This window comes from Emys orbicularis, chromosome 11 (assembly GCF_028017835.1).
Source record: "Emys orbicularis isolate rEmyOrb1 chromosome 11, rEmyOrb1.hap1, whole genome shotgun sequence".
In the NCBI taxonomy this organism is placed as follows: Eukaryota; Metazoa; Chordata; order Testudines; family Emydidae; genus Emys; species Emys orbicularis.
The window spans coordinates 52,800,274-52,872,362 of NC_088693.1; the positions used below are offsets into that span (position 1 = coordinate 52,800,274).

The 72,089-nt window shown below is 43.5% G+C and overlaps 2 protein-coding genes across 2 annotated transcripts; one reads left to right on the forward strand and one right to left on the reverse strand.

Moving 5' to 3' along the window:
* Positions 1–13,564: 13,564 nt before the first annotated feature.
* Positions 13,565–14,398, reverse strand: LOC135885846 (testis-specific serine/threonine-protein kinase 6-like). The gene has a single exon (XM_065413752.1). It carries the CDS (start codon positions 14,396–14,398, stop codon positions 13,565–13,567), a length of 834 nt encoding a protein of 277 aa, XP_065269824.1.
* A 2,027-nt stretch (positions 14,399–16,425) lies between these two features.
* NABP1 (nucleic acid binding protein 1) lies at positions 16,426–24,923 on the forward strand. The gene is made up of 6 exons (XM_065413770.1): positions 16,426–16,516; positions 16,963–17,101; positions 20,603–20,674; positions 22,411–22,486; positions 22,759–22,825; positions 24,730–24,923. Exons 1-6 carry the CDS (start codon positions 16,426–16,428, stop codon positions 24,921–24,923), a joined length of 639 nt encoding a protein of 212 aa, XP_065269842.1.
* Positions 24,924–72,089: the final 47,166 nt, after the last annotated feature.

Genomic DNA, 72,089 nt, shown 5'->3' on the forward strand with positions numbered 1-72,089 from the left:
TCTTCCAGCTCTTCATGTCCCCCCATAGGTAATTGTGACCACTGCTAATTTTCCTACAGTGATGGCTTAGCAACTTCTTTTGCCTGTAATTGCGGTTTGATTCATCTGGGAAATGGTTCTTGGAGCCTAATAAGCACTTAGGTGTACATCCTCTGAGAGTGCCTGCTGCCATGGCAACTGCTGTTTAGAATACACAAGGAGGAAAACCTGTGAAGTCACTCTGGGCAGTGCTGGTCTCCTGCACTTTGGCAAGGGAATCAGCCTTTGCTTGTCAGAATTGGTTTAATGATCAGTCCTGGAAACTCTCATGATGTTTAGAGACTGTCTCTTTAAATGAGTGATACTTCTGTGGGTGGAATTAACCTTTTGAATGTCAACTTTTAGGTGCATTCAAGTGCTTAATAGACATAAGGATAGATGGGGCCATGTAGCCACAGACTGAGTAGAGGGTGGTGGGAACCCACACCTTCCCAGGGGCAGCAAGGGGAGGGATTGTGCCTCTGTGTGCACAGGGGAGGGATGTGAATGCTCAATGCTACAATCTAGTCCTATGCAATTGTGGTCCTGGGAGAGGATTCTCTGGAATAATTATGACAAAGGTCTTGTCTATGGTTGGCTTTTTTATCCAAAATTTCCAGCGACTGCGTCAATTCCATCCTGGGTAGCAAGGATGTAGACAAAGCCTTGGGTGGGGGCTGTCAGTGCTTTAATGATCATACCATGTTGACCTACTGAGAAAATGGCACAGGGCTTAAAGTTAGAGCAAGATGAAAATCAGCATTTCTGTCCCAGGGAAAACCCAATCCTTCTAAACTTGTTTTCATCTGGAATTGGGGCAAAACATTGACCCCCCCCCCATGGAAAGTTCTGAGAAATGTTGATTTGGAGATGTCAAAACAATACATTTTGGCTCAGTTTGACATTGAACTGCATCTGCCTGAGCTGCCTTGGTGCCTCATGGGAGTTGTAGTTCAATGCCCAATGCCCCCATTCTGGCATATGCCCTGGGCTCCCCAGCCAGACTACATCTCCCATGTGCATCATGGTCATGTGATTCCCATGATACATTGAAGAAGTTCAACCAGAGAGGAGACCACAATGCATCATGAGATAAGCTAGGGAACATGGCCCATAGAGGACAGCAGGTAAATGAGGCTCCTGAACTACGTCTCCTGTTAGGCACTGCAGCAGCTCATGCTGATTAAAGCCAAACTGAACTGAAACAAAAAATGTTGATTTGGTTCAACAAACCAAAATGTTTTAATCTAAGTCCAACTGACCTGAAATAAAATATTTTGTTTTGATTTTCCCCTAAATTTTGGCAAAATTGGAAAATTGTTCAGTGCTGAGTCGGAATCCAGGAGTCCTAGCCTAGGGTTGGAGCCGGGACAGTCGGAACCAGGGCGACAGGGTTCAGGGATCAGCTGAGGCTGAGGGGAAAAAGCCAGGAGCAGGTCAGGGCCCAAATTAGGGGTCATCATAGAGCTTCCAATTCTCCAGTCACTAGTAGAGCCATTGAGTAGTGATGTGGATGTGGCAGTGGCCTGAGAGCCTATAGGCCCATATTCAGGACCCACAGATCCTCATACAGCATTGGGAAACTTGGGGCAAGAAAGCCTAGTGTAACATTCCTAAGGAGCCAGATGTTGACAAAGACCTTAATCTGGCCTCTGATTTACATGTCTAATTACCTAATTTGTGAGTGCAAAATTGCACCTGTGAAATCACAGGCTGGGTTCACGCTCAGGCCCAAAGTGCCATTTAGCTTTGTATTTGGCTGTTTGTGAATTTCTTCCTGACTCAGTGATGGGGTTGTTGACTGCCCTTGCTGTTGCATTCCTATCCCTTAATTCCATATCTTAGTGGCCCAAGTTCAGTCATATTAAAACTGATGACAAGCAGGGTGTGGAGCTAATGAGATGCTGATGTGTCTCCTAATGATGCTGCAAAAGTAAAGAAACTGGACAAAATAGAAGACCTCCCACATCCATGACCCTGTGCCAGTAGATACCTTCCATGCTGTTGTGTGTTTTTGAGCTTACTTAATGCATGTTCATAATATTCTTTGAGATCCTCAGATAACCCTGCTTAAATCAATGGCATGATGCCCCTTCAGTTGTGCAGAATCTGGTATTAAAGATGGGGGTTGGTTTTGTGATTAAGGCACAGGAAAGAGAGCTACATTTTATTCCAGATTGTGCCACAGATTTCCTGTATGACCTTTAGCAAATTACTTAATCACCTTGTTCCCTCATTTCCCCCCTCATCTTTTAAACATGGATAATACTGACCTACCTCACAGGTGTATTATGTTTGTCTGATACATCAAGATACTCAAATGGAAGCTGCTAAATAAATGTAAAGTAGCGTTTGTGACTATCATCATCGGTATTATTATTAGGAGATGGGTGGATTGCTACATTGTTCCGGTAGGGTTTTGTTTTAATTTAGTTGGAAGTATTAAAAAGAGAATGCTCCTTTAACAGTGTGTGAAGCAGTCATCTGAGTACACAGCAAACCAAACCAAAGAGGGAGGGAGGAGAGTTTCAAAGGAAGCCAAGCCTGAAGCGAAGAGAGAACCTGTAACTTCTCTGAAAAACTGGTTCTTCATCCTAACAGCACACTGGGGGGAAATAAAACGACCTGGTATGCTGTGGAAGTGATTGTAGATCTGATCATGAATGAAACGCAGGCAGTAAATGCACATAGGCCCTGATCTTTCACCACTGACGTGGATGGGAACATAATCAGGCCCATATTTACAAATGAAGACTTTGTGTCTGATACAAGTTACACCAAAATTCTTCATCATATAAAATAAATACACGTTGCAGGAGCTATGCTGTGGGCACACAATCTCCCTCTTAGCAAAAAAATCGACCAGTCACTCATCACCTGAAGTCTTTTACAAGCTGCCTCTTCACAAAGACTCACTCATCACGTTGGGGACAGTTCCCTTTTTCCATTATAATCATTGCTCTCAGTGACTTATCTGTGTTCTTTATTCTTCCAGTGATCTCAGCAATGCAAGAGCCAGCGACAATCTGCAGCCTTGAAATAGGCTAATTCAAGGGTCTCAATCATTTTCTTTCTTCTCCATCCCTTCACCTCCAAGCTGTTGGCCTAGCTGGCCCATTGGTCTGCTCTGCAATGGGGGGATAGAATTTTCAATGGAGCCTAAAGAAGTTAGGTGCCCAATTCCAAATTCCCTTCTGCTCCTTTGAAAACCCTAATTCTATTTACGTATACTACCGTTGATCCAAACCCCTATTATCCGAACCTCTGCAATATCCAACCCCCTTCCTTGTCCCCCAGCATGAGATTCATGAGATATACATGCTGCAGAGGTCATGTCTCACTTCCTGGGGGTCAAGGAAGGGAGTTAGATAATGCAGAGGTTTGGATAATAGAGCAAAGACCACGGTAAGGACTGTGAGGAGAAGTCTGCGGCCATGGGGCCAGCCACCCCACTGCCGTCACAGACATAGCGGAGCTGCAGAGGGCTTCCCGTGCTGCTCCAGGGCTGGTGATACCCAATATGTGGAAGGTGCAGGGAAGGCTGCCATCCTGGTGGGGCAGAGCAGAGTTCTGGCCAGTGGTCTCTGCTTTGCCCCACTAGGACCACAGCCTCGTTCCCGCACCTCCCCAGCTGTCACTAGCCCTGCGGCAGCACAGGGACCCTTTGCAGCCCTGCTGTCACAGGAGTGAGTGAGTGAGTGGGGCAGAGCAGAGACCCTTGGCCAGGACTGAGGAGGACGAGCCCCTGGTTGCGGGGAAGACCACCCCACTGCTGACTGGCTCCTGCCCTCTCGATTATCCGAACTCCCACTCTTCACTCACGTTAAAAATGACCCGTAAAGACAAAATAAATCTTGGGTTTTTGCTCTTTAATTTTGCTTCTTTATAATTTATAGAGAAGGCTTCACAGGTCCCTATAAAATATAATACAGACAATATTTGTTCCATTAGAATTTTAGATCTTGTCTACCTGGAATTTATGAAATTATGACATTCCAAGAAATAAGAGTGAAAGCTGAATAATTTGGAAGGGAAGGGATTTTTAGCTGACCATAAAAAACCCCTCTGCTTTGTTTTTTAATACCCTTTTAACTCCAGTAGTTAATGAACAATTTGGAGAAAAGATGTTTTGTTAAAGATTCAACACATCTGTCCTTTCAATCAAAGAGTGAGAGCTTGCAAAAAACATAGGAGATCCCTAAGACATTTTTAAGTAAAACAAACAAAAACCCCAACAATAATGAAAAACCAAGCAAATTTGACATCCTTGATATCTCTGAGGTAACAAACAAGCAGAAAAATAAAACCTTTAAAAATCCCTTTCTTTAAACATCACAAAGAAGCAACAAGGGAAACAAAACAGAGTTATTCTGTTTCAGTGGCAGTTGATATTAGCTTAACTTGTTTTGCTAACAGCCTGTGGCTCCAACCAACCAACAGAATCCAACGACATTGGTGACTTTCCTTACAGCTGCTCTACCTAAAATGGAGATAAATCAAAGTTTTAATATTATTAAAACCTTTTTATTGGTCAATTGGAGACAACACAACAGAAGCTGCAGATATTTCATGGCGATGCAGGTTTTAACAATGCTGAGAGTTCACCAGCTTGACAATTCCCTTGAAATGTGCCTGCTGTGTTATGGTAACCACCTTTACCCATGGTTAACCATGCCATCATCTCTTTTGTAAAATGAGGTTTATGTTCCTTTAATGGAGTGTACGATCTAATTAGCTGAATATTCCCATGTACTTTAGACTCAAATGCATTGACAATAGTGTGGTAGGCATGGTACCCCTACCCATGGTACCGCTGCACTCCTTTGGGTTTCAGTGGGAACTAAATCAGGCTTGTGGAAGTTGAGATAGTGGCAGACGTGAAATGTCCTGAAGGAGGACGAGCATCCTGACAGTTTGTTACTGACTACTTGATGTTCAGCTACATCGTGTTCATGAAAGTGGAGTTTTTGTGTAATCAGAAGGAGCTGAAATGCTTCTCTCCTGCTTGTGCAGTTTCGCGTAAGCTCAGCTCAAACAAGCTGTTACTTGCAACATAATCGTATATATGTGTTTTTCCTGCTCATGTCCAGACTCTTAAATATTGTTACGGGAAATCAGTGATACTCAGACCTCAGTGGTTCAGGAGCCAAATTAGCGATGAACCTTACCCAAAAGTGTTTCATTTGTTTGTTTCATTTACTATAGTACTATATATGCATATTTAAATAGTATGACGGGAAATATTACGTTTATTATATATATTATTCTCACAGCAAAATGACTGACCAAGTGTAATTATTTTATCAACTACAGTTGGTTAATAACATAGTAAAAGCATCCTTACTGGTAAGTAACTTGGATTGTGTGATTTAATTATTAACCAATGTTTTAATATCATGTGGTGCAAAGAGCCACTTGCCACTCGTGAATATCACTGCTCTAAACACAACATGCAGCAAAATCTAGAATGCAGTAAAGTGGCTTCTAAGACAATTCTATGCAGCTCAGTAATGATGTTTCAAAAACAACAGCATCCCAACTCACACCTTGATTCATCTGGAACAATGGTTCTATAGACACTGCTGCAGATTTATTAGTCAGGATTCGCTACTTACAGTAAGGGTGTATGTGTTCCCTCTTTGTGCTATCTTGTGGATTTCAGCAGAAACCATTGCCTAAATTACCATATTTTAGCAGAGATTTTGGTTATATATCCCCTTTCTACAGCAAGTATCCTAAGAGTAATAAATATTGCTGCTGCCGTGTCTGGGGACAATGCAACAGTCATCATAGGCACGACTCCGTGGGTGCTTGGCACCCACCAGCCACAGCTGTTCGGTGGCATCGCTGATTAGCTGTTTGGTGGTGCCCTCAATCAGTTAATTGGGGATGCCGCCAGACAGCTGATTGATAGGTGCCACTGCCAAATAGCTGATTGATAGGCAGCTCAGGGACAGGCTTGGGGGAGGGCGGAGAGCAGTGGGCGGGCCAGGACCTCGGGGAGGGATTGGAGTGGGGGCCGGAAGAGGTGGAGTGAAGGCGGAGCCCTGGGGCAGAGCAGGAGTGGAGCACCGCTGGGGAAAAATAAGTCGGCGCCTATGACTGCCATTACGCATTCAGAAGTAGCTCAAACAGAGTCTTGCACATGAGAACATAGGGGGCCACTAACCCATGTTAAATTCTAATTACCCATTCCGACAGCTCCTGAAACTAGTCTTATTGACTTCAGTAGGACTTCTTGCATAAGGGCTAGTCACAGGGAGAAAGGGCAGCAGAATAGGGCTCTACGCTACCCTGTGATCTTTAACTCCCACCTGGCGCATAATGGCTTAACTTATCAGGCACCACCTATGGCACTATATAAAAACGAGTAAGATGTCATGGGTTTTTGCCGAGGCCTCACAGCCAAGCTGCAGACTATCTAACTTGCATCCTGGCTTCTTTCTGGTCTGAGTCGTGTTTTAACAGAGTTTGTCTTGTGGACACCTCCCTTCCTTTTATGATTGCATAGGCCACTTCCCTTCCCATCTACCATTTCTTGGGTATTTCTATTTCACTAAACCCTGCATATGATGGAAGGAGAAGGAAGAGAAAGGAAAAGCGCTGTGCTGCACACCAAGACTGCCGACCTCCACTCCAGTGGAGACTGTCCTCGGTTCATGCTGAATATGCAGTTTATGAAGCACTTTGGAATGAAATGATTAATGCTGATCATCTAGAATTCTTTGTTAACAGGTAGTTAACTTAAACAACTGAGGAACGGAAGGGAGAGAAAAAGTCTTTGAATGTTTGATGCTTCCTTGCCCCTTACATTAAGGTGTGAGGTAGCTCGCAGACTGCATTTCTAAGATCTCCAATAAGTCTTCCACGAAACGCCAGATATTTCTAAGGTAAAAAGACAAGTAAGAAACAAGCAAGCACCTTTTAATAAACAAACCACACAAACTTTCAGGCCTCCTTTAGCCATTACGGAAAAGAGAAAGGAAGAAAAAAAAAAAAAAAGAGAGAGAGAGAGCGAGAGAAAGATAAACCTAATGTGATTTCTTTACCCATCACGGAGAAGAAAAGAAAACAAACAAACAAACAAAAAAGAGAGAGAGAGATAAAGCTAATGTGTTTCCTTAAAAACCAATGGTGCAAACGTACAGTCCATCTGCCTCTTTATGGAATGCAGGGTGGGCAGAATGTCTACGCCCTCCCTCAGGCCAGCACGCTGGCATGATGCTGCCTTCTGAACAAGCTGCTAGTGACAGAGAAACCCCGCAAAGAAGGAATGATGATAATTGAGCCTTGTGGTCACAAGCCTATGTGTTGCTGTTGCAAGGCTGTCATGGGATAAATATGGGGGAAGCCTGCAGGCACTGCCAGCTGTACAAACCACATCTGTGAAAGTGGGAAACATTTGAGAAGCCTTTGGAAACTTTACTCTTTCAGCTAACACAGAGAGAAAAGGGATTGTCTCTCTGAGCTTTAAAATGTTTTCCAAATCACCAGGGCCGGCTCTGGCTTTTTTGCCGCCCCAGGCAAAAAAGCCTCCGGCCGCCCCCCCCCCCTGCGGGGGGGGGGGCGGCGCCCGGAGGGGGGGCGGCGCTCCGCTCTCCCGCCGGGGGGAGGGCGGCCGGAGCCCCGGGGCGAGGGTGGCGAGCCCCGGCGGGGGCTCCGCTCTCCCCCCGGCGGCTGGGGACAGGGCGCCGGGGGGGGGGGAGGGCGGCGAGCCCCGGCGGGGGCAGGGCAGCGAGCCCCGGCGGGGGTCGGCTCTCCCCCCGCCGGCCAGAGCGCCGGGGGCAGGGCGGCGAGAGGGCGGTGAGCCCCGGCTGGGGCTCGGCTCTCCCCCCGGCGGCCAGAGCGCCGGGGGCAGGGCGGCAAGAGGGCGGCGAGCCCCGGCTGGGGCAGGGCGGCGAGCCCCGGCGGGGGCTCGGCTCTCCCCCCGGCGGCCAGAGCGCCGCGCCGCCCCCCTCCAGGTGCCGCCCCAAGCACCAGCTTGGTTGCCTGGTGCCTGGAGCCGGCCCTGCAAATCACTGTAAACAGCTTCCGACCACACTATGCTGTACTGGGCTAATAGGCCCTACGTCTAGAAACCAAGGGCTGGTGCAGTTTCCTGGGAGAAATACAGAGGATAAACACAAAGCACTGCGTTCCACAGACATTTGCTTCTGTTTAATTTTTAACCTTTTTTTTTTTTTCCTGCATGTCTTGTATGTTAGGCCTTATATACTGTAACAGGGCATAGCAGGGCCCCGTTGGTCCTGCCTCTGCTCTGCTCCAAAAACCACTCAGAGACCTTCTGGCTCAGCAATCACCGGTGCAGTTTATTTGTAGTGCAATCCCACCGCCTTCTCACTATAGACAGCTTGGGGGCTTCTCAGTCTCTGCAGGAAGGAAGAGCTTCCACTCTCTGGCTTCCCCCTTTCGGTCTGCCTCCCTGGAGTCCTTCCTCCCAGGCTTTTATGCAGCCCCAGGCTAATTAGGCTGGCAGCTGTTTCCCCTTTGCCAATCTGGCGCGGGTTTCTCTGGCGTGACAGAGGGCCCAGTACCCTGTCACATATAGCCACAAGTTGTACCACGTTGCACCAGTACAGCCCCATACTGCAGGTGCAATTATACCGATAAAGAGGTGCTTGTACTGATGTAGCTTATTCTTGTACAGAAAGGAGAAAAACGATACCAGTATATGGTGTATTTATACTGGTATAACTGTATTTACACTGCAGTTTTTACTGGCATAATTACATTGGTTAAAAAAAATCACACCTGTAACTGACACAGCTATGCCATTACAATGTTTTAAGTGTAGACCAGGCCTTAGAAATATAAGAAATGCCAAGTCTGGTTTTCCATGGAAGACTTGTTGGAGGCCTAAAAAATGGGGACTGTGAATTTTATCAGGCCTTGATCAATCAAAGCACAAGTTTAATTTTAAGCATGTGAATAGTCCCACTGAAGTCTTTGAGTTGGATCAAACTTAACTGAAGACTCATGTTAAGAGGCTTAAGTGGAGCATAGGATCTTCTGCAGGCCCTTCACACGGTGCAAACTTCACCTTAAATCCCTCTGGCCCAATTCCCGATTCACAACGAGAAGGCAAAACATCCTCCCTCCAATGTTACGGTAGAAGTACCACAGAGGAGAGGTCTAACTTTAAGCAGGAGTAGGCCATCTATTTAAGTGGGACTACTCACATGAGCCAAGTAAAGCACCTCTGTAAGTGTTTGCAGGACTGGGGATGTATTTGGTAAATTATGCTAAAAATGCATGGAATGTTCAAAACATTTCAGTTACTCACCTTTTGTACTAAACTTTGCTTTTCAAGGGGCACTGTCAATTCAAAACTCATACTTTACATTCTGATGTGACTAAAAACATCCTAGAAACCTCAGGGAATTTTGTTTCCAACCCCTCTCTTTCTTTCTCAGCCTCACCCTGTGTTTTCATAGGTAAATGCAAGGCAGGGGAAGTCTGACACTTCCTAGTACTTGTTGCTCCCAGGCACTAGTATGCTGATGTCCTCATGCTGGTGCACTGCTCTGGAACAGGATGTGAGGAGAGCAATTCTTCCTATCAGGGCACTACTAATAGGTGAATGGGAGTAAATGTATTGTTAATCTCCCTTAGGGTGACCAGACGTCCCGATTTTATAGGGACAGTCCTGATTTTGGGGGCTTTTTCTTATATAGGCTCCTATTACCCCCACCCCGGTCCCGATTTTTCACACTTGCTGTCTGGTCACCCTAATCTCCCTCCCCCAACACCCACAGATAGAGGAAGGCCCCCAGCTGCCCCAGACATATAGTCTTTTGGCAGATCTCAAGCCTGAGGTTGTCCTTACTCTATGTGGCTTCCACAACAGCAATGCCCTGGCCCAGGTGGCCCAGGTGGCTGTAGTAATCCTGATGAGCCAAGGGCATTGTGTCATCCTAGACTGGTGTTTTCAAGGGTCTTCAAAACACTGGTCTGGGATGCCCACCTCCCAAGTCCACATATTTCAGAGCAAGATAAAAATATAGGCAGGTAGATAGCTTGGGGCTAGAATCAAATCAATGAGAGTTTTGCCATTGATTTCATAGGGGTCAGAATTTAGAATTCTTTTAACAACTATTTAAGCTCCTACTTGGGAATGAAACTCATTTTGGGCCTAATCCTACATACACTTAGACCTTGGCTATACAGAAAAATTGGACCAATTTTACTAAATCGATTTAGAAATGGATTTAGTTCAATCAGTGCAAGCCCCTTCTGTAGACACTCTTATTTTGGGCTAAGGCTGAGTACCTTATTTCAATTAAGCTTGAGTTGGTAAGGAATTGACTTAATAGGAAACAGGCATCCAGATCTCTTAGGCAGCTTTGCAAATCTCAGCTGTAGGCCCCAATTGTGCAATTCATTAGGGGTGGGTGCCGGGTGGGTGCATGTGCCCAGAGAATTGTAGGAGCTAATTGTTAGTGGGACCAGAAGAATTTGGATGGTCAGGCCCTTTGTGGAAGACTTGTCCCCCCCACCCCCCGCCTCTTTAGCTGAGGGCTGAGAAAGCTGTTACAGGTCTCTGAAGACAAGACTTGATTTCCTGACATTTCTAAGGCTAAAAAGAAGCAGAAAAAATAAAAAAGAGTTGGAAAAAAATCAAGGTTTCTTTGTACACTATCAAGAAGCAACACCAACAAGAAGAAAGAGAAGAGTGTTTTCTTTGCATGTCACCTTGAAAGTCTTTAGTAAATGGCAGCCTTTTAATCATTGCTAGATATCCAGGCTGCACTCAAGAAATGAAAAAATTGAAGGAAGATTTAAAAAAAAAAGTGAGATTTTTAATGTCTCTTTATGAAACAAAGCAAAATATTTCATCAGTAGAGGGACAGACAGCGTAAACATTGCCTTAAAGTTAATCCATAAGGCACGTGTATTTCCCTGCTAATTAGTCTTGCGGCAGGTCTGTGTGTCTTCATCTCTCCTCCAGCCATAAGTGACGCGTAAGATATGGAGCAAATCTGAGATGCCTCCACCCACTACGTGGATAAAACTTGGAGGAGGTCTGGGACTCCCTCAGCCATTCTGCTATTTTTAGTGCACTAGCTAGAGTAGACCTAGCACGTGGCTATCTACCTGTGCTTGGAAGCAGCCTCCCTGCTATTGCATAGCTCTATGCCAGTAAGCCTTCGGACGGGTCGGTCAACCTGGAAGCACTGCCTTAACATTCATCATTAAACTAAGATGATTCCCTTATGTGCTTCCTCCAGATTGCTGCCACTTGTTAGCGCAGGCAGTGGCATGGCCTCTGTGGCCCTACTCTAGGCAAATGGCTCTGTGAGGCCTGGGGTAACTTGGTCTTAGAAAAGCTTTCTCATGAGATGAGATTAAAATCAACCTGTATTATTCAATCTGGCTACCTTTTTTCAACCATGCTGACTTGAACACCTCAGTGGCCAAACCACCTGATTTAATATTCTTTGTACCTTATTGACCCACTGTGTTATACTGAAGTTTATTCTGTTTTCCCTGATAGCTACTCATTCTTTCCACTGGTATGTGATTACAAGCAATCTCTTGCTTACGTTTGGTCACTGTATCTTCACCTTAATCCTTTTAACACTTATAACTTATAATAACACTTCACTTCACCTTAATCCTTTTTCTTCTTTACTTGTGACTTTCTTTAATACAAGTATTTTCAACAAGTTTGTAGTTCCAAAATGAGGGCGTCTCCTCCTTGCAAATGAGTGGCAAGTCTATGACCTACTTCCCCATCTTTCTCTCCCCAGGCTGTAACTCAATGCTTGAGACTCAGTGCAGGTCTGTGACCCTTCCACAATTCTCTCCCAGTGAGAGAGAGCTGGGGCAGGGCTGTTTTTCCCCCCATCCCAGACTTTATTATTATGTATTAGTATTAATGTTTATCATAGTCGTGCCTAGAAGCCAACTGAGAATGGTGCCTCATTGTGCGAGGTGCTGTATAAACAGAATAAGAGTTTATAATCTAAATGGACAAGATGGGCAGAGGAAAGGATATAAAGCCTCATGGGAAAGTTTTACCAGTTATACCGATAAAGCTGTACTAGCACAACCCCTTATGTGGACACCCTTATTCCAATATGAGAGAAGCTTCCCACCCCCCCGATGTAGCTTAAGCCCCTTCCTAAGCTCCAGCAGCTAAAGTAAAAAAGGCCACTCTTGTATTGGAATCAGAGTGTCTTTGTGGGAAGGTTATGCAGGTATAGCTATGTCGATTTAAATTCACACCTCAGGTTCTAGTGAATAGTTTTTCCCAGGTAGACAAGGCCCCACACATGCAGAATGAACAAGACAAAAGCCATGGTAGTGCCACAATGTTTGGTTTGAGTTTGTTGTTTAAATCTTTTTGGTGGCGTTTGTGTTAGGAGAGGATTAGTTAGAGAGAAGGACAGGGTGGAGGGTTTGGAGCAAATAGCCAATCAGCACTGGCTGGGGTGGGATTGGGTTGTGTCCTTGATCTTTCTGCATCCCCAATGATTGACATTCAGGGCTGGATTCAGATAATTTGAGGTTTAGGTAGAGAAAAAAAACTCCTCCCATACGCATACCTTCTCCCTTCCCCTTCTAAACTGAAGCCATGATTCTGCAAACACTTACTACATACTTCACTTGAGCAATGTGAGTTGAGCTCAATGGGGCTACTTCACAGTGTAAAATTAAGCATGTGCATGAATGGGACTGGGACTCAAGTCATCTAAGTATTTCTGAACATAGAAATTAAAAGACAAGGCCAAATCCTATGCCCTATCCAGCCAAGCTTTGGCTGCTACTGGATGGGGAGGACAACCAACGTGGTGTGAAATCTGGATTTCAAATACACCCAAAGTTCAGGGAATTTGGATGTAGAGTTCCAATTCTGGCTATTCAAAAGATCTGGCTTGGGATCCAGGTTTGGTTTTGAACCTCTCCAAAGCAGAAGGCTATTTAGATCCAGTTTTAGTTCCAAAAGAAAGGAGATTAGAGCATAGATGGAATAAGAATTAGACAGAAGGGAGAAGGGTTAAAACACTCCTTGCAGTGTTCCTTCCATAAATGCTAATGTGACTCATACCGGACCCTGTCCTGGATGGCTGGGCACGAAGCAGAGAGCAGCACTCGGAGGGAGCAGCAAAGGACAGACAGAGTTTATTGCACAGTCATGGAGGTTGCCGGCAAATAGTGTCTCTTTCCAGCTACCTGCATCTCTGAGCACAATGGACTCTGGTGAAATGTCCAAGACAGCTAGCTGGCAGGAGTGCAGTTTCCTACATACTGCCCAGGGGCTGTACTACACACATGTAGCAGGCAGCACTTCAATGCTCCATGTGCTCAGAGTCTATCCACAGCTGAAAACTCGGTGTGATTGCTATCCATTTAAATCCCTCCTTGTCAGCAACACCACATGGTTGTTGCTCAGTTAATTACCCTCACCAGCTTCATGGGGTCAGTTTTTTCCGTAAACCTCCTGCCAACTGCTCCACGTGATCAAAACCGCTCTTGCTGGAGCTCCGCACAGTTAGTGTCTCAGCTGGACCATGTGGTACTAGAGTGGAAAAGCTGCTTCTTTTTAGACATCCCCTTTCAGCCAGCTGTTCTTGGCCACTTGTCCCACGCCAGGCCGGGAGGCTGGGCTGAACTGGAGCAGCTGGGCGATGAGGGTTTTGCAGGGCTCAGGCAGAGGAGGAAGACCATTGGGGTAGAGAACCCCCTTCTTCTGGCGGCGGGGCATGCTGAGGATGTGGGTGTCGTCGAAGGGCATGCAGCCAGTCACCATCACATAGAGCACCACCCCCAAGCTCCATATGTCGTACTTCTTGGCGTCGTAGGGAATGCCCAGCAGCACCTCGGGGGAGGCATAGGCAGCTGATCCGCAGTAGGTAGTGCTCAGGTCTGGGTAGCCACGTGCCTCTTTGCCAAAGCCAAAGTCAGTGAGCTTTGCCCGGCGGCCATCAGATGTGAGCAAGACGTTCTCACACTTGAGGTCCCGGTGCACCAGGTTCCGGTCATGCAGGTAGCGCACGGCACTCACGATCTGTCCAAAGATTTCTCGGGCCTCAGGGACACAAGGTAGTCTCCCCAGTCGCTGCACCAGCTGGAGCAGATCCATGGACGCTGCTTCCATCACGATGTAGAGTCTCCCATTGCAGACCTCGATGAACTCAAAGATCCGTACAATGTGAGGATGCCGGATCATCCGCAGGATGGAGAGCTCCCGTGGCAGAAACTTGTGTACAAAGTCGGGGGGTGCCCGGTGCCGATCCACCACCTTGATGGCTAGCGGGCCCTTGTACTTGGCTGAGGTGGCCACCCTCACCTTAGAGTAACTGCCCTCACCCAGGGTCTGGCCCAACTTGTAGCCCAGATTACTCAGCAGCTTTTCCCCTTGGGAGCCCCCTGACATGGTGCAGGGTCCTTTGGGGGCTTAAGACTAGGTTTATCTTTTTGGGACTGATGGCTTCAACCCATTGCGCTTGGCACCTGGTACACCTTCATTCCCATATGTCCACTGGCTGCTTGCCCCAGATGCATCACTGCGCACTGGGTATTGTGAAGTGCCAGGAGTGTCATATACCACTGGTAACCGGGGGTGTCATATAACCCCATTGCTCTCCCATCCCCCCCCCTTGAGAACCCAGGAGTCCCACAGTGCTTAGTTGAGAGATTTAAGATCAGACTTCATATTCTCAGACAATTAAAATCAGACTTCTTAATGTATGCCCATAACAAAGGCATTTTCACCTGCTTTTTAAAAATGTCTCTCTAATTTAGAAAGTCTAGGAACAAAAGGTTTCTAACTTAAAGCAACAAATTACATTAAAAACCCACAGCTGGGGAGAAACACACACACACAGTTCAGTCCCAGCACAATGGAGGGACGAGAAAGGATGAGCATGCTGTCCAGGGCCCCATTGTTGCACAAGTCCATAGCTGCAGTTTGCTACAGAATCCAATAACTCATCCTTAGCCATAGGACTGAGGTCCAGATTGCCATGGAATACAACACAGGGTCTTGTGTAAACAGAGTTAGGGTGATTTTCCTGTTTCCAGTAGTGTTCACACCCTCTTTGGATTGGCTTTAGCATAGATGATTTACCTCTGCAGCTCACCAAAATATGCCTGACAAGTAAATATTTACCTTTGCAATTAACAAGACTGTGCCAAGTCTCCTATTAAAATAATAACCCCAGACACTCTTGCACTCCCTTCACCGCTCTGGAAATGACACCAGCTGATCTTGTGCTATACTTTTAGTTTACTCAATGTGGATTATTCTTCAGAATTAAAAGTAGGGACATTTGCAGCAGTCACTTTGCTAAATGCTGCTGCTCCATCTTTGGTTGTGGTGAAAGCATTTTTTTTAAAAGATGGAAACAAATTGATCATTTCCTCACTCCCTCCCACCTCCTTTCTGCCAGTCATGTTCATGGGGCTCAGTCAGCACAGGCTAGCGTGTGTGTGTCTGTAAAATACTAGGGGCAGACCCCCGGCTTGTGACCCCTCCCGAAGGAGCGAGAGACATAGGATGTCTCCGTTGTGACTGTCTCAACTGTCCTCTGGGCGGAACAGGCTGGAATCCACTCCGAAGGGGCGAGGGCGAGACGCAGTAAAATACGAACGTTCCAGGTCAGAGGACAAAAGAACCCAGCCCAGCCAATCAGCAACTCGCACGGAGCATTTGCTCACATTGAGTTCCATTCTGATGGCTCCGCGTTCCACGGCCGCTTCCATTCCACACGCCTCCCCCGCTTCCTCAATGCATGTGTCCCGGAGAGAGGGTCGGGGGAGCCGCGACCGCTGTAGCCCCGAGCAGGCGGCTCGAATTAGGCTAAGGCTCCGTGTGATTGGCTCTGTCCTGTCCCCATCCCCGTTTCCCTTTGTTCGGCCCCCGCGGGATGAGGGAGATGGGCCCGCCCGCCTGGCTATAAAAAGGCAGGCGCAGTAGCGCACATGCTTCATTTGCGTTGCAGCTGAAGGCGGGGAGGGGTGTGTGCTGTGGACGGAGGGTGCCCTCCTGAGCAGGACGAGTTGGTTGGCACGCAGGGGGCTGGGGAGCACTTGCCGACTGCCGAGCTGTTGTAACATAATAGCAGGCGGGGAGAGTGCTGGGGCTCGGTGCAGTGAGAAGGGGGGACGAGAAGCCAGGGCTGCCCCTGGCTTTCACCAGTGGGGGCAGCAGCTGCAGCTGATCAGTTTCCGTGCTTGAAAATCACAGTGCCCAGCCTCATCCCATCGCCTTCACCTTCGAGCTGTAAAAGGCTCCTCCGAGTGCTCCTGCTGTCCGTTAATTTGGGTTGATAGCTGCCCCCCAAGTGTACACACACACCCCAACCCTGGGCTGGTCACCCTGACTCCCTTCCTCTGCTGAGGGATGCTTTGTCCTGCTCAGTCTGCCCCAGCATCTGTGTCCTCCTCTTCCTGAGAAGCAGCATGAGCATGGCAAACGACACATACCACTTTATAAAAGACATAAAACCCGGACTGAAAAACTTAAATGTCGTCTTTATTGTGCTGGAAATCGGTAAGTGGGTCCCTCTGAACCATGTCTCTTCCCTCCTCCCCTCTTTCCTCTCCCTCCTAGGGTAGGAGAGAGTACATTTGTGCTGGGCTGATTCCCGACACGTGGTCACACTTCCAGGGGGAGCAAGATCAGCTCCCATGCAGTGCGGAAGCCTCCTTTACTCCCTTGTTCCGATCTTATTTTAAAATAAGATCTCTCATTCAGGCAACTAGGCAAGGGAGAGAATTCCATCCTGAAATTAATTTAACGCCATTTATCCTGCTCTGGAGATACTTGTCTGTTTATGTTGTTTTAATGATCTTGCCTCTTGATCTTAGTAGTATAAAGGGTCCATTACACTTGGGGAATAACTCTCCAAAACAGCTAAACTATTTTTTTTCATTTTCAGACAGCACGAATTCTTCCAGTTTGTAAGTTTTATTTTTTATTTTAAATTCCCCATACAGGACGAGTTACCAAAACCAAAGATGGACATGAGGTGAGATCGTGTAAAGTAGCAGACAAAACTGGCAGCATCACAATTTCAGTGTGGGATGAAATCGGAAGTCTCATACAGCCAGGGGACATTATTCGATTGACCAAAGGGTATGTATGGGGTGGGGACAGGATACGGTTTAGCTCAAGCTCGCCTTGCTGTTGGCTATTTAAATAACTTGTTGCTCAATGATCTTGTTGTTAACCATTTCTGTACTTGACAGTGGGGTGGATAAGATCTGAAGGATCAGTGTCTTTACTTTGGAACTGTAATGAATGTGGAAAAATCTTCTCTGTTACTAAAGAAAAGGGTTTGAATTCTAAATAGCCTTTGACTTCCTCTGTGAAAGAAGCAACATGACACGCTTGCCTTTTTTGGACTGCTTCCTTGATGCACTGGCAGCAGCCTGTGATCTATCATTAAATTAAAACCTCCAGATCTCTCCTTGCCTCCCCTCCCCCCAACGCTCAAACCTAACATACACATTGATGGGATTTGTAGACCACTCCGTCTGCATCTCAGTAACGTGTCTGTATTTCACTAGATGCTGTTCAGATGGGAATCTGGTATTTAAGAGCTTTACTGTGCTTTTCTTAAGTTTCACATTCTGTTTTGGGGGGATGACAAAGTTGTCTTGATCTGTACATTCAAGATAGGGATTCAGAGAGTGAAATCAAAACCATGTTCTTATTTTAACACTTTTCTTCTGTAGCAGTGCTCATAGAGAATGGAGGGGATAATTATCCTTAAGCAACACTGAGAAGGTAGTCTGCTTCACAGTGGATTTTATGGAAATGACAGGAAAACTGGGAGTAGAAGTTAGTAAAAAAAAAAAAAAATTTATATTAGTGTTGTTATAAAAGACAGTATTTTGTTCATGTGTAATGGCTACAATATAATGGGACGCTGCTGTGTTACATATTTTCAAGTTTTACAATATGCTCCCACTGACACTAAATTATAAAACTGAAACAATTTAAAACTACTTTTAACCTCTTATTCTCCACTTCTCTTATACAATCCAAGAAACTAGTCACTTTCATTTCTCTTTTTAGTCAATTTCACTTTCTTATTCTCATTTGGCAGCCCAACACACACAAGTATTTTGGTTTAAAATGTTCAGGGATTGTTTAAAAACACATAAACTCCTTTACTCAATAGTTATAAAAATTGAGAATGTTTCTACAATGGAGTCACTGTTAGTGGCATAGTGGTTGATTTTTTTCAAGTAATTCCTGTTTTGGGGATGAAAACAAATTAATATCCCCATCAGAATTTCTGCAGTTATTCTTGTTCAGATTTACTTTATAGAAAAGTCAGAAGTAAATCTTCATTATTAGTTTAGGGGTCGAATGACATCTGTTTAAAATTTTGAGAGTTGATGTCCAATGTGTTTTCAGAATCCTTGAGATTACAACTATCTTTGCTAAACTTTATGTAGACCGCCTCAAAAATCTTCTGCCTATACTATAGAAAACCAAGTTATTAGTGTTGGTTGTAACTGTTAATATCACATTTCTTTGTAAATAATTTATTATAGTTGCCACAGTGTTCTCTGGGGGAGTGAACGGGATGACAGATGGCTCACAAGATAATCTGTATTGATGTGGTCCATACTATGGAAAAACAAGAACCTCTATTGCAAGATATAAAGCCATGAAATAGCATCAATTCTACTTATTTAGGACCAAATTATGTCCTCGTTTGCACCAATGCACATTCATGGAAGACAATAGATTTGAATGGCAGGTGCAAAGATCTGGCCCTTATTTTACAACGTACCCTCTTTCACTTGATACTGGTGTACAAGCTGCATTAAGAACTGCCTACTCTGTCCCAGCATAGTTTCCACTTCTGTACTGAACTGAGGATTAATTGGAGAGACATTGCTGTTGCAGTGTATGTAAATTTTACATATATGGGGTTATCTGATTTCTTCAGTCTGATCACTGTTAAAAATAGTTATCCTTAGCTAGGCACTATTTCTGTGTACAAAAACTGCCGTTTCTTTCTTTCTATGCTGAAATCCAAGTCTAGAGGGATTCCACTGCATTAACAGACATTATCCCATGTGTTCCCTATTGTTGTTCATGGGCAGGATGATGTAGCAGCTAATATTTCAAAATTCTAAACACTTAAGTTTCTATGTTCAGATTGGTGTTTTATTGCTAACCTCTCTCGTTTTATGAACTGAAAATGAAAACTTGTGTTATTGGAAAAAAACCTGTGGTGTTAGAAATTCCATGAAGTTGTTATCCTCCAGTGTCTTGAGTTTTTCTCCTGTATATTGTATATGTGAGATTGATATCCCTTTAGCTTAGCACTTCTTTCCCTTCATGTTATAAGACAAACCTGCCTAGCCATTAAATTCAGCATAAAAGGAATCTTGTTCCAAGCAAAAGGCGACATGTTAAGTGCAAGGCCACTGCTATTACACCTTATTTAGAGATGGTTGAATACTATGTTTGAGGGAATAGAGCGCTTACATTTTTAAATTGAGATTTCATTTTGTGTGCTGAATACAGGAGGAAATGATATTTTTCTATTTTATTATATTTATACTACAATGTCCCATGGCTGAGACCGGGGAGGTAAAAGCACAGCGAGATTAAGTGACTTGGCCACAGTCACAAAGGACGTCTATGGCAGGGCTGGGGATGGAACCGGTCCCAGTCTAGTGTTTTAGCGAGAAGTCCATCTGTCCTCTTTTGTTCGAGTTCTTCCTCTGTTTATTTGTGCCTCTCTTTTGCAAGCCTTGTAACTTTTCTATCATGTACGTTCAGTACAACTGAGCTGCTTGTCTTTATTTCTACATCACTTAATTTCAGTCCCCGAAGTCAAATGCTACTATAAACGGCCAAGTTGGACTAAGGTACCCTCCTGCTATCTCCAAGCGTGTATTTCCACATACTGAAAATGATTGCATTTTATTTCTGCATATCACTTGAATCTCAAGGGTAAATGTATATTTTGCTGCTACCTACTATATCTGATAACTGCTTTTCTACTAAAAATTAAGCAGTTGGTTTTTCTTCTTGACCCATTGAATGTTGTCTAACACATTCATTGTGTCTTGTTTTCTACAATGAAACCGAGGCAACTCCACTCTGGTTCCCCTCTTGCAGAATTAACACTCTGGTATTCTGCATAAGTAACACTGTGTACGTCAATCAGTTGGCTGGGCAGCAAGGTGATGTGGACAGTGGTCCTGGAAAAAGTGTATCTGCCTTCTGCCTGACAGGAAGGATGGCACTTGGCTAGCAGAAAGGCCTGTCCAAAGTGGTATCGCTGTGACAGACTTGATGCTAGTCTGATGTGGCTGTTGGCCTCTTTTGAAGACCCAAACAAATTAATGGGGCTTCCAACAGCTGTTTGTAGAAGCAGAAAATACATTAGTAACTAGAAACTTCTAGAGTAAAATAATCTTAGGGAATCTGAGAATTTTAGTCTGGGAATTCTAGCCACTCTCTTTCTGCTGGTACAGAACATCCACTAGACAGGTTTAGTTCTTCAAAATCTCTTTCAATGTTAATGTTCCCTATTGGTTAGCAGAGAATATTCTGCTTATCCTTTTCTGGCGCTTTACACGTTATTGGTACTCTTTTGGCTAGGTATGCGTCTCTGTGGAAAGGATGCCTGACGCTTTACACAGGAAGAGGAGGCGAGCTACAGAAAATTGGGGAGTAAGTATCACGCTTTGTACGCGTCTGTTGTACTTGGTCAAGCATTGTCCTTGACAGTGGGTCATGGGAAGTGTAAACTAGTGTGGGTCTTATCAGGAGGATTTAATGGAAAAAAAGAAGCAAAATGGAGATTTATTGCTGTTATCAGTCTTAGCTCCAACAGAGGCCAGTAGGTTGCTTGCTCCTGTCAGTGGTTATATGGTTGGTTGTGGCAAAGAGCAGTAGGCTGTGGGCCTGTTTCACTGGAGTGTGCTTGTAAGTGGGGTATCTACTGGACTTGGGCTACCATTCTCTGTAGGTACAATCTACCGACGGTTTTACAGAACAGACAAGTTCCTGGTATAAAACCTCTCTTCTTGGGTTAGCACATACTCGTGTTCAAGGACTTGCAGCATTGAAAACTTGGAATCCTCTATTTATCCACAGGCTAGGTACAGTACAGGCAGCTGCAATGTGAGCTTACACGCACTGCGGTGATAATGAGTTCCACCCTGTTGTGCTAAAGGGATCATCCTCTCAGCCTCCCTCCTAGCTGTCCCTGTGGGTCGTAGTGATAGGAGTATAGTGTGTAAAATGAGCCAGGCGATTATTCTGCTCTGCTCGCTTAGGCCTCACTTTGAATAATCTGTTTATTTTGGGGCCTTATTTTAAGTCCTGTGTCAAATTGGCAAGAGCTCAGATGAGCAACGTGATGATGAAGAAAGGTGAAGAGAATTTGCGACAGAAGCAAGCATCACTCTTTCAGACTGTTAAAGGATGCTGTAAAGAAGCAAGAGATCAGCTATTCCTTATTCAACAAGAACAAATACAAGTGACAAGCTTAAGATGAAGCCAGAAAAATACTTGATGAAGTACCTATTTCTTTCTAATTAGACGAATAATTCTGAAATGTCCCCACTCGAGAGGGTTTCCTTGTATTATCGAAACATCTCAGAGCCCAAGTCATTGTTCAGGGCCCCGTTATGCTAGGTGCTGTACAAATACTGAATACAAAGACAGCCCGTACCCCCAAAACCTTAGAGGTTTGAGGATTTGACACCCCATCTACTGGATGGTTCAAGAATAACAAAATCCAGCTAGGTGCGACGCAAAGGAATACACTGGAGATTTCCTTTCAAGCCAAATGATTCGGCTTCTCTGTACAACTTTTGAATGGGTGTTGCTCTATAAAAGGGTTGGATTAAGGGCAATCCTTTATCTTGAATTTTTTAAATTCTGGCCCACAGCAGGGGTCTGGACCAGCTGCTGGTTTAAATGGTTTGGGACAGCAATTTTACTTTACAAAGTTTTACGATCCCAGTCTCTCCTCTTCCTCCCCCCCCCCGCCCCCCACCCCCAGTTTACATGCAGTAGTCAATAGGTCTATTCGCTCACTCGGTGCCACTAATTGGAAAATGATTATATGAATTTTAGTATCCCCCTGAGGTTCTTGAACTCCTCTTTAATGTTAATAGGGTGCTAGGCAGGCATACCAGGTGTTCTGACTGCTTGACTGAAATAGCCTGAACAAAGAAACTTTACATCTTGGGCCCCAATCCTTCAAAAGAATCAGAGCCATGCTGGTCACTTGTGCTGTGGAGGGGCTCCCTTTGTAGGATTGGAGCCTGGTTTACTTACGTCTTAGTAGTGTGAAGGTACAAAGTGTCCATTCCCTTTGGAAATACTGAAGAATTTTCTCCTAACTCCTTATGAAAAACTCTTCTGTTGTTCTCCTCACACTCTTGTTTTCTTTTCAGGTTTTGTATGGTATACTCGGAGGTGCCAAACTTCAGTGAGCCCAACTCAGACCACCTTGGGCAGCACAACAAGCTGGTATGTTAAACTTCCTGGGGTTCTCTTGCATAAAATAGTCTTTGATCTGAGTACTTCAGGCTAGGCGGTGGTAAGATTTCTGGCTTTTAAAATGGTGCTCAAGGAAGCATATAGAAGAATGGCAATGATGTGGTAAATAACTGTAGGAGAGTGGTGAGGGGATCTCCTGTGTAGCCGGTACAAAAACATGTGCAACAAATTCAATTTCTCTCTGTAACACAAAGAAGTTTCTGTGTCTGACCCATATTTTTTCTCTGTATATTTCTCTGAAGGCACAGGGTGAACAGAATAATAGTTCTTCATCAAGTAATTTGGGTACTTATACTTTCGGGCCAGTGGGTAAGTTTTTGTTTTATTTTGTGGAAGTGAAAGGATGAGAAACACTTTAAACTCTTAGATTCATTATTGTTTTTTCAGTGTTGAGAAACGTAGGGTTTTTACCTTCTAGGGGCAAATGTGGAGTTCTGGCATTGAGCTAGGGCCAAATCCTGGAAGCACTTTTGCACATAAGTAACTTTATTCAAACCAATATTTCCATCATAAATGTGTTCAGGATTGGCCCTACTAGTAATTATTCAGGCAGGACTTTTTGCAGGTGCCTAAGTCACGTAAGAGCACACTTCACACTGACTTTGTTAATGTGACTCATGCTCCTAAATCACATAGGTACTTCTGAAAATTCCACTCTCGGCTTTCAACCCACTGCTGCTTATTGAATGTAAAGGGGCAGACCTAAACCAGACATGGTTTTAGTATTGCATTTAATACTTAACCAGAGGTAATTAGTCCTAATCTTGGGCTGCTCCACAGTGAACATTCAGTTGGGTTCAGTATACAGGTGCTGGGCGGGGTTGGTGGCGTGGGATATGCAGGAGGTCAGATGAGATAATCTGGTGGTCCCTTCTGGCCTTAAATGCCGACTCCAAATAGTCTCACGTTTCCTGGTGGGTTACTTCCTAAATGGAAGGATGGCAGAGACCTGAACTCTTATGCAATAGGAAGATTAGCATGTAAGTATAGTTTTGTGGCAGCACTGTACTGAAAGCAATTATGTTTCAATAAGAAAATGGTTCAGAGGTCTCGGAGTCCGTATAAAGTTCACTCGCACCTTTCTCCTGGGGTTGCATAATGGATGCATACAATAATCAAAACCTAGTGTTGTGTATCCAAGAGTTGTTGCTGGCAACGAACTGTCTGAGCTCAGACTGATACAATTGACAAGACCAGTGACGTTTCTCAGTGACTGTCAGTTTCCTCTTTGGGAATAGATTTTCACTTCTCCCATTTCACTTCTTTGAGTCCTTTCCGCTCCTTCAAGTACAAAAACTTCTGCTGAGCAAATAAGGGTGGTACTCTGAAGCCAATTTTTTTTTGTTGCCTTAATACCAGGGTGGGGCAAGTCCTCTGTCAGCCTAATTGCTGGGTAGCCACCTACTCGTGACCCAGTCATTTTGGGTGGTGGACTGTTCTGATTCCATTGCATTTGCGCTTATATTTTGAGACCTGCTTCCTTCTTTGATCCTCATTATCCTTCTTCCTGCTTCTGTGCAATCTTTAATTCCCTCCCCCTCCTCTCCTCCCCCACCCTCCATACTGTTTTTGCCTTCTCAGCCTTCATGTGTTTTGTCCCAAGCATGGTACCAGCTGTCACTCCCTACAGCAGATTCACACAAGACTGTTCTCTCTCTCTCTCTTTGTGTGTTTGTGTGTTTGTGTGTTTGTGTGTTTGTGTGTTTGTGTGTTTGTGTGTTTGTGTGTTTGTGTGTTTGTGTGTTTGTGTGTTTGTTTGGTGGGGCGGGGCGTGATGCGTCCTATACTGGCTGTTTTCCTTCTTCTCTTTCCTCTCTGGCTTTTCTGTCCTGCTGTATCTCCTGGTCATTGCTGCTGTGGACTATCTGGTATGTGTCAGCTATAGGTGAGTGCATGTGAGTGGAAGCATCAGAATCCAACTTTGCCTGTCAGACTGGTGTTATTTCCCTCCGTCCCTCCCTCCGAGAATGCAATGCCACATCATAGCAGCACGAGCAGCCTGCGGCCTTCTTGCTTCAGTCATTGCTGTGGAGCTACTGTTGGAAAAAGCTGGCTGTGATTTGGAGTTCTGAGGTCTCCCGACTTTGCTCCCCATCCTAAAGCTCAGTGTTACTTCGTTATGTAGTAGCCATGCAGAATGCGAAGGCTGTTTGCACAGAAGAGCAGTGATGTCAAAGTGTGGAACTTGCGATAACATTTTACTGTCTTTTTAGGAAATGGTTTGCAAACGGGACCTGAATCCAGTGGATTCCCATTGGCCTACAATCATGCCCACTCCTATGCAGGTACTGGGAGAGCCAATGGACGAGGACCTGTAAATCCACCGATCCCAGCATCTAATAATATTCAGCCCCTTCTAACAGCAGTAAATAATGGGAGGGACCCACGCAGAGCCTTTAAAAGATGACTGTGCCAAATGTGGTTGTACGACTTGCTCAAACGATACACCCGACTTGAACACTGAATGCACTTTTATTTATGGTTAACTGTGAAAAAGTTTGTCCTTTATTAGTGTTTTTTTCTTTATGGTCTATGGAGCGAAGTGACTTGATTTTCTTCAAGAAAGCATGGTGAAGCTGCTTACATCTCAGAAATTAGGGGGGGTGGGTATTTGAGAGCCCGGGTAAAAGTGTGAATTCAATTGGGGTGAATTTTTACAAAATGGGAGCAAATTTTAGTTGGATATTAATTTTGGGTGGGTTTTTTTGTTGCTGTGTTTCGTCTGGTCAGCCATATAGCCTTAAGGGGTCTGTCATGTCCCATAGTTCATATATGTGACTTCCGTGAGGGCTAATGGGAATTGTGTGACTGTACTGAAGGGCTGAGATGCCCTAAACAGTCAGGTCTCCTGTTTAAAACTGAAATGACCTGCTAAAGCAATAAGTGCACCAAAATTGGTCAATGTCAGCAGCTAGTAGCGCAGCTTAAATCAAAGGATGGGTAACTCCAAGAGATTTCAATTGGCTACAGTAAAGAGATGTTGAGTGACTGAACAGTAATGGCTTAGCTTTTGTTGCCAAAAAGTGTAAATTATTTCTCCTGCTACAATATCTCTTTAAAGAAGAAAATCATCCCTAATATGCCAAACAGTCCTCACGGAAAGCTGCAACCATTTGGCACACGAGGTAAATAATAGGAGGGAAAGTTCTAAATTACAAAGGACATTTCTTACTGTCCTTGTGGCTTCAGTCTTGATGAAAAATAACTTTGTGCTTTTCCCAAATTGTGGGCTCTCCAAAGTCACCAGTAGAGAACAAGGTGCCAAGGATTCTGCTGGTCACATATTTAATGCTATACATCTAACTCTTCAGCAAGATTGCCATCACCTGGACTTTTGAATGCCTATTTTTAACACTTGTTTATGTTCCAACAAAATACTTCTTAGATTCAACGATCTACTTACTGGTGTACAAAAGTACTAGGCTACCATACAGCAGGACTTCCAATGCCATAAGGTGTTAATTTATTTTTCAAAACAAGTATTTTTCTTCCCTTTTATATAACATTGAATTATCTCTGTATGAACTTTTGACATCACCACCACCACCTCTAAACAAAACAGGTGCAGTTTTCATCCCAACTACAAGATTCTTGGTACTAGATCACATAGCAACAAATTATCCACAGTGTAAACTGATTCAATTTCTGTGCTTTGGATCAGGTTTGGAAACAGTTCAGAAGCTGTAAGATGACTTACTGGATTCCCTCTTTATTTGTTACTCTATTCTTGAAGCTGACTTCTTAAATAAAAGTTGCACTAACCATGTTGACAGACATAAATTTCTTTTGGTCAAGCCTTAGAGATTTCACGACAGAGAAGCCTATTTTGAAGTAGAAGTTGTCACTGTGAAGTCATTCCAATTCATTGAGTTATCGAGTCTGCTTTCAGCTATTCTTGGTGTTTACAAGTCATTTTACCCACCGTCTTTCTGTTTTGTCATATTTGAATGTCAGTGTTCTGAAATGGCCCAGTTTCAGAGCTTGTGACAGCAGAAATGGTCTTTCCTTTGTCAGTAACCCTGGTGTGTAAAGATTCACTGCTTGCTTAGAAACACGAGCTTTTAAAAATGTCTTGACGTCATTTAGAAAGATCTTTGTGCCCCAAAATCTGAAGGCTATTTACCTCAGATACAGCAAAGAGCTATGCAGATATGTGTGCATTGGTAAAATAGTCATTGCTCATACTTTCTGGTTGAAATTGACAAAACTCTGAGACACTAAATAAAATCTAATCATGTAACTCCTAGTATAGTGATCAGTGGATGCTGTTGTCCAGACTGTACAGACCTTCTGAAACTACAAAACACCAAGTGAACTTTGAGGAATGTTTTAAGTTGGAAGCGGAGGTGGTGTGCCACCTACAAATAGAAGTTCTCTTCACTTTTCCATTCCACTTCTGTTTTAAAAATATTATTGTAAGTAGAATTTTATATACACTGTAAAGTTTGTGCGTAGTTCCTTTATTAATAGAGCATTAGGTACCCTTTATAATAGGGCTAGAATTCAGTTTGGGTCCTCTTTCTATACATGTTCCTTTAGGTCCCTGGGTCATAAGTACTGTAAGCGAGAGCCCATCTTTTCAGCTGAGAAGCAGTTATTAAAAAGCACTGTTTAAGTGATACTCAAACTAGAAAACTTAGTATTCTTCAAGATTCCACAGTATGGGCCTTTGTTTTAAATATTAATATTCACAATATCATAAGGAATCATGGTATGCGGGCAAATCCTTATTTGCTGGATTGCTGTGAGGTATTGAATGTGATTGTAACTTCACACATGCAAATTATGTTAGCTTTAGTCAAATAATTCCTTTAAGGAACAGAAAACTAAGAAGGTAGAGCATGTATTCTAGTTCACTGCACTTTTAAATAGAAAAGGTAACACTTAATCGTGCTTACATTAACCAGGCTGTTAAAATGTAAATGGTTACTGCTAGTAAATTTAACACAGGATGTGGACACCTGCTGCCAAGACTGTGTAAGCAAATGACCTCTGATTGAAAGAAATGAAGCAAGAAGATTGGTCTTTAAGGTTGGTAGCGTTCCTGTCTTCAGTGTCTAATCATTTGTTTTAACATTAGGTTGTATCATTTTATTAACTTAGTTTTACTTCTGTTCAGGGGGAATCTCTGCAATATGAAGCCAGGTGAATTTTGATCTGTTTAACTATATTAACGTCAAGTCTCTGGTCATGTGATGAATTCGGGACAAGAAGTCAAAGGAAGAAAGTTCTATTTTCCCTAGCAAGTTCCATACATCCAGTATAGAAGGCTCTGATCCTGCAAAGGGATCTATGCGTTTACCTTATGCTAGTGTGGAGCCCCATTCACTTCAGTGGGACTCTTCAGAGAGCCCTTTGCAGGTGCAACGCCTAAAACAATTATAATGCAATAGTCTTACACCATAATCCAGATCGCGAGAAGACGTGTTATGAGGGAGGATTATAATGGTGAGTAAGGTAGGTAAGAAACATTCGAAAAGGCCTTCTGAAAGAGGGTGTGTAATAAAGATGCAAGGGTGCTCTCCTTCATGTGGTGTTCTTTCTAGGTGTTGGGGATGTTTGAAGGAAGGATTCTATAAGGAAATTATGGACGACGCACATTGTGTACAGTTGCACCCAATTTGTCTGGGTAATTCTAAGATGTGCTCTGAGGGTTTATCATATCTTTAAATTTTTGGGGTCTACTTGCCCAGTAGACTGGAAGGGCTAATAACACAGGCGTGAGTAGGTGGAATGGTGCATCTGTGAATGTCCCTCAGGCCTGACTTGTGTTAGGACTAGAACATCCAATTCTCATTTCCACAGCTAACCAGTTAATTACCTTCAGATTGCCTTCTCTGAAAAATGAGGCAGCTAATAATGTTTGCCCTCACATTGTGCTGCTTCAGTTCTCAAAAGGGGCGGAAATGGTAGCCTGATTGTAAAGATGGACTGAGTACAGAGACCTGAAGCCATTTGCCTCAGGCATTCCAATCTAGTTTATATAACACATGGATTTACCACCTCCGAATTTAGTCCATTCCAGGTTCTGCTACAAAGTTCACATCTAACCTTTGCAAAGTTCCTTAAGCTCTGTTCCATTGTCCAGTGACTGTAAGGTTCTTGCACATGTTTCTCCCAACCCAAGGGCTATTTTATGAGGAATGCCAGGGTCACTGATGAGAAGCTGCAGCCTTCTTTTTATGTATGGAAAGTAACCTGGCCAGTTCGGAGGTTGATGACAAATATTCTCAGTCATGTTTTTTCCTCCACTGGTTTCACTGATTTCAAGTCATGACAATTTCATGATATTCTGTTATTCTCAGCCTTGAATACGGGCCCATGCAAGAACCTGTATTAAAACCACTGATATTTCAGATTTTGTAGCATAAATTTGATGTTAGTGGCCACAAAAGGGATACAGCATTAGACACTAAACATATCAGAAAGCTATTTTAATTTTAATCTCAAAGTGCTTACCCAATTAAATTCTAATTGACAGTGAGACTTAAGATGGCAACATTTGAAAGCATTTTTCATTAGTGGAATTCCAAGGGTGAAACATAATTTGCCGTAAAATGGGGCTGTAGTTGTAACCTATGAGCAGGCTTCCACCTTTCCGTAATAAACCAGACCCAGGAATAACTGCTGTAATAACCCAGGCATTTACCACTTGAGTTAAAGGTCTGCTAGCTGTCACTTGTTAGCACTTCTTTCTTTTCTGACCTGCAAATAATCAGCCAATAGAGGGCACCATGCCTCATGCACAGACAGTTCCTGAATATGCTTCTATTGAAATTAGTGTGAGCTGGATTGGGTCCCAAAGTATTTGCATGAAAAAAATCAATAGTTTTGCTTAACTATCCCTCTTAAATGTAGCTAACACACAAGCTTTCAGTGAGCTGTAACTACATGGAAGGTTTAAAGAGGCTTTAACAAGCTATTTTTGGGTTAGTGGGAGTCAAGCACTGGGTAGAAGTCAATTTCAAATGCAGATGCTTTCTGAAATTCTTCTACCTTCAGAGTAAATCTTCAGCTAAACTTAATTTTCCAAGTTAAATTTGGAGGGGTGGTAAAATAAAGCTCTCTAATGAAAGTTGGTTGTAATCTGAACTAGCGAGAGGCTATTGCCTTTCCATAATATCTGGAACTGAATTTTCTGCCTGGCACCCTCTGCTATTGCCTGTTGCGTAAAGTGGTAGGGTGAGCTCACTAAGGGAGTCTCATACACTGCTTACCGGAAATCCTCCTCCAGGAGGGAGATGGGGAAAGTGTTGGACTGAAGGATGATTTTTCAGTCTTTTTCTGCTGGGTGACCTTATTTGACAAGTAGTTGTCCTAATTCTTTCAGATGTATTTATCCTAGGCCCTGTCTACTGTTTTCCTTTTTGCAGTGGTGGAGCTACATTGTAAGAACCAGGTAAGTCACACGGGCGCAAGCCACATTTTACACTGGTGCAATGTCTATATTAGTGGTTTGCCCTGGTGTTAATTACTTTGACATAGATTTCCCTGATGCAGATGCTCCCCCTACTGGAGTAAACCTGCAAGTAAACAAATCCTTGTCAGCTGCCTATTTTAATATTTGCTTCAAAAATTTGCAAATGATACCAGATTGGGAGGAGCTGCTAATATGAGCCAGGACAGAAACATAGTAGAAGGGATTTAAGAAGTGGGAAATGGTGGTAGAAAAGAACAATGGGGTAGATTCACCCTTTATATTGGGAAATACCACCACATATGAAGTCCTATTGAGTTCAATAGGGCTATATGCACACAGGTGCTCACTGACGACAGTAAAGATCACCCACAATCTAGCTCAGTAACACTGAGTGGGGGAGGGGGGTGGTGATGGTGGTGGGAGGGCATGTGGGCTACTCTAGTTAGCGAGTAGGGGGAGAATTCTAAACTTCAGTAAAGTACAAAAGGGGAAGGGATGATTGTAATGAGACATGAGTTTGTAGTGTGATGAGCAAAAAAATAGCCAATGCAGTTTGGGGCTGCGTATACAGAATCAACCAGTTACAGACAAGGAGGCAATAGTTTGGCCACAGCAGGGTTTCCTGAAATGTGCGTGCCCTCCAGGGATGGAGGAGCACGAAGGACTAGTTGGGCTGAGCAGACAGCTGTCCTCTATTCTCTGTTTTCATGTTTAAAGAATAATCTCTAGCAATAGTGGCTGCAGAAAGAACCTTGAAAACGTGATCCACATGAAACTAGTGTAGTAATGTCTGCCTGAGTGTGCAGAAAGCCTGAAATGATAGTGCTGAGGTGTGAACTGCCCCATTCACTTCCTAGTTGCCAATGATGATATTGTAAAGGTCAGTGTTAACTATTGTACATACTTTCAGGAAAGAGGAAGTAATATGGGGAGGCCAGGCCTTTAACATCATATGCTGGGGCTCAAAGGGGGTAGGATTGTTCCCTCTTCCAGAAAGGAAGGGATGGGCTTAGTTTTTAAAAGTGAGGGAAACACTGCTCAAAGGGGGTGGCCAAGGGCTTGTCTTTGCTGTGGAGTTATTTATCCTTGAGTTAACTCTTGAATTAGCCTAGCTTGAGTGAGAGCAGTCACACTGCAAAATAATGCTGGAGCTCTGCGCAGTGCAATTGGATTAGCAGCAGGGAGTAGATATGTCCCCTCTGCATTACTAGCTTGAGTGTCAGCTGCACTCAAGATCCCATCCTGCGCCTCACCACAAGTCAGCCGCTTTGGAGTTCGTGATGCTTTAACCAGAGCGTTTTGTGTGTGAATGGGAGTTGGGTTAGGGGCAACACTTGAGGTAGACCTTGAGCTAACACTGTAGTGAAGGCAAAGCTTTAAAGGAGAATATAAATCTACATATATTAAAAGAGTATATTTTAGGGCAGCTGGTATAATTTAAGAGCATTGGGATGAAATTAAGCATGGGGAAAATTAAGATGAATATCAAGAATCTTTATTAGACTAGAATATTCTTCCCTGCTAACTGGTGAAAGTTCAATCACAGTATTTTTAAAACTAGAGCAGACAAAATCTTAGAAGCTGTACTATGAGGAGTTGGACTAGCTGACCCAGCAGGCGTGCCCCCTGTCCCCGTTTTGCTTGTTGCTTGTATGTCTCTGAATGATTAGCAGGGAAACTAGTTAGAAAAAACCCATAAGGGGGCTTGGTGATATGAAAAGGTGTGAAGTCACCACTGGAAGACATAATGTGCCCTCTTAAAATAGGTATGGGACAGTTGTCTGAAAACTTAGATAGCTGGGTTGAATATCAATTTATTACAGCTCTTAACATTCATTTTGAAAGATGCACTTCCTGAATTGAGCCTTAATCTTCTTACTAACCCCTTAACTCTCTGCTCCAGAGTATTTGAAATTGCTATGCCCCTCAGTGGGGATTATGCATTTTAATCTCTTGTATGATATATAAAATATGTATACACACACATACTGTGTCTCATAATTGAGATTAATTTTTAATCCCAAACAAGCTATTTACTAAACTAACAAGACTCCATTTAAAGGGATCAGAAACTAGAGGTGAATGTGGCCTTGGGGAATATTCAAGGACTTAATTCACCTTTTTATTTAAAATGGGCTGATGCTTTTCATCAGGAAAACCCTCCTGTATTTAAATAGGCTTCATTTAAAAAAAAAAAAATTGCTTAGAAACCGTTTGTCCCTGTTGCCCATTTTATAGTGAAGCAGATTAGGCATGGAGTAAAATACCAGGACTTGCCTCAGCACATGAAGGCAAAACTCTTCTCCACAATCATATAGATTTTGCAGTGAAGTAAAGCTCAGTGCTAAATTCATTCTGTATGTGTTTATGTAGTATCTCTACTGCAGAGTGGAGAACCTGAAGCAGTATAAGCACTCCTGGGGTTGGCTGGCCCTTGCATGCTGTTCAGAGACACTGGTAGGTAAAAACCAATTCTACTCTTCCGGAGCAAATTCTGAAGTCTGCCCAAAGGAGACAGGCGTTCAGTTGTATGTGGGCAGACAAACCGGTAGAATTCTCAGCTAAACTGATCTTTAAGGTTGAAATTTGTGGCTAAAGAGGCAGGATGGGATGATTTTGTGGCTAAGGCATGACTATGGTACTCATCCCAGGGTTCCAATTCCGGCTCTGCTACAGACTTCATGTGGGACATGGGCCAGATCATTTGAGGTCTGACCCGACTCCCACTGAAGACCATGGGAAGGCTCCATTGATTTAAATGGGAATTAAATCACGTCCTTAATTGATGGGCCTCCAGTCCCTTATCTGTAAAACTGGGATAACACCTGATTGGTGTGTTGTGGAGCTACATTCATTGTTGTGGTGGTGCACTCAGATAGATACTGCAGTGATTAGTGCCGCAGAGGAGACGTTAAAAAATAAATGCCATCTCAGACCAGGAATTAGTTTTTCTTCTGTATAAATGAATTTAAATTTGAACAGCGTTATAGATTGATATTATGGTGAAGTGTTACTGCATTTCTCCCAAGTGAAGTCAGTTCTCGAATGCGGGTAGGGTCCTAAATCCATTCTACGGTATCTAGGCGAGAGATTTTCACCCCTATTCCACAGCTCTCATTGTCTTCAGTTGGAGCTGCGGGTGCTCAGTGCCTCTGAAAATCAGGTCACTTATTTAGTTGCATTTAGGTGTCAAGCTGGAGGCATCTACGCGTAAACTTTGGCCTTAGACTGTTATAAACTCCGTGGGACAGGGCCCCCTTGTTTTCCTCTGTGTGCACTCAGCTACTCCTGAGTGCCTGAGCTGCATGGGCACATCTGTTTTTCGGGCTCCGTTTCAGAGGTGGGCCTCTGGGTACTACCACAATACAAATCGGGAGGCCATTTGTCTGGTTTTAAGGTGGGCAGTCTGGGTTTTCTGGTAGTGATTTAGAACCAGACATGGTTTTGTCCAGTATGTTCATGTGGAGTCAGTGGATGTACAGACGATGCCATTTTTCGGAGCATGCCGCCCTGCCCCTGTGTGCGTGAGATCACACTGTGGGTGCAGGCCTAGGCTGTTCCCAGAAGTACTGGAATGTCTGGTACTCTGGGGATGTGGCTGTGCTCACCTTAAATACAAATAACATGTCCGTTAGCAAGATAACATCAGGGGTGCCTGAACAATTTTTATAGTGGGGGAGCTGAGAGCCATTAAACCAAACTGTAAACCCTGTATATGATGAAAACCACTTCAAGCCAGGGGGTGCAGCCGCACCCCTAGTTCCAGCACCTATGGGTAATATTGTTCCTCTTTCCATGATACCAAGTTTGTGACAAGTCTCCAGACTCTTGTGGAAGGATTAAGCTTTATACACAGCAGCCCCATCTGTTGGCTGGCTGCACAATTTGCCAAACGAATGGCTTACCATGGGGAGGGACTCAGGCAAAGCTCTGAGTTAGAGAGAAGAGAGTAGTTCAGCTTGGTTGAGGGGGCAGCTTTTAAATCAATGTATTAAGTCCCCGTTTAAATATCTGTAACAGGTGACTGGCACTTTTGTTGCTTTACGCATTCAAAGCAAGGTAAGCACATGGGACTTGCGTCACTCACTATGTCATACGTGAGTATTCACGGATGCTGGCGAACAAGACTGATCTAGTTTAAGTAGCTAAACTATAGGTAGCCTTGGAGTGTACAACATTCTGTCTGTTTACTGTTCTTAACATACACAGGGCTGAGTTAGATTAGACAGGCTTCTCAATGAAACAGTTGTAAGAATTTTTTTTAACATGAGCCAAACATATTTTCCTCCAACCTCATTCTGAGAAAGCTAAGCTGTCTGCTGAAAGTTTCAAATTCACCCATGCTAGTTGTCTGCCTCAGAAAAATCATAATATGAACAATTAAAATTTGGCAAAATTATAAGCATGTTGGAAGCATGAGATTTTTATCAGTAAAAGTTGATTTTACTGTACATCAACTGATGAAAAAATATTTCGATTGATAATTGAAATTTACAGATAGACTAAGAAAAACACTGCTTTGAGAACTTATTAGAGTTTGACTTAAGGATATTTACTTGGTATATTTTGACATGTGATGTTGGCAATTTGTGTTTTAATGGTCACATCGCTTTAAATTTTTGAATCTCAAAGCCTACTGTTATTAAATATTTTCTGCCCCCCAATTTTCCACAGTGGTGAAAATTGAAATCGATAAAAATGGAGCAAATAGCTTTAAAATCCATATTTTCATGCAACTGTGAAATTTAAATCAATAAATCTAAAGAAAGCTTAAAATAAACATTGATATTAGCCATCAAAATTATATTAAAAGATAAAAATCAAATTTTGCCAAGCCTAGTTATAAGCATCTGAACACAGGGTCTTATAATGCAAATTATCAGGTAACTTTAACTACATTCAGCCCAGGTCGTGACGTCTATATATTATCTTTGTGTACCTACAGTGCAAATGCATTGTGCATGCGTGCAAGATGTACTATGCTTGTGCAACACAGTACTATATAAACTCCCAGCCACCCGCTGTGCATAGTAGAATTTATCTGGCCTTACATGATGGAGAGCTTCCTTTTGTGCATATCTACAATGTCTCCGCCTGTAGTAATCATTGGATTCTTGACCAAAATGGTAGGTGCTACCACCCATCTTCATAACTGGGTTCCACTGTGTACAAATAAAGGCCCAGATCCTGCCTGTTTGCCTGAAGGGCTGGATCCCTGTCCTCTGTTGAGCCCTATTGATTTCAGTGGAGCTGTGCATCGACAGAGGAGCCCCCTGGAGAACAGCTTGCGGGATTGGGACCTAAGAAAGGCATGGAGGTATAACCAATCTATTTTTATTATTGGAAAAACAGACATTTATGCATTAGGTTAATTTCTTGCATTTCCTTCTTCCTGGGTTGATTAAAACAAAACTTGATTTGCTGTAATCATCTTGAGTGCTTAAGCACACAATGTGGAGAGGAGAGAGTTATGCTGACTGCAGTAAATATCTGTTAATTTGCTTGAGTAAAGCAAAAACTATTTTTATTGCTAGTTTTATTATATTAGCTGTAGAGGACTGCATGAATACTCAAATATTAACATAAATGGTCTGGTCTTTTTTTCACAATATGTAATGCAAACTTTGTAATAGGGCTTGTTACCACAGACCCATCTGCATGTTGTCAATCAAATTATTAAGAAGGCAGATGAGGATAGTCAACCTCGATGTCAGACTTTTATTGAATATGAAAAATATTTAACTGCTAAGAATAGAAGTTGCCAAGAAAACTACATAACCAGGTGCTGGAGTAAAAAATCAACACTGACTTTCATTTGTAGAATTTGTAAATGCAGACCTATTGGAGAAGTTGCTAAGCAAACCTATGTAACTTAAATATGCAATAACATTGTCTAAATCAACCCCAAAAATCCCCCTTAAACAGGCTGAGACATTTTCCCCTTTAGAAAGCCCTAAGAGAATAGATGGACCTCGAAGCATCCCCTAGCACTCAAGACTCCAGAATCTAATTCCAGAGAAGAGGGCCTCATGCTGAAATTTCTCTGCTGGAGAGATTTACATTTGTTCTTCGTTCTCCAGAGTGGGCCAGAGAGAATATGGTGTAATAAAGTAAGAGTGTAAAAGGTCACTCCGGAGTGCTCTTCTTAAGCGCTTTGTCTGGCTTCTTTTTGCTCACACTGTCTTCCACAAACCTCAGATGTTCTAAAGCTGCTGCTCCATAGTGTTCCAATGGCACCAGCAGAGGAGAGAGCCTGTCCGGCAGTTGGGACCCGAATCAGATAGGCTGGTATAGACCTTAAAACCAATAGGAAGGCTGGGTAACCTTTGGGACATTGGTGTAATACATTCCCTGCAGCTGCTGTGGCAAAATAGGTTTGCAGAAGCATTTTGCGTTAGTTACATCTTCCAGATAATTTACACTGTGGCACAATCCGTAGGTCACAAAGGCATTGGTGACTGTGGCAAAATTCTCATCCGAAAGAAGCGTTGCAATTACCTTAACATTGCAAATGAAAGAGTCATGAGATTTCAGATGCACTCTCACCCCCATCACAAACCTTGACGCAGTGAGTGTGCTCCTCCATAAAAGATCCTACTCTACGCTCGAAGGGCCAGACGCCAAAAATCGGAGACAGATAGAATTGGCTGGGTGAAGCATAGAAAAATGGTTGTTTTCTTTCTTTTTTTAAAGAGCTCAAAACCCAGCATCTCCCACTGTGACACCTAAAGCAAGATTTTCAGGAGAGCCCTGCACCAAAGGCATACTCAACATGTAAGTTCTCTTGTATGGTTCTGAAAATTTGGCCACTTATTCTGACATCTAAATGGAAGCTGAGCTCTTGAAAATGTCCCTATGCCAGCCAACTTTGATTAATAATCATTGCATGATGCGGTAAATATACACTTTGCCCAGAAAAAGGTGATCGGTTTTGGAATGTTCTGAGCAACTAGAGAAATGAATTCCTGGCTCTCAGCCTGTTGCTTAGTCCTGGATACTATGCTACTTACCAAGTAAATATTCATTTTAACAATTAAATCAGGTGAACGTTGAGTTACTTGTTGGCACATTCTTTAAGGGCTTGATCCAAAGCCCACTGAGGTCAATGGAAGTCTTTCTATTGGTTTTTATGGGCTTTGGGTTAGTCCCTAATAGCAGACGGCCCTACGGGGAAACCAGAACGATAATCCAGCTCTCATCTCAGGTCCATTTATACAATTCCAATTACTATAACCAAGCTACTGCTGCTTTGGTCAAAGATGATTCAGTCTCTCGGTAAATGCAAAGAACTTGCATTAATACTTGTTAATTTATTGGATGTATCATGAGCATCAAAAGCATTTGGGGACCAGAAGTAGATTTGTACTTGACCGGTCATGGTTTGGGGTTTTTGTTGATATTTTTCATGATAATTTTTCTACCAATTTACTGTTGCATTGTTTTTAGTTTGTGGGGCTAGATCCTGATGCTAACTTTGAACTGGTCTGATTACAGTGGGCTAGTAAATAATGTTCCTCATCACAATCTGCCTTTTCAATACATGTACTGCAGGTTACTACAGCTTCACAAATTGAATTAGGGATGTTTAAATTATAATGCATGATCAAAAGCAGCAGCCTCAGTAAAGGTTTCTTGCTTTAGTCAGTGCACTTCCTTAGCATTGTGTGGGAGGAATTTCTCGAACTATATTTTCAGGTGTGCTGGGACAGCTTTCCCGTTCCTCCAAGAACATATGACTCTCTGTAGTCCAGTGTTTATTGGTATGGTGCACATGCGCTTTTTCTCACAGTTCTGCTACTTGCTCCCTAGTGCTGTGCTGAGTAGAATTGTCAAGATCTCTGTAATGCTGTCTCTTAGCCCTCTAGAAAAAGACTTTTGCTCTTCCGAACTGAAAGCTTAAAACTGAACCGCAAAGCTTAAATAAATGTTGAGCTTCCTCACAGGTTAGGGAGCATTCAACACATGCATAGGCAAAAACAAACCTACGTTAATAGTTAGGCCCCAAGAAATTCCCATTCTACTGTGACACTCCAGAAGGCTTTGTTGAGTCTCATCACAGCCAATAACGAACTTTTCTGGAAGAGCGAACTCTTGTCCATAGCTATGATACATTCTGGGATGGCGCAGAGTTGATGGGATTTAGAGGTGGGTGCAATTTTATTATCTTGGTATGCTTTCCTCAGATTATTTTTTTTTTTACTGAACATACGCTATGATTTTATTACCTTATTCTGTGGACTTGATCCTGAGGAGAACTGCTCCTCCCTCAGCTCCTACTGACTCCAGAGACTTGAGTGTGCTTAGGGGAGTGATCAGTGTCATATCCTGCCCTATATTAGATTCCTAGTCTTCCATTACTTTGAATTACTTATGCTATTGCCTATACTAATGCATACTTTCTTTAACACAATGCTGATTTGTCCCTACCCTGACGATGCTCATTTTGGTCTTACAATCCTGTCTCTGATTATTCCAACACATACCCACCCATCTCTACCACTTTTTTTTAATATAGGTATGACATTGCCTACCCTTCAGTCTAATAAGCCGATCCTCCTTCAGTCTCATTGATTGTCCTCATCCTCAGACTCAAGACCAAATTTCATGCCTCATTGTAACAAGAAGTTGTTCACAACTCCCTGTATGAGGGTCTCTAAAATTCAGCCTTTCAAAAGACTTTGATAAAGAAAAAATTATATTTTTTCTCTAACTGCTGCAAATGAAAAAGCTTTTCACTTGGGAGTAGAGGTCATATTTATGGAAATGCAGAGAGTACTTGCAATATTTATAGTGGTTACAGAAGCGATTGAACCTATCTTTTATTGATATGTATTTACAAGCCCACAAAAAAACCTTATCTCACAGTATTTGAAAGAGGTTTATTTATTTAGCTTTAGTATTTTGAAGGGTTCAGTATAATTTTTAGTGCTTCTTTATTAACTGTAGAGCACAAGATTCAACATTTCAAGTAGGAATGTCAAAAGCAGCCTGAGCTTTCTTTACATTTTTATTTTACATAAAGATAAATGTTGAAAACACATTTTTCAGAGGTGCCATCTGTTCTGTGTTGACCTTAATTTTCTGGATGAGTGCTTTTCTTCAAACGTTTTAAGCCCTGTCTACATTTCATTTGGGTAGGAGCATTTAGGTTAGTTGGTTGAGCAGGAAATCAAATATTCTGAATGCAAACGCACCATTACATTGCAAATGATTCCCTTTGTGTAATTTAGCCTACCTCTTTGTAAATATTCAGCAGACGTGCTGTGTTAGGTTTGTTTCTTTCTGACATCTGGCAGGTCAGCCACATGTAGAATTGGGTTTCTTTTGAATTTCAGTATAATGCCATATAGTGGAGGATGAGGGTACAAGATGCCCACTCCAAGCAACCAGCGTGTGTTTGCTTCCTATGATGCTGACAGCATCTCATTAGTCATGTGGTAATATAATGGTTGAAATGGTTTCATGGCCTTGCAGGGGTTCAGTATTCAGAATGTCCCAACACTAACCTAAAAAATTTTCTACTGTGAAAGGAAGTAACTAAAATAGTTGTGTGCCTGGCCTGACCTACTTGGGTGGGTGTGTTCTTGGTCATCTCCTCTTCTCCCTTCACACTCTTTCTGGGTGATCTAATTGGTTCTCATGGTTTCAGCTCCCTTCATGCTGAAGCAGACTTATAGATCTACCCACAGGTGCTGGAACTAGGTGTTCTGGGGGCATGGCAGCATCGCCTGGCTTGAAGTGATTTCCATCATATGCAGAGTTTACAGTTTTGTTCATTGGCTTTCAGCGCCCCCATTATAATAATTGTTCCAACGCCACTAGATCTACCACCTGCCTTTCCACTTCAACTTGCTTCTGTCCATCCAGTCCTCGTGTTGGCCTGTCTGATGACTTCCCCTGGATATCTCACCGTTGACTTGCGTAGCCAAAACCAAACTCTTGATCTCTCTTCTCAAACCTCTATACCGTTCTTCTGTCACTGTTGAGAACAGCGCCATTCTCCTCCACCAACTCACTCTTCTCTTTCCCTTGCCTCATGCCACCAGGCCATGTCTAAAACTTGCTGTTTCTTCCTCTGTTATTTCAGATCCATACTTTTCTTTCTGACCAGATAGTCAAAACTCTCATTCAGGACTTCATCATCTCCTGTCTTGACTAATGCAACTTCTTCCTCTCCCATCTCCTTAACAGCATCATTGTCCTCATCTCCAATCCATTCAAAACATAGCTGCTAAGATCATCTTTGTTTCTAGTTGCTTTGACCATGTCACCCCCTATTTGATCCCTTCCTTTGACTCTCCCTCTTTAAACTTTGTCCTTTCCTTCAAGGACCTTCACAACTCTACCTTCCTTAATTCTTGTGTTATGTATTCCATCAACACCATCTCCTTTGTACCACTAGTGATACCAGTTTATGCAACCTTGTCTCTGCCTTCTGCCATGCAGTGTTTTCCCCAGGAATTGAAATCAAAGGGGGTATTCAGATTTACAGGGGAGTGAGACTGTGAAGGTAAAAGTGGTCTATACATTTTTGTTGGCAAGTGAAGGAACAGAAATGGACACCGTGTAGAGTCAAGCACAGGAGTTTATTACGCACAGCGCTGGCGGAGTGTCACTTTGCTTATTAGTCTCAGAGACACTGCAGAACAATTGATTACAATAGATTATATAGGGTGCTCATTGGGCAGAGACAAGCGACGGAGATGGGATTTCCCAAGCCCCTGGATAGGTTCTAGCAGCAAGACAAGCACAATAAGCCAATGGTCTAAAAGATTACATAATGGCTCCACCCATGGTTCAAATTAACATATTGCTAACACACACGTAAATACCCTTAAACTATTTCTATTAAAGTATATAGGTTAACTCTGAATTTTGGGGTCCAGGGGAATGAGGTAGCAGGTCTCCCGGTTGGCCAACAGGTACATTCCTGGAGATTTAAAGCAAAAAAGCAGTAATTTGTATCTAACAATAACAATTGTTTATAGTTTTACCCTTGCATTTTTGTGAACTGGGATTGGCATACATCTGAGAGGGGAGGGTGTCATTACTCACGTCAATCATGTTAGGCCTCTCCCTGAACTCTGTTCCAGCATCTGTACCAGGGAGTTAACTTGGAGGCCCTTCTCAGCGCTTCATGTGTCTATAACTTGCAATAAGGACACCCAGTTACAACTCACCATCTGGAGTCATGCTGACTCCGCTCATTGACTTGAAACACACAAGGTTGTCTGTTTACCCCAGCTTTCTCTTAGCCATGTATTGTTCTTTGTTAGCTAGCCCTCATCCGGTCCTATATAAAAAGTTCTTAACAGAAACTGTAGTTAAGATTTTACATCCACATTAAATGGATTATGACCTTTCAGCAAGGCGATTTGGTGCTAACAATCGGCCCAACATTTTAAACATCATTAAACACCAATAAACATCAGCATTTGAACTTATGATGATTTATTGTTGTTTATAAATAATAATTTGAAATTATTAGGTTGGCCAACATCACTGAAACAAATACACCGATGTTGTTATAACACAAACAGCTGTGTGAGGAAGCTAGTCTTTGTTCAAACTTTTCAAACTTATTAAGCTTTTTCAAGTACACATATTTTATCATGTGTATGCCTTTGAAGTGTGTATTAATGTTTCAATTTCAATTCAAATTTCCAACCAACACCTACATGGAATTTTTTTCCAACTAGAAAATGTTTAAAACAGCTAGATCTCGTTGGAAAGCGATTAAATTGGCAACACTGCTCTATCAAGTTGAACACTGGGGTGGGGGGAGATGTGGGAGTTTGACGTGTAGGGAAATCCCGGTTGTCCTGCTGCTTCTTATGTGTAGAATGTCCTCCATGAATCATAAGACCACTTCCCTCTCTTCCAAGACCTACCTCTGCTATGTCTATCAGAAATCAGCCAAATGATGGCTAGGGTGACAAAGATGATGAAAGTGTCAACTGTCCTCCTGTTTGATTTTTAAAATGTGGTGTGTATGTGTAATATAAATGATTGCATCCTTCTCCCCACACCTTTTGTATATCCCGTGTTATCTTAGACTGGAAGTTGTTCAGGACAGGGACAATATCTTTGCATATATTTTGTATAGTGTCCATCAGAGTGGGACCCCATTTTTGTGTACTATTGCAGTACAAGTATTGAGTCATAAATAATAATCTTAATGTTTTGCATTTATATAGTGCCTATAGTGAGGTGTGGTAAATACTGGCAAATATTGGCTTGTAGCAGTGACCATTTTAGTTAAATATTACAGATTTTTACAGATAGGTATTTGGTGACACAGAGAAGTTAGACTTGCCTCTGATTGCAGGGCTGTGAATAGAACCTTTCCACTTCCCTACCCTAACCAGTAAATACCACCGCTTCCTGTGCTTTATAATATTGGTAGCATAATAGGGCAGGGATATTGATTTTGATGTGTAATTGGAAAATGTAATAGTATGATAGCGAAGGAGATATGAGGATTTAAACTTTGCCAAGATCAAGAAAACATGGGCAAGTATGTAGAAGTTACATTAATAACAAAGAAATTGGATTTGAAACAACTTGTCACTTTGTTATGGAAACACTTAATATAAGGTGCTTTAGTGGGCTGCCAAGACTCAGGAAAAAATAGTGGCATGAATGAAGAAATATCTATTTAAAAGAAGAATACAGTATTTCAATAGCCAACTGAGGAATCCATCTCCTGTTGTTATAACTTGCTTGGTCCCCCAAGAGGATATGGAAGGCGATAACTGAGTCTTCTTATGTCACTATAGCCCAGGGGTGGCCAAACCATGGCCTGCGAGCAGCATGCGGCTCTTTTACAGTTAAAGTGCGGCTCGTGGAGTCCCCCACGCACATCCCTCCAATTCTCCACCTACCAGACTGGGAGGGAGCTCGGGACCTCTGCCTTGCAGCAGGGTCTTGGGGTAGGGGCTTCTGCCCCAGCGGGGACGGGGGTGTGTGTCTTATGGCTTCAGACCCAGGGGGCATGCCTGCCAGGGCTCGGGGCTTCAGCAGGAGCAGGGCTGAAACCCCAAGCCCCAGCTGATGCGCCTCGGTGCTCAAACTTCTGAAGATTGTCATAGGCGGGTCACTATGTTGGCCACCCTTACTATAGTCAAATCAGCTTGGGGAAAAGATGTTTGTTACAGCAATAGAAAATATTCAATCTCAGGAAAACTGGGGGAGGGAGGAGAGTGGGGTCAGGGGAACAATGGGCTACTTAAATGAGCCCACCAAATATCTGTCACACAATGTGGAATGTGAATTCTTGACCTGAAAGGTGAAAGGAATTAGTTCCCGGATATTCATGTAACAAATTTAAAAATTGTATTAAGATGTTTTAAAAAAAAAAAGTGAATGGTATAGAGTTTAAGCATAGAAGTTTCTGGTTATCAGGGAATAACGTACAGATTATCGAGGGGTGCGAAGTTTGGTTTAAGATCGGGTGGCATAAGGTATACATAATCTGCAATATCCCCGATTGGGGGTAAAAGGTTGATGGGTCAAAGTACAGGCATTGAGATATGAGGGTATGAAGCTCATAATAATGGCTATGTTCGGGTGTGGAGTATGACTGGATATGATGAGAATGGATTCACCCTCATTTGGTGAGATTTAATGTTCAGGGAGTTTATGGTTCCAGTTCATATGATCCAACGGAGAAAGTCTCTTGGTCCCTTTCTCATAGTCAAAGAACAATGTCACTCTGGCTCACGCCTCCTGCTACTGTCGGTGGCCGGTGACGTGTTCAATGTAGATGTCTCTGGACCATCGGATGGTGTCTGAGACCATGAGGCACTGCATGAGCCGTACGTGGCATCGACCGATCCCGCAGGTCCGCAGCACACGCTCCTTGCAGGGGTCCCAGGCGCCCAGGGCTTCGACGACCAGGGCGTCCATCTGCACCTCGTAGCTCTTCGCTCTCAGGGTGTTGGCCAGGGGAGCGTACTTTTCTGGCTTACGACCTCGGGCTTGGCGAAAGGCTGGGGTCCTGTTCTCAAAGGAGACCGTGACGTTGATGAGGATGTACTACACATCTTTATAGAAAGACTGTCTGGTGCCATTCCATTTCCATTAGCAATTGCACGGCCCACCTCCTCTCCCATTCATAATCTGAGCACATCCCTCTGGGAGATAAAGCAACTGGGCATATGGAAAAGTACTAGGCGGAAAGTATTTAGTGTATTTTTAGCTGAATTTGCAGGACTAGTCATTAGAAGGATAGTTTGGCTTGTCAACTGAGCAAATTTGATGTAATGTTGAGAGAGTAAATGACACCCCACAATGTTAACTACTTTTATTACTAAAACTGCACTTTATGCATAGTCTGCTGCCCTTGAAGAAGAAGAATTAGTGTCAAAGCAGAGGCTACCCAGTCCTTGATGAAACACGTGTATGCTTTTAAAATTCAGATATTAAATGCACAGTTCAGTGGTCCTGTCCAGCTCACAGGATCTAAACAATATTAAGGTAGATCCTGAATGTTAAGAGTAACAAGAGACACAGATACTACAGTGATAAGGGCTATATATGTATTCGATTAGATAGAGATTACTTCTTGGTTATTGTATTCACCCAGTAAAGGCATGATCATGCTCCCCTCAAATTAAATGGCAAAACTCCCGTTGTCTCCAGTGGGAGCAGAATTAAACCCTAATTTAGGTACAGTGCTGCAATAAATGACTGAAATCTCCATCACTATAACTACTTCATTATTGTGCTCCGTTACTACACATTCGTTTTGCTTTCTGCACTGCAATACTCTGGTAACTGATTTAGGCAGCTTAGTATTACTGCCTGGTTACCCAGGCAATGTTCTACTACATGAAGGTATCTGCTGAACAAAGGACACACTCCAGGGAACGCTGTTTCAATGTGATGGTCTTTAATAGTTGTAGCTACAAAGTAAAAGAAATAATGAGCACCAAAGCAAATTTCCTCAAGCCACATGTAAGGCGTGGAAAGGGTCCACTGTCAGATGTGAACCCATTTCTGGGAATCTAATTCATGGATTGTTACATGACTAAAGAGGACATGATCTGTTGATGTCAGTGGGAGATTTGTCTGCATGGGGACTGCAGGGTCTGTTTCTCTAATCTGCTGTGTGGAGATAACAATCTGTATGTTTATAAAACCAGTTTAATATCTAACCTTGTTTTTTTATGTAGATGGCTAAGGGCACTTCACAAGGCAGTGAATCTCTTGGCTTTCATGCCCAGAAATGAAAGAGCAAATGAAGAATCCCCATTTGAAATGATTCAGATGAAATTATGTTAAAAATATTTAAGTGGGCACTGACTAACTGTTTTCCTTGCAGTTAGAGTGCTGCTGTGAGGAGTGGGTGGAGAACGCAGCACAGACAAAGGGCCATGAATAAAGTTATAATCTTAAAAATCAGCTTACCTCTATTAAAGGGCTTTTAATGTAATCAGATAGGACATATCGACCAATCCCCTGTCTGTCTCTCTCAAAACGTGCTCCTTTTTCTCTGAGCCATCTTCTGGAGTTTAGATGTTTGATTGTTAAGAGGATGTTTTAAAACATAAGTTTATATTCTCATTTCATCTATTTCTAATGCGCCATCACTGTTGGATTTGAGGCCAAGCAAAATTCATATAGTCCAGGGGTTGGCAACCTTTCAGAAGTGGTGTGCCAAGTCTTCATTTATTCGCTCTAATTTAAGGTTTCACGTGCCAGTAATACATTTTAACGTTTTTAGAAGGTCTTTTTCTATAAGTCTATAATAAATAACGAAACTATTGTTATATGTAAAGTAAATAAGGTTTTTAAAATGTTTAAGAAGCTTCATTTAAAATTAAATTAAAATGCAGAGCCCCCCGGACCAGTGGCCAGGACCCGGGGAGTGTGAATGCCACTGAAAATCAGCTTGTGTGCCGCCTTTGGCACATGTGCCATAGGTTGCCTACCCCTGATATAGTCAGAAGGACTATACCACTTTTGCCTCCATGCAGTGTGCTCATAGTGTGCAAGGAGGCCAGAGCACCTCAGTGTGCTTTAAAAACTGACTTACTATTTATATGAAAGCTCATTTTGTTCTAGACATAGCTTTGCTTTAGTGATGGAGTTCCAAAATGGAAAGATGTGATTGAACACAGCTGAAGCTGAATTGACTATGAATAGTTTTCATATTAAGACTCAAGGTTTAAGATATTAATGTGTTTATTTTAAATACATTCCACTGTTTAAGAGACTATAAGAATGGCCATACTGGGTCAGACCAAAGATCCATCTAGACCGGTATCCTGTCTTCCGACAATGGCCAGTGCCAGGTGCTTCAGAGGGAGTGAACAGAACAAAGAACAGGAGTACTTGTGGCACCTTAGAGACTAACAAATTTATTAGAGCATAAGCTTTCGTGGGCTACAACCCACTTCTTCGGATGCATATAGAGTGAAACATATATTGAGGAGATATATATACACACACATACAGAGAGCATGAACAGGTGGGAATTGTCTTACCAACTCTGAGAGAGAATTCTCTTACTTAATTGGCCTCTCAGAGTTGGTAAGACAACTCCCACCTGTTCATGCTCTCTGTATGTGTGTGTTTATATATCTCCTCAATATATGTTTCACTCTATATGCATCCGAAGAAGTGGGTTGTAGCCCACGAAAGCTTATGCTCTAATAAATTTGTTAGTCTCTAAGGTGCCACAAGTACTCCTGTTCTTTTTGCGGATACAGACTAACACGGCTGCTACTCTGAAACCTGAACAGAACAAATGATCAAATGATCCATCCATGCGAACGCCTCATTGGATAATTGCATTGCAATATAAAAACTAATATTAGAATAATTTACACAGGTTCATAAACTGGGTGTATGGATAGTCTAGTGTGAGAGCTGATCATTAATCAAAAGCCTTGATTATATTTATGAATTCTTAATTTTTTATTTGATGTTTTTGCTATATAAAAATCCAAACACACCTGTGATCATAGGAAGATATTCCGCCAATGGCTAAGTTTGGCTTACTCTCTGAGCATTTACTGGCCCTTACAAATATAGGCCCTGATCCTTCATTGGAATATGCCAGAGGTGGGCAAACTACGGCCTGTGGGCCACATCCGGCCCACGGGACCATCCTGCCTGGCCCTTGAGCTCCCGGCCGGGGAGGCCAGCCCCTGGCCCCTCCCCTGCTGTCCCTCCTCCCCCGCAGCCATGCCGCCATGCGGGCAGTGGAGCAGCACGCTCTTGCTGAGCAGAGCAGCAGCATGTCTAGCTCCGGCCAGGCGGCGCAGCTGCCAGACATGCTGCTCTGAGAGGCATGGTAAGGGGGCTGGGGGGTTGGATAAGGGGCGGGAGGTCCCAGGGGGTATTCAGGGGACAGGGAGCAGGAGGGGTTGGATAAGGAGCAGGGGGCAGTTGGATGGGGCAGAGGTTCGGGGGGGGCAGTCGGGGGATGGGGAATGGGGGGGTTGGATAGGCGTGGCGTCCCGGGGGCCTGTCAGGGGGCAGGGGTATGGATAGGGGTTGGGGCAGTCAGGGGACTGGGAGCAGGGGGGCTGGATAGGGGGTGGGGTTCTAGGGGGCAGTTACGGGCGGGGGGTCCTGGGAGGGGGCAGTTAGGAGACAAGGAGCAGGGGGGGTTGGATGGGCTGGGGGTTCTGAGGGGGGCAGTCAGGGGGCAGGAAGTGGGAGGGGGTGGATAGGGGGTGGGGGGCAGCTTGTTTGAGGAGGCACAGCCTTCCCTACCCGGCCCTCCATACAGTTTTGCAACCCCAGTGTGGCCCTCAGGCCAAAAAGTTTGCCCACCCCTGGAATATGTTGACACAAACCTTGATGCCTGTCTAGAGTCTTACTGAAGTTCAACTCCACGTGGGCTAAGGATCCCAGGTAACAGATCTCTTACAAGTGGAGGTGCCGATGTGAGGAAGGAGTATAGGAAAGATGTCCAAACTAGCATGACTCTGGGGCAAAAGTCAAATAGTCATGGAGTTTTAGAGAATTACTTTTGAAATGACACATGGCCCAGCTTCCAGTTCTGAAGTTGAAGGGGAGTTCGATGCTAAATATTCATGTGTTGAAAATGCCCAAATTATCACAACATGAAGGTATTGGATGTAACATGTCTTCATTGCCAATAAGGGAGAAAATATCACCTTTCAAATGACATGCATGATAGACAACTGCTTTAAAAAAGTGGAGTTTGGCTTTACCATGTAATAGGTAGTATTTCCTGTACTGATATGGTAAAGCCAAGCATCACAGGGCGGTGTGGTGTAATAGTGTAGAAAATAATGCAAATGCTGAATAAAGTCAAGGGGAAGCCCAACGCAAAGGGGCCATAAAGCTGCCGTAATAGGGCAACTGGGGATTTCACTAGTGTTGAGGAATCGCTGGCTGGCATAGGCAGCTCTGTGCCACCCCCATAGCCAGCTCCGGCCTTGGGGCCTGGCTGGAACATGGGGCACTCTAGTGATTCCCAGCTTTGTCAGCCTCTTGAGGGGTCATTACAAGCCACCATAGTCTAAAGCGGCCTTGAGGCTGCTTCAAACTATGCTGGGAACAGGAAGGATTTAGAAGGTGCCCCAGGCTTGTGGAGCTGCAATTGGTTCCTTCCGTGGCTCTTCCCCAGAGCTGTGTCCCACTAGGCAAGGTTGAGGCATTAACTTCAGGCCAGGATGAGTTTTCAGCTGATGATTCATACGTTAAAAATCCACAAACTATAAGGGACCAAATTCTCATCAGTAGGAGTTTTGCAACTCACGTCATAGAGACCTGGACTTGGCCCAAAAAGTATGGTTTGAAAACTCTGTTTCCCAACTAATGTTAAGTGGCCATTGCTCTCACTAGGTGACACTTCCCCCTAGGTTTTCTTGCATCTCTGTTCTCTCCTTGTTTCCCAGGTAATAAGCACAGCTCAGAGCTTCAAGTTCTCTCTTACCTGTTTGCTCTGGTGCACAATATTTCCTTTCTGATGCAGTTTAGTGTCAGCCTCCTTTTTGCTATCAGCTTATGCATCACTGTTGAAGCAAATGTGTTTTTTCTGCAAAGCTCTACTTTGCCAAGGGTCTGTTTCTTAACTCTATTTTGAGATCATCTGCCAACCTCAAACAATCCGATTATTTCCCCAGAATATTAAATCACTTCTGTGCACTCTAATTTGGTTAGGTGGAGTAACAGAGGACATCAGTCATGTTAGCAGGAATGGTGAGAGAGAGAGAGAGAAGGATATAGAAAGTGTATGCAGATTTCAATGTGCAGCTTAGATCAATGCCTCATTAATGATCTGGAGGATGGCGTGAATTGCACCCTCAGCAAGTTTGCAGATGACACGAAACTGAGAGGAGTGGTAGATACGCTGGAGGGTAGGGATAGGATACAGAGGAACCTAGACAAATTAGAGGATTGGGCCAAAAGAAATCTGATGAGGTTCAACAAGGACAAGTGCAGAGTCCTTCACTTAGGACAGAAGAATCCCGTGCACTGCTACAGACTAGGGACCGAGTGGCTAGGCAGCAGTTCTGTAGAAAAGGACCTAGGGGTTACAGTGGATGAGAAGCTGGAAATGAGTCAACAGTGTGCCCTTGTCAAGAAGGCTAGCAGCATTTTGGGCTGTATAAGTAGGAGCATTGCCAGCAGATTGAGGGACGTGATCATTCCCCTCTATTTGGCATTGGTGAGGCCTCATCTGGAGTATTGTATCTAGTTTTGGGCCCCACACTACAAGGAGGATGTGGAAAAATTGGAAAGAGTCCAGCGGAGGGCAACAAAAATGATTAGGGGGCTGGAGCACATGGCTTATGAGGAGAGGCTGAGGGAATGGATTATTTAGTCTGCAGAGGAGAAGAATGAGAGGGGATTTGATAGCTGCTTTCAACTACCTGAAAGGGGGTTCCAAAGAGGATGGATCTAGACTGTTCTCAGTGGTAGCAGATGATAGAACAAAGAGTAATGGTCTCAAGTTGCAGTGGGGGCGGTTTAGGTTGGATATTAGGAAAAACTTTTTCACTAGGAAGGTGGTGAAGCACTGGAATGGGTTACCTAGGGAGGTGGTGGAATCTCCTTCCTTATAGGTTTTTAAGGTCAGGCTTGACAAAGTCATGGCTGGAATGATTTAGTTGGGGATTGGTCCTGCTTTGAACAGGGGATTGGACTAGATGACCTCCTGAGGTCCCTTCCAACCCTGATATTCTATGATTCTCTTGCCTTTTGGTGTAGCTGAGGGGAAAAATTGTCTAAATTGGAAGGAATAATAGTAAAACATGGCTTTCTGCTATTAAAATATACATCCAGGAAAACCTGATCTTCTAAATCTTCCTTACATTCAGGAACAAGTGGCTAAAGCAGCAGCAATGTCCATACCTTGCATTTAGTGATAAGTGTTGTTAAATTCATTTCTTGGTGTAGAAAGTTTAAAATAGCTACTTTGCTTGAATGCATAGGTGTCTAAAAACATCTACCTCAGCAAGAAAATCACCACCCCAATTGCAAGTTCAGAAGCCAAATATAATAATCCCTCATTAAATGCATCAATGCCACTCCAAGTAATCATTGGATTATTACTAATTAGTGTAACTACAGGTAATCATTGGATTAGAGTTCATTAATGTAACTATAGGTAAGCCTGGGCTTATTGTAATGAGAATTTTAGAGAGATGGAAATGAATTTAGTCTCTAAATGGTATGTCCTGTGATCCAGAATTTCTTGGTGCTAGTCAGTATTGTAGTGCCACATGTTCTTTTACAGACTTACCAAATAAAGCATAAAGTGTGCAGTAGCTTCTATGATGCGTGCTGATCAGGAGTCACTCTATTTTATAGAACTGCATGCTAATCACAGCAATGCTGGGTTGGCGCTGTGGCGGAGATATACCCTCTATACCTTTAAACCTATAAATCAAAGTGACTTTAATATGTTCTCTAGGGGGCAATGCAAACTGGTGAAGGTTTACATTTTTGGAACTATTATAGGTATCCACTTGGCACAGGGCATATTTATGCCTTTTTGGCAGATAGCTTTCTTCACCGTAATAAATTCTATTTCCATTTAAGTAGGAGTCCTACGTTTTTGAAACTTTCAGCATAGGTAATAGTACACAGGTCTTAGTGATAGTCTGGTGATGGTGGCATGAACGAAAAATGATGGCAATAAACACAAAATCACTGATTCAAAATGTCTAATGAATTTGGCCAACTAAAGAGATGCACTATACCTTCAGTACATTTGATTTAATAAAAACATAGTCTTAAAATATAGAATATGGGCAACCATTTGTGAATGAGCCTGGGTGTGGTGGACAAGGCTCAAAGGCTCCCTGCTAGATGCCTCAGGATCCTACCACACACTGTCCCAGAGAGGAGCAGAAGAGAAGTACTCCAAATAGCCTAGAGTGGTTGCTGGGAAACAGCCAATGACTGAGGCGGTAGGGAACAGCCAGTCAGGGCCCAGCAGACACACCCAAAAGGAGCTGCAGGGCCAGAGTCAGACAGTTGCTGCTTGGAGCTGGAGGAGAGAGAACTGTGTTCCTGGCTGACTGAAAGAGCAGCAGGACCATGGCCAGCTCAGTGTTGGCAGGGACCAGGGCAGCAAGAGAGAGCTCCTGGCTAGCTGCTGGGACTGAGTAAGGACTGAGCCCAGGGAGGGCTGCAGGAAGACAGTGTCTCCAGGGAGGTGGGTACGGTCCCATACCAGGGCTGGGACAAGTTAAAGGCTGTATACCCTGGAAGGGGTTTGTTCTGTTTCACATAGAGACAGCATGTGTGACTCAGCTGGAGGGTTGAGTCACTAAAAACTTGCCTGAGAAGCCACTGACAGGGGTCACCACAAACGGAGAGTGTGCAGACATGCACTTGAGCAGGCGGCGCTCGTGAGAGGTGGGTGCCGTGCCGTGCCATTACAAGGCCCCAAAGAATATCAGCAGTTAACTGCACAATTGATGCTGCCTACAGCAAGAAGGCGATACTATGCCACAAACCATCATTGTCTTTTCCCAAGTGGAATAAGTACCCTGTTTTGATTAAACAATCCAATGTGAGAGAGGGAAAGATTTGTAGTAACCTTGCATTTGGACATCTTAGCAAGATCAAGTAATGATATCCTATAATGGCCTCACCATATCATTTGTGTTATAATTTGAAGCCAAAGATGTCTTATTCCTAAACATTATTTTTCTCAGTTTGCAAGTTTGTAGAAACAAAGTCATATTTTTTTCCCACATGAGACTGGAAATAATATTGTTTACTTGCCATCTGGTTATTGTACACTATATTTTTTGTCCTTTTGCCAAGATAAAAATATGAAGCTTTTTGATGAACTACTACAATAAAATGCAACTGATTTATTTGCAAGAGTAGCTGTTGGCCGAGTATGCTTCTGTAACAGAAGTGTTGCTTGTTATGACATTGCACTGAGTCACTTGATGCTCTTTGGGTGAGAGAGTTTAGCTAAAGGGACTGGAACAGGATGTTCGTTTTATTTCAGTACTGCTTATAATCGTGAAATGTCTTTGGAGAATTACAGTAACTCACATTTTAGACAGAGCTTCTCTTTTACATAATTCTGGGATGTTGTAAAGAGAGTGGGAAAAAATATCCAAGGCTTACTTTATGCATTGGTTTTATTTTAGTCCTTTCTCCCCATAACATTTGTTACACTGCATCTGTAGGTGCTTTCTTATTAGGTTGAAAAGATGGTGGAACTACTACTGGTCATGTGGTCTATACTTAAGCAATGGGTGAACTTCAGACAGTTCAGAGCTTTGTGTTCAAAGTTCATGCCCCAAAGTTCAGATGGTTACAATACTGTACTACATAAACAATGGAGTCTGCCAAGTTTCACATATGTGGTTTCTGCTGTTTCCTTCTGGTCAAGCTTCAGCTATCCCTAGAACTGCTTCTCTCATGGGATTTCTGCACTTCCACTTTGGGAGAATTGGGAAGCAGAGAGGTATGGATGTGTGAAAACAATGTTTTGGGAAGAGGGAAGTTACCCAAACTCTATTGGGCCTCAAAGGTTCAGTTCAAATTTTAAGTGACGGTCTGGTTCTAATTTTATCCAAGCCTGTTAATCTGTAGCAGTATGATAATTAAGAGCACTGTACACTTTGTAGTCCGTGTTGTAATTGAAATCAATATATTTGAAAATGTAGAAAACATCCAAAATTTTTATCCTATTATTGTTTAACAGTGTGATTAATCATGCAATTAATCACAATTAATTTTTTTAATCACGCAATTAATCGTGATTAATTTTTTTAATCGCTTGACAGCCCTATTTATTATTAATAATATCTTCCAATTCTATAGTGCATTTCCTTTTAGGTGCTCAGATAGCTTTACAAATAATTTGCCTGGATCACTGCAGCCCCTCTGGAGTGGAAGGCAGCAAATCTTTAATAGTGCTTCTCATTTATGGACAGGAAATGAAGAGTTTTGTCTCTGGTTAAATCCCTATTGCAGCTTTAAGTAGGAAGAATGTAATTACCAGAGTTGAAATGTGGCCAAGATGCCAGGTAGCATTTTAAACTAGAGGAAAAAATACTATGGGATCTTTAATGATCACAAGAAATTAGGACCACATTTTTATGTCTCATCTCTAGGAATGCACCGTCAGCAGTGCAGTGTCGCCAGCACCAGGATGGGGTATGGGCTCAGATGGAAAAGTAATACCTACTTCCTGTGGTATTTTTTGTGGTGTTTTAGGGTTTTATCATATAACTACTGACCTTGCCTAATCTACTTAGCTAGTGACTTCTCAAGATACCATAGCTCATTGTACGGCTACTCATAAATTTGTCCTGGATCTATGTATCCTGACATGACCAGGAGATGTGTGGTTTTTTAAGGAATTTTCTCCAGGTCTAAGGATTCCATACATTTCTTGTACTATCCTTGGTGAAATTATACTTCTAGATTAGCTGTAGCCAGGTAATGAAATATACTCATTTTCTCTGACATTGTTGTTAATTTATTTTTAAAGCTATGTGAATTTCATGAGGCTTTTAAATTGTGTTTATTTTAAATTCAAGTTGCTGTCAACTCATTTGATGTTTTGTGTAGAGTAGTTTCTCTGTAAACCGGACATTGCATATCAAAGAGCTTGCTTCATAAATAATTTTTTTTAAACTAGTAACTATAATAAGGTGAGCATCTGGCCCTCATCACATGCGTCAGTAGACATTTTCTATACTGTTCATGTTCTTAGAGGTGCATCCATTATCATGGTATGGAAGTGCTCAGTGCAGGAAACAGAGTCTTGAATAACAAAATGTTATTTTCCAGTCTAGCTGGGTATCTAGTAGGTCACTCAAAAATGGACTAGTTGTGTTGGGAACAGATATGCCTTGGGGTTCAGTGGGGTGGCAGCCATTTCTTTGGATATCAAAAGGAGAAAGGGGAGGAAAATGAATGAAAATACCTCACACTGGCACAATATTCACTTTTGAAATTGTAGACGGAATGCACAGAATGTGGCAAAGGTACAGAAAAAATTAATGAATGGGGGCAGTGTAAATATTCATGTTTAATAAACTCTTAACTCATATAGTGATAGACTCAAGGAGCTCAATCTATTTAGCTTAACAAAGAAGTTTGAGGGATGACTTCATTGCAGTATATAAGTACCTACATGGGGAACAAATATTTATAATGGGCTCTTCAATTGATCAGCAAAATGTATAACCTGATCCACTGGCTGGAAGTTGAAGCTAGACAAATTCAGAGGCGTAAATATTTAACAGTGAGGGTAATTAACTTTATGAAGCAAGCTCTGGTGGAACAATTTACCAAGGGTCCTGGTGGATTCTCCATCACTGACAATTTTAAAATCAAAATTACATGTTTTTCTAAAAGCTCTGCTGTAGGAATTATTTTGGGGAAGTTCTATGGCCTTTGGTAGACAGGAGGTCAGACTAGATTATCATAATGGTCCTTTCTGGCCTTAGAATCTATGAATTAACTGCTGCTGCAACTTTTTCTTCCTTACCCTTGCTGGTATTATACTGTATTGGGAAAAGGTGTTCACTGGAGCTTTGGGATCTCTGATGTGATTGGTGAACAGTGCTGTATCGAACTGTCCACTGAGGCTGGTCTGAGATTGTGTCCCTTGCTTTTGGAAAGATAACTTTGACTCTGGTCACCTCAAGTGCCTCTTTTGAGTGTTGAGGGGGAAAAAGACTATCGGGCTTTGGATGCTGCTTTCAAGTGTGTGTAGATGAGGAGTGCCTTCTGCTGGACAGTGTCATACTTAAGGGTGGGATGTACATCTACATTACTTAGGCACCTCCCTAAGTGGCTGAGTTAGTACTCTGTCTATTCTCTTTTAAATGCACCAATCACCATGCAATTGGAGCTCCCTGAACCATTCTCTTTTGAGCCAAAGGTTGAGTTCTGTTCCAGCTGGTGCAATTTTATGGCTTTAGCTGATAACAATGGGGCATTGGTCTGTATTTGGCCCCAGACAGTTAAAGATGCTTCAGTTCATTGTTAATGAGGTTAGAAAATGAAAAGATCATAGGCAAAGGGCTCAAAGCAGAGGTGGATGGCAGTAGCCAAGGAGGGGGAATACCAGCAAAATAAAGGAATGATAGGAGGAAGGGGTAAAATCTTGCCATTGTTTTAACTGACAAAGTGAAAGCAATTTCATAAGCCCTCTACTCTGGGGACTCTGCTTTGAGCATAACTGTAGTTAAAAAGGTAATTTCAGGGAAATTGCTGTCACTGTTTCTTAAAAATATATGGTCCAGATCCTCGGCTGCTGTAAATTGGTTTAGCTCCACTGACTTCAATGACGTTGTCTGTGCCACTTATGCCAGCTGGGGATCTTGAATTTTAGTGGGCTTAGTTTTAAATACATTTGTAGAATCCGGAGGACTTTGCCAGCATTCTGTAACTTACTGGTCAGAGTCTGTTACAGGTCCGCCACTGTGCCCGATCCACAGAGGATAGGAGTCTGTTGAAGGCCCCCTTAAGAGAGCCTAGCTCTGTAGCAGCTTATGTTTCTATTTTTCAGCAGGTCCCTGGTTCAATCCCAGGTGTGTCAGCTAAGATGATAGCTGTTGCAACTATATCTGTGTGCATTTCCTCAGCCCTTATCTTCTCTTGACAAATTGTACATTGGAGGCTATGGTTGGTGTTTTAAGCAAATCACTGTCTAAATACATCCTTCCTTCCTTCCTTCCTTCCTTCCTATGGAATTATTGATTTTGAGCATTTGTGGCCTCCTCCTGTTTCCTGACATTTTCAGTTGGTAGTATAAGAGCAGGTTTACAAAACAAACAAAACAACCCCCCCAAAACAACAACAAAACAACCCCAAAACAATGGAGCTCTTCATTTGGGAGTTTGGTTAGATTTCTGTGGCAGTCATAGGAGTGACTGTATAAGTTTTGCTATCCTCTCAACCAGGGGTACGCGTATCCCTGATGGTACACAGAGGTCTTCCAGGGGGTGCATTAAACTCATCTAGATATTTGCCTAGTTTTACAACAGGCTACGTAAAAAGCATTAGTGAAGTCAGTACAAACTAAAATTTCATACAGACAATGAAATTTGTTTATACTGCTCTATATACTATACACTGAAATGTAAGTATGATATTTATATTCCAATTGATTTATTTTATAATTATATTATAGAAATGAGAAAGTAAGCCATTTTTCAGTAATAGTGTGCTGTGAGACTTCTGTATTTTTGTCTGATTTTTGTAAGCAAGTTGTTTTTAAGTGAGGTGAAACTTGGGGGTACGCAAGACAAATCAGACTCTTGAAAGGGGTAGAGTAGTCTGGAAAGGTTGAGAGCCACTGCTCTGGTAGATGAGAGACTTACTGTGACTAAAAACTAAGGGCGTTCTCTGTCAACTCAAGAGGTAGAGGGTTGTGTCTTTGGAGTTGAAGGAGAAAGTCTGTATAGTCCTTTCTCCATCATGTCTCATTTATAAAGTAACTGGGTCAAATTCTCAACTCGTGTAAATTGGCGTAACTCCATTGACTTAAATGGAACTAAGCCAATATATGCCAGCTGAACATGTGGCTCAGTTATGTCTGTTTGCAAAAGATGGATTCGTTGCAAGAGGCTGGAAGGTAGCACACATACTTCAGTAGACTACTGCTCTTCGGGCAATTTGTTAAAAGAAAAAACATAGCGTACAAAGTATCTTGAACTGAGGAATGTTGATTGAAATAATGAAATAAGCCTTGCCATGAGTTATGGCTTGTCGTAAGGAGAAACAGCATCTGTCAGCCACTGTCACAGTGCATAGTGCTAATATGTAGCTAGGGTGAAATTCCCTCTGGTCCAGAAAGCCAGCACATGGCCCACTTAAACTTTGCACTGCTGTTCCCTCATGGGAGGAGAAGATGAGAAAGAAGTGGAGTGGCTGCCACAGAGGAGTATGGGGCTGTACTATACATCCCTAGGTAGATAGATCCACATCTCCACAAATCCAATGGCCCAGAATCCCATGGGGCGGGGACACCACTCCAGCCCATGGACTGGAATACTGACTGGAGATGGGCTGCAATGTGCCTCCATACCCTGCCACTGCAGCTTGTGTCTGACCATTCCATGTTAACTAGATCCCCAGGGAATTCCTTGCACAAAGCTTGATTACTAATGCTTTGTATGGGGAGAGTGAATTTTATTCTTAAGGTGCAGGCCAGTTGTGAATACATATGGTAATCAATTCAAATGCTATGAAGTGTAGAGGGAAACATCTCCTGACATCATCTGAAGGCTGCATTTTGTTCTGTACCTGTAGGTTCAATTGCTATTCAAAAAATTCATTGAAGATGTCAACCGCTGCGGGTCTTCAAAGAGATTGCCAATTACTTGCCTCATGCAAGAATCAGATGATGATAGGAGAAAAGGATTATATAATTTACTGCTTGTTGTTAGAATGGAGATGGGTGAATCTAAATGTCTGAGAGGCAACAGTGACCGGCACATGAAGTCTGCAAATGGGGACAGAGTGGCTTGTGATAGTCCACGTGAGATGCAGAAAGTGCTGCTTAACATTCAGTCCCACCGCAGATGGCATCTGGAATGTCTGAAACCTGTACAAAATAACAGAGTATTTGACCTTTGATGGCAAAGTCAGTGGAGCTACAGCACTATGCTGTGAGAATTTACTCTGCGGGGTGCACAGATTAAATTGGAGGTGAATTTGCTTTGCATTTTTTAAAAAAGAAAAAAGCTGGAAAGAGGAACCAAGGTTAGTCACAAACCTCAGTGAATGAAATCATGTGTGACCACCAAAAAGAGACTTATTCAGAATGCAGCTGCACAGAGACATTTCAGCGAGGACTAGGGCTTGGAGAGGGGTGTGTGAGCGGGGCTGGGTTGTTGGTGGGGGTAGCACCCTGTTCTGTAGCTTTAAGAAATGCCTTTTGGATTCTGAATGCTAGAATACTTTTTGTATAAGGACTAGGAAGGCAGGTACTGCATTGGGGTGGTTATGAATTTTCTTTAAATGTTTCATATGCAAAGAGTGACTTCCAGCCGAGATGAGCCTAGTACAGCTCTGTTCTCTACATGGAGGAGAGACTCTCTTTTGGGTCACCAAACTAACTGCAGTAGACCCAACAGAGTCTCTGTTAGTCCCTGCAGCAGTAAGACTGTGTGGGTGGACAGAATGATTAACAGGTGGGGTGAGTGTGCTGTCAGGTTGAAGCCACTCAAGTATCTGGCCAGCAGTTGGTAAAAAGCATAAGGTACATATACACGTCTTACCAAAACTTAACATGTATAGATGATAAAAGGAGGATCATCTTCTTTACCGAGTAACAGTCCTAAGTAATCAAGTCAATGTCCTAGCTCTAAAGTAATGTTTCTGTTATGCACTGAAATTCTAATGGGCAATTAAACTTTGCTGCAATCTCAGGGAATCTGGAGTATTTCTTTACATTTTAGAACATGTCTAATTTTGGCTAGTCGAAGGGTCTGAGTTTAATAAAAAGAGAGAGTATTTGAAGTGGTTTTTTTGTTGAGAATAATGGGCGGATTATAACTACAGTAGCTCTCAGCAGTCTGGACGATGCCAAGAAACACTGGTGGCATCATGTTATGCCTGACACTTGCAGAAGAAGAGAGCATGGGGATTACATTGGAAGTAACGGAAGAGGAGAAGGACCTCGGAGTCCTGGTTGATCGCAAGATGACTATGAGTCGGCAATGTGACATGGCCATGAAAAAAGCTAATGCGGTCCTGGGATGCATTAGGCGAGGTATTTCTAGTAGGGATAAGGAGGTGCTGGTTCCGTTATACAAGACACTGGTGAGACCTCATTTGGAGTACTGTGTGCAGTTCTGGTCTCCCATGTTTAAAAGGGATGAATACAAACTGGAACGGGTACAGAGAAGGGCCACTAGGATGATCCGAGGAATGGAAAACCTGTCGTATGAAAGGAGACTCGAGGAGATCGGTTTGTTTACCTTAACCAAAAGAAGGCTGAGGTGGGATATGATTGCTCTCTTTAAATATATCAGAGGGATAAATACCAGGGAGGGAGAGGAATTATTTCAGCTCAGTACTAATATGGACATGAGAACAAATGGATATAAACTGGCTGTCGGGAAGTTTAGGCTTGAAATTAGGCGAAGGTTTCTAACCATCAGAGGGGTGAAGTTCTGGAACAGCCTTCCGAGGGAAACAGTGGGGGCGAAAGACCTCTCTGGCTTTAAGATTAAGCTTGATAAGTTTATGGAGGGGATGGTTTGATGGGATAACGTGATTTTAGTCAATAGGTCAATAACGTGCCATCGCTGGTAATTAGTAACAATGATCAATGATGGGATATTAAAAGTTACTACAGAGAACTTTTTTCCGGAGGGTCTGGCTGGAGAATCTTGCTCGCATGCTCGGGGTTCAGCTGATCGCCATATTTGGGGTCGGGAAGGAATTTTCCTCCAGGGTAGATTGGCAGAGGCCCTGGAGGTTTTTCGCCTTCCTCCGCAGCATGGGGCAGGGGTCGCTTGCTGGAGGATTCTCTGCGACTTGAAGTCTTTAAATTATGATTTGGGGACTTCAACAGCTAAGTCAAGGGAGAGAATTATTCCAAGAGTGGGTGGGTCAGCTTTTGTGGCCTGCATCATGCAGGAGGTCAGACTAGATGATCATAATGGTCCCTTCTGACCTTAAAGTCTATGAGTAAATGGCATGTAGAGCAGCTGTTTAAACCAGTGACATTGAACAAAGCTATAGAAGTACAGAAGACTCCAGCGAAGTAAGACTGAATTCTGAACAAGGGATCATGGATTCAGTAGATATTGTGGTGAACAGTCCGGTGAGAGGCCCGTGCCAGCATACAGCAACTTCACCTAACTTTCCCAGCGTGACAGAGTAACGGCAGGTGAGAGAGGGTTAGATGTGCTAACTTGAAATGATCTGAGAGAGAAGAGGGGCTATGTAGCATCAAGGCATCAACCAACTAAAAAGTAGGCCACTAATTATGACAGAAAGTGGAAATGTTAATGAAATTGATTAGAAGTGACAAAGCACCTGGAATTGTCGTCATTTCGGCAGATGGAGCAGCTACGACTGATGAAAGGATGAGGACCTGTACCAAAACTGAAAATTAAGTGTATGGTTAGTAAGTCCTTGCATAGCTAATATGTAATTGCATACCACTTGCTGATCAAGCTGTGGAAATATCCTTTCAAAGCTTGCACTTGAGTTGTGCTATAGAACGAGATAATCTGGTATTAATCAGGGGGAGTAGAGCCATGGTGGCTTCCAGAAACTTGTAACCAGCAGAAGTTCCATGATTGGAGGAGCTTTGTCATGCTACTTTCTGTGTGGTGGTTAATGTGTGATGTGGTATCCTGCTTGACTAGGGGTACGTCTACACTACGAAATTAGGTCGAATTTATAGAAGCCGGTTTTATAGATATCGGTTTTATACAGTCGATTGTGTGTGTCCCCACATAAAATGCTCTAAGTGCATTACGTCGGCGGACCGCGTCCACAGTACCGAGGCTAGCGTCGACTTCCGGCGCATTGCACTATGGGTAGCTATCCCACAGTTCCCACAGTCTCCGCTGCCCATTGGAATTCTGGGTTGAGATCCCAATGCCTGATGATGCAAAAACAGTGTCGCGGGGGGTTCTGGGTACATGTCGTCAGGCCCCTCCCCCGCCATCAGAGCAACGGCAGACAATCGATTCGCGCCTTTTTACCTGGGTTACCTGTGCAGACAACATACCACGGCAAGCATGGAGCCCGCTCAGCTCAGCTCACCGTCACCATATGTCATCTGGGTGCCGGCAGACGTGGTACTGCACTGCTACACAGCAGCAGCTAATTGCCTTTTGGCAGTAGACGGTGCAGTATGACTGGTAGCTGTCATCAGCTATCTGGGTGCTGGCAGACGTGGGGCTGCATTGCTACACAGCAGCAGCTCCTTGCCTTTTGGCAGTGGATGGTGTATTACGACTGGTATCCGTCGTCGTCGTACTCCTCAGTGAGTTCAATCAGAGGCACCCGGGAAAGTTCTTCAGCAGATTCCTCTAAGAAATACTGCACCAAACTTTCCACTCTGGGCATCTGATTCTTGACGATGATGACTAACAATCGTAGTATATCATTTTCTGCCAAGCACCCAGAAGATGCCGATGGCTATCAGTCATGCTGCACCGTCTGCTGCCAGCTTAAGATGTAAAAAATAGATGGACCAGATTTGTTCTGTATTCATTTGCTTCCCCCTCCCTCCGTGAAATCAACGGCCTGCTAAACCCAGGGTTTTGAGTTCAATCTTTGGGGGGGCCATTCTGTGTGACAGTTGTTTGTGTTTCTCCCTGATGCACAACCACCTTTGTTGATTTTAATTCCCTGTATCTGTACGCCATGTCGTCAGTCGCCCCTCCCTCCCTCCCTCCGTCAGTTTCGCGCCTTTTTTCAGATCAGACGCCATAGCACTGGGATCATGGAGCCCGCTCAGATCACCACGGCAATTATGAGCACTATGAACACCACGCGCATTGTCCTGGAGTATATGCAGAGCCAGGACATGCCAAAGCAAAACCAGGACCAGAGGAGGAGGCGATTGCAGCGCGGCGACGAGAGTGATGAGGAAATTGACATGGACATAGACCTCTCACAAAGTACAGGCCCGAGCAATGTGCAAATCATGGTGTTACTGGGGCAGGTTCATGCCGTGGAATGCCGATTCTGGGCCCAGGAAACAAGCACAGACTGGTGGGACCGCATCGTGTTGCAGGTGTGGGACAATTCCCAGTGGCTGCAAAACTTTCGCATGCGTAAGGGCACTTTCATGGAACTTTGTGACTTGCTTTCTCCTGCCCTGAAGCGCCAGAATACCAGGATCAGAGCAGCCCTCACAGTTGAGAAGCGAGTGGCGATAGCCCTGTGGAAGCTTGCAACGCCAGACAGCTACCGGTCAGTCGGGAATCAATTTGGAGTGGGCAAATCTACTGTGGGGGCTGCTGTGATCCAAGTTGCCAGGGCAATGAAAGACCTGGTGATATCAAGGGTAGTGACTCTGGGAAACGTGCAGGTCATAGTGGATGGCTTTGCTGCAATGGGATTCCCAAACTGTGGTGGGGCGATAGACGGAACCCATATCCCTATCTTGTCACCGGAGCACCAAGCCACCGAGTACATAAACTGCAAGGGGTACTTTTCAATGCTGCTGCAAGCCCTGGTGGATCACAAGGGACGTTTCACCAACATCAACGTGGGATGGCCGGGAAAGGTACATGATGCTCGCGTCTTCAGGCACTCTGGTCTGTTTCGAAAGCTGGAGGAAGGGACTTTCTTCCCGGACCAGAAAATAACCATTGGGGATGTTGAAATGCCTATCGTTATCCTTGGGGACCCAGCCTACCCCTTAATGCCATGGCTCATGAAGCCTAACACAGGCAGCCTGGACAGTAGTCAGGACCTGTTCAACTATAGGCTGAGCAAGTGCCGAATGGTGGTGGAATGTGCATTTGGACGTTTAAAAGCGCGCTGGCGCAGCTTACTGACTCGGATAGACCTCAGCGAAATCAATATCCCCATTGTTATTGCTGCTTGCTGTGCGCTCCACAATATCTGTGAGAGTAAGGGGGAGACATTTATGGCGGGGTGGGAGGTTGAGGCAAATCGCCTGGCCACTGATTACGCGCAGCCAGACACCAGGGCGGTTAGAAGAGTACAGCAGGGCACGGTGCGCATCAGAGAAGCTTTGAAAACCAGTTTTGTGACTGGCCAGGCTACGGTGTGAAACTTCTGTTTGTTTCTCCTTGATGAACCCTCCGCTGCCGCCCCCCCCCGGTTCACTCTATTCCCTGTAAACCAACCACCCCACCCTCCCCTCCCCCCTTCGAGCACCGCTTGCAGAGGCAATAAAGTCATTGTTACTTCTCATTCATGCATTCTTTATTAATTCCTCACACAACTAGGGGGATAATTGCCAAGGTAGCCCGGGATGGGTGGGGGAGGAGGGAAGGAAAAGGACACATTGCAGTTTAAAACTTTAAAACTTTAACACTTATTGAAGGCCAGCCTTCCGATGCTCGGGCAATCATCTGGGGTGGAGTGACTGGGTGGCCGGAGGCTCCCCCACCGTGTTCTTGGGCGTCTGGGTGAGGAGGCAATGGGACTTGGGGAGGAGGGCTGTTGGTTACACAGGGGCTGTAGTGGCGGTCTCTGCTCCTGCTGCCTTTCCTGCAGCTCAACCATACGCTGGAGCATATCAGTTTGATGCTCCAGCAGCCAGACCATCGACTCTTGCCTTCTGTCTGCAAGCTGACGCCACCTATCATCTTCAGCCCGCCACTTGCTCTGTTCAGCCTGCGATTCATCCCGCCACCTCTCCTCTCGTTCAAATTGTGCTTTTTTGCACTCTGACATTGACTGCCTCCACGCATTCTGCTGTGCTCTTTCAGCGTGGGAGGACATCTGGAGCTCCGTGAACATATCATACCGAGTCCGCCGTTTTCTCCTTCTAATCTTCGCTAGCCTCTGCGAAGGAGAAACATTTGCAGCTGGTGGAGGAGAAGGGAGAGGTGGTTAAAAAAGACACATTTTAGAGAACAATGGGTACACTCTTTCACGTTAAATTTTGCTGTTCACATTACACAGCACATGTGCTTTCGTTACAAGGTCGCATTTTTCCTCTTATATTGAGGGCCTGCCGGTTTGGTGTGAGAGATCACTCACGCAGTGCCAGGCAACAGAATTCGGCTTGCAGGCAGCCATGGTAAGCCACAGTCTTTTGGCTTTTTTAACCTTCTTAACATGTGGGAATGGTTTCAAACAGCAGCGCCCTCATTTCCCATACCAAGGACGCATTGGGTTGGCCATTTAAAATGGGTTTGCAATGTAAAAGGAGGGGCTGGGGTTTCCGGGTTAACATGCAGCACAAACCCAACTACTCCTCCCCCCCCACACCCAATTCTCTGGGATGATCGCTTCACCCCTCCCCCCCACCGTGTGGCTAACAGCGGGGAACACTTCTGTTCAGCCGAGCAGGAACGGGCACCTCTGAATGTCCCCTTAATAAAATCACCCCATTTCAACCAGGTGACCATGAATGATATCACTCTCCTGAGGATAACAAAGAGAGATAAGGAATGGATGTTGTCTGCATGCCAGCAAACACCGGGACCATACGCTGCCATGCTTTGTTATGCAATGATTCCAGACTACGTGCTACTGGCCTGGCGTGGTAAAGTGTCCTACCATGGCGGACGGGATAAGGCAGCCCTCCCCAGAAATCTTTTGCAAAGGCTTTGGGAGTACATGAAGGAGAGCTTTCTGGAGATGTCCCTGGAGGATTTCCGCTCCATCCCCATACACATTAACAGACTTTTCCAGTAGCTGTACTGGTCGCGATTGCCAGGGCAAATTAATCATTAATCATTAAACACGCTTGCTTTTAAACCATGTGTAATATTTACAAAGGTACACTCACCAGAGGTCCCTTGTGTGCCCTCAGGGTCTGGGAGCATGCCTTGGGTGAGTTTGGGGGTTACTGGTTCCAGGTCCAGGGTGATAAACGTATCCTGGCTGTTGGGGAAACCGGTTTCTCCGCTTCCTTGCTGTGAGCTCTCTTCATTGTCTTCATCATCATCTTCCTCGTACCCCGAACCCGCTTCCCTGTTGCGTGTTTTTCCATTGACGGAGTCAAAGCACACGGTTGGGGTAGTGGTGGCTGCACCCCCTAGCATCGCATGCAGCTCCGTGTAGAAGCGGCATGTTTGCGGCTCTGCCCCGGACCTTCCGTTTGCCTCTCTGGCTTTGTGGTAGGCTTGCCTTAGCTCCTTAATTTTCACACGGCACTGCTGTGCGTCCCTGTTATGGCCTCTGTCCTTCATGGCCTTTGAGACCTTTTCTAATATTTTGCCATTTCGTTTACTGCTACGGAGTTCAGCTAGCACTGATTCGTCTCCCCATATGGCGAGCAGATCCCGTACCTCCCGTTCTGTCCATGCTGGAGCTCTTTTGCGATCCTGGGACTCCATCACGGTTACCTGTGCTGATGAGCTCTGCGTGGTCACCTGTGCTCTCCACGCTGGGCAAACAGGAAATGAAATTCAAAAGTTCGCGGGGCTTTTCCTGTCTACCTGGTCAGTGCATCTGAGTTGAGAGTGCTGTCCAGAGCGGTCACAATGAAGCACTGTGGGATAGCTCCCGGAGGCCAATAACGTCGAATTCTGTCCACACTACCCCAAATCCGATCCGCAAAGGCCGATTTTAGCGCTAATCCCCTCTTCGGAGGTGGAGTAAAGAAACCGGTTTAAAGGGCCCTTTAAGTCGAAAAAAAGGGCTTCATCGTGTGGACGTGTTCAGGCTTAATTCAATTTAATGCTGCTAAAGTCGACCTAAACTCATAGTGTAGACCAGGCCTAGGAAAAGACCATTGCCTAGAGACATTCAATCTTCTTCTCTAAACAAATTCACAAGCATGATCCATCCATAGAGTCAAGGAAACTGGTCTGCTTAATGTTAGAAGAAATCGCTCTCCGTGCTCACCCTTCTTTTATATTAAGGAGTTTAGGGAACCTGGAAGAGAGAAACTTAGGGTACGTCTATACTTACCCGCTGGTTTGGCGGCAAGCAATCGATCTTCTGGGATCAATTTATCGCGTCTTGTCTAGACGCGATAAATCGATCCCGGAAGTGCTCGCCGTCGACGCCGGTAATCCTGCTCTGCGAGAGGAGTAGGCGGAGTCGATGGGGGAGCCTGCCTGCTGCGTGTGGACCCGCGGTAAGTACCTTTAAGTTCGAACTAAGATACTTCGACGTTATTCATGTAGCTGAAGTTGTGCATCTTAGTTCGAACTGGGGGCTTAGTGTGGACCAGACCTTAGAGGTGCATTTCATGCCAAAAAACATAGCTCTGAAAGGGGGTATCTACCTTAGGATTTTGAGATCTATAATTGGGTGCAATTTCACTGGAGGTATCAATAGTGGAGACCATTGTGTATATGAGGCTCAGGCATCTTTACCACCAAATCATCATACTTGCTAAGTTCACTGATCGTAAAGGCTTTTGCGAGGTGGGATCAGAAAAGAGGAACATATGATGAGAGGATTTCTCTGTTAAGTAAGTTTGTTATAGTCCTTTATTTTCCCATCTCACCTGCCCTCTCCTGCATTATTTGGAGTAAAATGTCAGTTCTTTTTGCTTTGGAAGACTGAGGGAACGGAGTGGAAGTGGTGCTTAATTATTGCAGCTGTATGATAGGCCTTGTTTTGTGCTTCATGATCCAGTGAATGGAGCACTGGACTAAAAAGTTGAAGAACTAGGGTCTATTCCCACCTCTGCTACCGACCTACTTTATGGTCTTGGGCAATTCCCTTTATCTCTTTGTGTCTGTATTTTCTCATCTGTGAAGTGGGGCCGAAGGTACTTTATGGTTTTGAGCTCTACAGATGAAAAGGGCTGTGTGAGAGGTGGTGGTTGTTTAATAATCCTTGATTGGTTGAGCCATAATGTTGCTGTTAAGAGGCTGTTGTGGGACAGGATCAGGGAAGAGAGGACAATGACCAACAAGATTGCCTGTAAGTAATCTTCCCATATCTCATGATTCGGTCCTGTGATGTAACTTGTTTGCAAGATGGTTTCAAGTTATCCTTTTGGAAATGGCTTATGAAAACATAGTGCTGCTGCCTGAAACCTTTAATCTTCAAATGAAAAAACCTTCCTTTGCAGGACTAGGCTGCTCTTTCGAGCACCCGATGGCCCATGTTGTTTTGACCAGGTTAATTAAAAATGAAACCCAATCTATTAAAATATTCTTGGAACGATAATGGCTAAACTCATCCTTGGTGCAGTGGGGAGCTACAACCGGGATAAATGTGCCCCATTTTCTCCTGTTGTTTTAATGAGTTGATGCATTGCCCCTCGTATTCAGGAAGACTTATGACTTTATTGTAAAGTTTGATGCCATACAGACTTTGACACTGCAAGTTTAAAACAAACAAACAAACAAAAGATATTCAAGCCTATGTGGGGTGCCAAATGATCAGTGGCAGTGCAGGTTTCTCCACAGGGCCCCACTAAAGTGCTTCAATACTGCTCTGAAAGGATTCACCATAATGGTGGGAGAGTAGTTTTGCAGTCACTATGCCCTTTCGTTCCTTTGCTTGCTGCTGAGCCTACCAAGAAGGGTGTTAATTTGGGTCATTAGGGATGGTGTTTTCTTTATATGTTGGCATATTGGTCCACTAGGAATTGGAGTGAGACTAACAAAGGCCACTGAACAGCCACTGTAACCTTTAGAGGATAGCACATTTTGTTCACTTTAAAACTAGACTAAATTTGAACCAGCAACCTTAGGCTCATTTTCCCCTTATCAGGTCCCCTCCTGACCCATTCAGTCCACAGGGAAGACTTGATTATTCTAAATCTGAATCATGCCAGGCTTGATACTAACACCAAAACACTTTCTTACTATGAGAAATCCTTTTGACCGATCAAAACTTTGTACTAAGGAACTGGAAGCAGAGGGTGAGATTGTAAAATGTGTAGACCCTTCCTCAGTAAACGTGTGTGGTTTACAAAAATCTTTTTCTGTGCAAAATTGATTGTTTAGTGCAAAGAGACGTAAAATAAATTTGTCTCAAGTTTTTAAACATGCACACCTAAGAGGGTGCGCAAAACGCCTGATGGGCAAATCGTGGGGTTGCACATCACTAGGCATTTTGAACGTGCAACTTCGGTGTGCTAAAAACTGTGCACCCAGTACTGCTCTTTCCAGTCTTGCTATCTTCTTTTCATCTCTTTAGATTTAAATATCAAATAAATGTCTCTACAGAGGCCTCAACGGTTAGACTTACAATGGCAAATTGTAAGCAAAAGTAATTATATGCAAACGGGGAATTAACTCCAGCACCAGCCAATAAATCAAAGCACCAAAATGGTGCTCGGAATACTCCTTCCCCTCCCCACTGCATACCAGGGAACATACCTTTTCCCCAAGTCTTATCAAATAATCTTGAATTCCCCCCTCTGACCACTATTTCCTCTCCTTCAACATCACTCATTCTCCCCCAGCTGCCTTGACACTCTTTCCTTTCATGATATCCAGTTTACCAATCCCACTGACTTCTGTCTCCCTACTTCTATCTGCCAAAAACCTTATCCCTTGCTGTCTCCTCTCCCCCTGGCTCCTTCTGTCATTCCTACCTTTCCCTTAACTCTAACTGCATGTTCTTTCCCCAACTCCTTTCCCTCTGTCTAGAGAGAACTTCCCTTGACTCCTGTGTCTCTTTGAATCCTGGCATGTCTCCACTTCCTATTTTGTCTCACATTCTTTAGCGGGCTGTCTACCCTCACAGTTTACATTCCATTCAGCCATGGTCTAAAAATTCTACCCTGGAAAGACTTTACTGAGGAAACTTCATGGCAGACCTGAATGTGTCCGAATGAGCCACTTGAACTATTTGAGTAAAATTCCTGATATTGTTTCCCAAATATGGTAAAATTTCAGCTTTCACGGTTGGGCATCTGTAACAAGGATTTTATTGGATGTGACACAGTACTTCCTTCAGTACTCTCTGTAATAGTCTGACTCTCTGTAAAAGCACTATGAGAGCAAACAGTGATCTTTGACAAAGAATACCTGACCCAGATCTTGCATGCCTTTGTGACCAAGCATGCTACTTTGCCAAGATGGAGGTCTCAAGAAAAATACACATTAGAAGGGATAATTTGGTGCTCTTGTACCTCTAATTACAATTTCATGACTTAATCATAAGCTTCCTTTTGCCCAGGTCTGCTTGTTACGTTTTTCTCCATTCTGCTTATGACCCATGGGCTTCCTCTTAGATGTAGCAGCTGTTCAGTTCCAGTGTGAATGATGGGATTGAAATACATGCAGACAAGGGGAATATCTTTGTCAAATTCCTTTTGAAATGCACTAGGAATTGCAGGCTCAGTCCTAAAAGGGAGAACCTAAGTATTTATATGCTATCTTAAGGAGCAAAACCTGCATTAGTTTGATACACAAGAATGCTAGCTGCATATACAGGAAAGCTCTCTTCAGATTTCCCACTTTGCAGCCCCATGTTGTGAATTCTCATGATATTTGGTATTTTTCTTAAAGCCCCAACTCCCGGAGTCATGTGATCATGTAAGAATTTCTGCTTTTATTAAAAAAAGTTTCCAGCCCTTGCTGTGGAGAAAAGCTTGAAAATGTAACCCTAAAGGCTCAAAAACCAGAAGGAAAATAGAAATAACTCCACATGTTAAAAAATCTCATGAATTTTAAGCCAATCTTGTGATTTTTGGGTCTTTTATTCATGACTTTTGAGCATTTGAGGTTGATAATACTGTTAACAGCTGATACTTTTCTTAAGGTGATCTCTAAAGGAAATAAATTGGGCCGTGCCCTTCTTTGCCTGTTTTTGATGTATAAAGATATGAAAGAGTTTTTTAAACATTTTTTAGCAGTTTGATTTTTTAAAAAAAATTGTGCATGTTTTTTAAATTAGAAATTCAGGTACTGTCCAGGCTGAAAGACCAATGGGCTTTTAGTCAGACTGTTTCAAACTTTTTTTTTTGGTTTGTTTTTGGTAAAACTAATTTGAACTTGAATAACATTTTGAATAGAGGAAGCCTTTGTTAGAGATTCAGCTCTCTCGATTGAGATTCTAAGTATTCATAATAAACTCCCTTCTATCTTCCACAAGTCCTCCAAGAAAGCCAGAGAAGACCATACTTTATCTGATATTTCTCAGGGTTGGTCTTCACTACCCGCCTGGATTGGCGGGTAGAAATCGATCTCTCGGGGATCGATTTATCGCGTCTCGTCGGGACGCGATAATCGATCCCCGAATCGACGCGCGTACTCCACCAGCCCAGGTAGGAGTAAGCGCCATCGACGGGGGAGCCGCGGCGGTCGATTTGCCGCTGTCCTCACAGCGGGGTAAGTCGGATCGGATACGTCGAATTCAGCTACGCTATTCGCGTAGCTGAATTTGCGTATCTTAAATCGATCCCCCCCCCAGTGTAGACCTAGCCTAAGGTAAAAAAACAAGCCTTAATAAAAACTTTAAGATACCCCTCCCTCTCCTCAACACACCTTTCAGGCCTTCTTTACACACCCAATAAAAAAAAAACCATGTACAGGTTACCTTTAATATTAATGTTATGAAAATTGAAGCAAAACTTTTGGATAAGGTTAAAGGTTAAGGCCTAACAGAAACTTGGCAATGAGTTATGGAAACTGAAAAGCCTTGAGAACTGTAAATTTGGAATATTGTCATCCCACGATGAATTATGTACTGTTGAAAAGCATCTTTATAATAACATTTCTGACAATTCACTGAATGTGATACATGTGTCTCTTCACTGCATATTGTAAATTCACCTGATTCAGATTTATTTCCATGTAAATGTTGTTATGAGAAGGAATTATTGCAAGTGCCAGTGGATGCTGTCTGAATGGTTGCCAGCATGTTCGCTGACTGTTGGTGCAATGCCAGCTCTCTTTTGAAATTAAGTATTCTTTTAAATCACAAAATTGCTCCTGATTGAGGGGTAATTATGAATGTCTGCGCAGCATTTGAGATCGGTAAAATAAAGCCTGCTCCTGAAATTGTTGCTCAGTGCTCTCTGATTGGCAAAGTGCTCTTAACAGCTTAGTTAGAGGTTTAGGGCCTGATTCTTCATTGTGTGACTCCGGTTTTATGCTGTTGGCCTTACATTAGTGTAAAATTGGAGTAACACAGTGGAGAATTGTGCTCTTTGTGTTTGTTTGCAGTTGATGGTACAATCGTTATCCAAGCATGGGCGTTTCCTTCCTGCTCAGTTTTGAGACTTCTGCCAGAGATCCCCTTAGTTGACTCCCATCACAGCAGGGCCGCCCAGAGGATTCAGGGGGCCTGGGGCAAAGCAATTTCGAGGGCCCCTTCCATAAAAAAAAAGTTGCAATACTATAGAATACTATATTCTTGTGGGGGCCCCTGTGGGGCCTGAGGCAAATTGCCCCACTTTACCCCCCCCCCCACCTCCGGGCGGCCCTGCATCACAGTGTAGGGACTGTGGAAAAATGGATGGACTTGTAGAATTTTCCATATTTCCTTTATTTGATTCTGCCATTCTCCCCCCAACCCCTCCATCCCTAGACTGTAATCCTGACTCTGCTCAGCTCCTTTCATTTGGCTATGCTAACTTTGCCCTCCTGTGGCTGACAATGGCTATTTCAAGAGGGCTATATAATAACTGTACTGAGGTCAATTTGTAGGACACCTGTATCCTTCACCATTCTGAGGCTGCATCCTAATCTAGCTCTTCCACTTGGCAGAACTTCTTGCCGGTCATAGTCAGCATTCAAGACCAAGGGTGAAGCTTCATATAATTGCTTTTTAGGGTAAATATAATAGGCACATTATTCCTAATCAAAGAGCATTTATTGCTTTATAGTGGTATTCCTAAGAGAACAGAGCATACCCTGCTATGAACAGAACTAAATGGAATAGACAATTCAGTCTACAGAGTCTGTTGGGAATTTATTTTCACATTTTTTTTGAGGATTTGAAGTACCTCAGAAATCATGTGAACGGAAACCCCACTGGCAGCTCAATCTTCCTTGAGCACAAGTAATTACACCTTTTCAGATAAACGACTTCACAACAACATAATAACAATACAGGGATCCTTCTACAAGGCAAAGCCTTCAGAATAGTTTCTTACAATATATGTAATTACCTACACTACTTTTGGTTAGA

Coding starts and splice junctions, on each gene's coding strand:
- NABP1 (XM_065413770.1), top strand. CDS start 16,426: ATGAGCATGGCAAACGACACATACCACTTTATAAAAGACATAAAACCC. Junction 17,102..20,602: donor ATTATTCGATTGACCAAAGG/GTATGTATGGGG, acceptor TCTTTTGGCTAG/GTATGCGTCTCTGTGGAAAG. Junction 22,487..22,758: donor TTGGGCAGCACAACAAGCTG/GTATGTTAAACT, acceptor ATTTCTCTGAAG/GCACAGGGTGAACAGAATAA.
- LOC135885846 (XM_065413752.1), bottom strand. CDS start 14,398: ATGTCAGGGGGCTCCCAAGGGGAAAAGCTGCTGAGTAATCTGGGCTAC.